A 72,089-nucleotide genomic window follows, 5' to 3' on the forward strand; every position below is an offset into this window, starting at 1 on the left:
GATGCGGCAAGGATCACTTATGATGGGCACACTTTTAGACAGTGACCTGGGAGTCAGAGATGCTTCCAGGGGTCTTCCCCATGCTGTTCCCATGTCTTTTCAGCACTTTATGCATGTGTCACACAGCACATGGCCAGATAAGGTTGTAAAATGTTAAAATGACATTTCCCGGTGAATGCATTTGTCATAGTTGAAAGCAATACAAAAGTGCAAAAGCGCATAAAAAATGCTACTTGTGAACATAGCCGAAGGTGTGGAGGAGTATTTTTGTTTTTGGTCATTTATTTTAACTTATACACAAGTCTTTTCCCTGGAAAGGATGTTCCTTAACATATTTCACAGGAAAAAAGTTTCACTTTCGTTTTATTGTGAGCCTGTAAAAGTGGCTTAATACCTCTGACCACGTTGTTGACAGCAGTGACCTGGGGGTCAGAAATGCTTCCTGGGGCGATCCCCATGCTGTCCCCATGTCATTTGAGCACTGTCACTATAGTTTTGGGCACTTGTTAGGCTTTTAAAAGACTGCCGGGGGTGCCACCGCAAAAATGCTCGAGTCTCCATAGACTAACATTGGGCTCGTTGCTCGGGTCGAGCACCCGAGTATCACGGCGAGCTCGGCCCGAGCTTCGAGCACCCGAGCATTTTAGTGCTCGCTCAACACTAGTATTATTATCTTCATTTAATTTGCTTGCAAGGAAAAAACACAAAAGAGAATGAAGCAAAAATAAAATCATTGATCATTTCACACAAAACTCCAAAAATGGGCCAGGCAAAAGTATTGGCACCCTCAGCCTAATACTTGGTTGCACAACCTTTAGCCAAAATAACTGCGAACAAACGCTTCCGTTAACCATCAATTAGTTTCTTACAATGCTCTGCTGGAATTGTAGACCATTCTTCTTTGGCAAACTGCTCCAGGTCCCTGATATTTGAAGGGTGCCTTCTCCAAACTGCCATTTTGAGATCTCTCCACAGGTGTTCTATGGGATTCAGGTCTGGAGTCATTGCTGGCCACCTTAGAAGTCTCCAGTGCTTTCTCTCAAACCATTTTATAGTGCTTTTGGAAGTGTGTTTTGGGTCATTGTCCTGCTGGAAGACCCATGACCTCTGAAGGAGACCGAGCTCTTTCACACTGGGCCCTACATTTTGCTGCAAAATTTGTTGGTAGTCTTCAGACTTCATAATGCCATGCACACGGTCAAGCAGTCCAGTGCTAGAGGCAGCAAAGCAACCCCAAAACATCAGGGAACCTCCGCCATGTTTGACTGTAGGGACCGTGTTCTTTTCTTTGAATGCCTCTTTTTTTTTCCTGTACACTCTATGTTGATGCTTTTTCCCAAAAAGCTCTACTTTTGTCTCATCTGACCAGAGAACATTCTTCCAAAACGTTTTAGGCTTTCTCAGGTAAGTTTTGGCAAACTCCAGCCTGGCTTTTTTATGTCTCGGGGTAAGAAGTGGGGTCTTCCTGGGTATCCTACCATACAGTCCCTTTTCATTCAGACGCCGACGGATAGTACGGGTTGACACTGTTGTACCCTCGGACTGCAGGGCAGCTTGAACTTGTTTGGATGTTAGTCGAGGTTCTTTATCCACCATCCGCACAATCTTGCGTTGAAATCTCTCGTCAATTTTTCTTTCCCGTCCACATCTAGGGAGGTTAGCCACAGTGCCATGGGCTTTAAACTTCTTGATGACACTGCGCACGGAAGACACAGGAACATTCAGGTCTTTGGAGATGGACTTGTAGCCTTGAGATTGCTCATGCTTCCTCACAATTTGGTTTCTCAAGTCCTCAGACAGTTCTTTGGTCTTCTTTCTTTTCTCCATGCTCAATGTGATACACACAAGGACACAGGTTGAGTCAACTTTAATCCATGTTAACTGGCTGCAAGTGTGATTTAGTTATTGCCAACACCTGTTAGGTGCCACAGGTAAGTTACAAGTGCTGTTAATTACACAAATTAGAGAAGCATCACATGATTTTTCAAACAGTGCCAATACTTTTGTCCACCCCCTTTTTTAGGTTTGGTGTGGAATTATATCCAATTTGGCTTTAGGACAATTATTTTTGTGTTTTTTCATTGAAGACAAATTAAATGAAGATAATAATACCAAAGAATTTGTGATTGCAATCATTTTCAGGAAGAAACTGAGTATTATCTGACAGAATTGCAGGGGTGCCAATACTTTAGGCCACCACTGTATACAGTTATTTGAAAATTGTGCAATATTTGGAATTATTCACCTTATTAATTTTCCAAACATATTCACTGAATATTTAACTTCTAAAACTTGCATCATCAATAACAAAATCTATTAAAGGTCTTGCGGAACGTGGTGAAGCCTGTGTGTTGTATACAACAATGCGTAGCAGGCTTCACCACGTTGCGCACAACCTCTAGTGATTGAAATGTTGAGGGGCCTCACTATGAAGTTTTGCCCCGGGGCCCCGAAGTTTATAGTTACGGCACTGATATTAACAAGGAATTCTTTATTACATTAAATAAACATGCCCATGAACATATTAAAAACAGAATAAAAGGTGAGTATACAAGCCAAAAGGTGCACTCTCACACCCGTGGCCAGAGGTAAAAAATATCAGCTAAATAGCTACCTCATAACTCCCATGGGTGTCCATAACTGATCAAGGGTATATAAAATACTTCCCCTCCAAATCTATGTCTAACACTCAAGTGGATGACAGCCTGTTACAAAGGTCAGTGCAACATATAGACACAGGGCATAGGAATGAAAACACAGACTATATTAAAAGATCAAGATCAGTGGATCTATACAGTATTAGACTGATCCTAATAGTAATGATACCATGTGTTAAGTCAAGTATTAGTCAATAATCAATACCAGAATAGGTTGTGGATAGAAGGCTTAGCACACTAGGAGCAGTCAGATCAAGTCACATAGGTATATGATCTTGCATATTAAATAATCAGAAAATGCAGGATAAACATGACATTTAAGTATGAAATGCAATGGAGGGCATACCAATATGGAAGTGCACTAGGAACCACCCCTGACGCGCGTTTCGTATCAGCTTCCTCTGAGGAGTTTTCATTCATATACCCTGTGTCTATGTGTTGCACTGACCTTTGTAACAGGCTGTCATCCACTTGAGTGTTAGACATAGGTTTGCAGGGGGAGTATTTTAAATACCCTTGATCGGTTATGGACACCGATGAGAGTTATGAGGTAGCTATTTAACCGCTAGCAGTTTACTTATATTGAAGCTCTTGGAGCTGCGATGATTGGGGATGTACTTTACATTACACTGAGACCCATATGCTTTTTCCCATTTGGTTGTCATTGTTTAAGCATTGAGTTTATGTGCATCAGTGCAGGTTGTTTGGACATCTTGCATTGATTGACTCAGCATTTTTCAGAAACTATAAGGCTATGTGTCCATGATACAGAAATGCTCCTGAGCGTTTCTGCATCTCCGTGGCAGAAAAAATGCATGCAGATTGTACATGCGTTCTTCCTGACAGGGACAAGCGGAAGTGAAGCGTTCACATGCATTTCCGCATGCGGGTTGTCAAGCGCTTTCCAAGCGATTTTAGCATCACTTGGAAAGTGCTTGACAACTTGGTCACACTATATAAATCCATGCAAACGGCATGGATTTATATAGTGTGACCGGAAAAGAATGGTAAAAAATAAAAAATAAATATTATAATTACCTTCTGATCGCGCCCGGTGTCCTTATCCGATCCGTCCTGGCTTGCCGGCAGCTCGCGGTGGTCTAAAAGGACCTGCCATGACGTCATTTAGTCATGTGACGGGTCACGCGACCGCCGACGCCAGCAGTCGCGTGAGCAGTCACATGACTAAATGACGTCATGGCAGGTCCTTTTAGACCATCGCGAGCTGCAGGCAAGCCAGGACAGATCGGATAAGGACACCGGGGGCCATCAGAAGGTGAGTATAATGTATATGTTTTATTTTATTCTTTTTTTTTTTTTTTACAGGTACTATGGTACCCGGGTATGGAGGAGAGTCTCCTCTTTTCCAAACCCGGGTACCATCCGCACATTGAAACGCATGTTATCCACATGTACAGATGCAGTGATGCGGATGACATGCGTTCCAATGCAAGTCAATGGTGGCGAAAACGCCGCGATTCCGCAAAATAATTGGTAGTGCTGCGTGTTTTCCGCAATGATAATCTGCAGCGGAAATTTCCGAAGCATGTGCACAGCACATGCGGATTACCATTGGGGAACATTGCAGACCGTCTACCAAGCATTTTTTATGCGTTTCCGCAGCGGAATTGCCGCTGCGGGAAACGCTTAAAAAACGCATCATGGGCACACAGCCTAAGCCATATAGATAGGTAATGTTACTCTGCACCCTTTATCAACAATAAGGCTGGAATCACCCGAGCGTATGCAACATCGCTCCAATGTTCATCCTGAAAAATTGGACGAGTGTCGTGCGAGTGTCCAGCGTACGCCACTCTGTATGTCATGCGAGTGCAATGCGAGTGTGCAATTTTCTCTTGGCTAGCAGCAGTATGCAATGTGTTTTTGACATCATATTTACATACTGTAATTCTCTATGTAATTTAAAGCTAGTTTACAAAACTAATAAAGCAATCTTACATAAACATATAGATAGATGATAAAAAGATATTAGATATATAATAGATAGATAATAGATAGACTATATACACTGCTCAAAAAAATAAAGGGAACACTCAAATAACACATCCTAGATCTGAATGAATGAAATATTCTCATTGAATATTTTGTTCTGTACAAAGTTAAATGTGCTGACAGCAAAATCACACAAAAATCATCAATGGAAATCAAATTTATTAACCAATGGAGGCCTGTATTTGGAGTCACCCCCAAAATTAAAGTGGAAAAACACACTACAGGCTGATCCAACTTTGATGTAATGTCCTTAAAACAAGTCAAAACGAGGCTCAGTATTGTGTGTGGCCTCCACGTGCCTGTATGACGTCTCTACAACGCCTGGGCATGCTCCTGATGAGGTTGCGGATGGTTTCCTGTGGGATCTTCTCCCTGACCTGAACTAAAAGCATCCGCCAACTCCTGGACAGTCTGTGGTGCAACGTGACGTTGGTGGATGGAGTGAGACATGATGTCCCAGATGTGCTCAATCGGATTCAGATATGGGGAACAGGCGGGCCAGTCCATAGCTTCAATGCCTTCATCTTCCAGGAACTGCTGACACACTCCAGCCACATGAGGTCTGGCATTGTCCTGCATTAGGAGGAACCCAGGGCCAACCGCACCAGCATATGGTCTCACAAGGGGTCTGAGGATCTCATCTCGGTACCTAATGGCAGTCAGGCTACCTCTGGCGAGCACATAGAGGGCTGTGCGGCCCTCCAAAGAAACGCCACCGCACACCATTACTGACCCACTGCCAAACCGGTCATGCTGAAGGATGTTGTAGGCATCAGATCGCTCTCCACGGTGTCTCCAGACTCTGTAACGTTTGTCACATGTGCTCAGTGTGAACCTGCTTTCATCTGTGAAAAGCACAGGGCGCCAGTGGCGACTTTGCCAATCCTGGTGTTCTGTGGCAAATGCCAAGCGTCCTGCACGGTATTGGGCTGTGAGCACAACCCCCATCTGTGGACGTCAGGCCCTCATACCACCCTCATGGAGTCGGTTTCTAACCGTTTGTGCAGACACATGCACATTTGTTGCCTGTGGAGTTCATTTTGCAGGGCTCTGGCAGTGCTCCTCCTGTTCCTCCTTGCACAAAGGCGGAGGTAGCGGTCCTGCTGCTGGGTTGTTGCCCTCCTACGCCCCCTCCACGTCTCCTGGTGTACTGGCCTGTCTCCTGGTAGCGCCTCCAGCCTCTGGACACTACGCTGACAGACACAGCAAACCTTCTTGCCACAGCTCGTATTGATGTGCCATCCTGGATGAGCTGCACTACCTGAGCAACTTCTGTGGGTTGTAGAGTCCGTCTCATGCTACCACGAGGGTGAAAGCACAACCAACATTCAAAATTGACCAAAACATCAGCCAGAAAGCATTGGTACTGAGATGTGGTTTGTGGTCCCACCTGCAGAACCACTCCTTTATTGAGGGTGTCTTGATAATTGCCAATAATTTCCATCTATTGTCTATTCCATTTGCACAACAGCAAATTGTGGGTCTTCTGCATTTCATTTCATTCAAATGTCTACAGATAGTTTGCGCTGATACTGATGCACCCTGAGCCTGCAGGACAGCTTGAATTTCTTGGGAACTTTATTGGGGTTGCTTATCCACCATCAGAACTATCCTGCGTTGCAACCTTTCATCAATTTTTCTCTGCCATCCATGTCCAGAGAGATTAGCAACAATGCCATAAGTTCTTGATTATGTTGTTCACCGTGGACAAAGGAACATCAAGATCTCTGGAGATGTACTTGTAACCTTGAGATTGTTGATATTTTTCAACAATTTTGGTCAAGTCCTCAGACAGTTCTATGAGTGAACTTCTCCCCTTTTTATCTGGTTTCAGGTGTGATTTTCATATTTCTCATACCTGTTACTTGACACAGATAAGTTTGACTAAACATCACACGCTTAAAACAAAGTTGTTTACCCACATTTTTGGAAGGTGTCAACAATTTTGTCGGGCCCATTTTGGGGTTTTGTGTGAAATTATATCCAATTCGTCTTTTTTCTGTTTTTTTTTTGTGATATTCCAATACACACAAAGGAAATAAACATGCGTATAACAAAACATGTGTAATTGCAATCATTTTCTGGGAGAAATACTTCATTTTCTGGAACAATTTTAAGGATGCCAACACTTTTGGCCATGATTATATACCAGGATGGGGCCCAGGGTAAGGGACATACATACCAGGATGGGGGATATATATAGAAGGATGGGGGATATATATACCAGGATGGGGTCCAGGATAAGGGGCATATTTACCAGGATGGGGCCCAAGAAGGATAAGGGACATATATACCAGGATGCAGGACATATACAATGGGAAAAATAACTATTTGATACACTATTTGCCGATTTTGCAAGTTTTCTCACTTACAAAGAATGGAGAGGTCTGCAATTTTTATCGTAGTTTCACTTCACCTGTGAGATACAGAATCTAAAAATAAAAAACAGAAAATCATATTGTGTGATTTTTAAATAATTAAATTACATTATATTACATGAAATAAGTATTTGATACAATAGATAAACAGAACTTAATATTTGGTACAGAAACCTTTGTTTGCAATTACAGAGGTCAGACGTTTCCTGTAGTTCTTGACCAAGATTGCTCACACTGCTGCAGGGATTTTGGCCCCTTTCTCCATACAGATCTTCTCCAGATCTTTCAAGTTTCGGGGCCACATTGAATTTCAGCTCCATCCAAAGATTTTCTATGGGTTCAGGTCTGGTCTGGAGACTGGCTAGGCCACTCCAGGACCTTGAAATGCTTCTTAAGGAGCCACTCCTTAGTTGCTCTGGCTGTGTGTTTCCGGTCATTGTCATGCTGGAAGACCCAACCATGACCCATCTTCAATGCTCTTACTGAGGGAAGGAGGTTGTTGGCCAAAATCTCGCGATACAAGACCCCATCCATCCTCCTTTCAATATGGCGCAGTCGTCCTGTCGCCTTTGCAGAAAAGCACCCCCAAAGTATAATGTTTCCACCAACATGCTTCATGGTTGGGACAGTGTTCTTGGGGTTGTACTCATCCTTCTTCTTCCTCCAAACATGGCGAGTGGAGTTAATACCAAAAAGTTCTATTTTGGTCTCATCTGACCACATGACCTTCTCCCATGCCTCCTCTGGATCATCCAGATGGTCATTGGTCAGCTTCAAACGGTCCTGGATATGTGCTGGCATGAGCAGGGGGACCTTGCGTACCTTGCAGGATTTTAATCCATTATGGAGTAGTGTATTACTAATGGTAATGTTTGAGACTATGGTTCCAGCTCTCTTCGGGTCATTGACCAGGTCCTCCCATGTAATTCTGGGCTGATTTCTCATCTTTATCAGATTCATCCTTACCCCATGAGGCGAGATCTTGCATTGAGCCCCAGACCGAGGAAGATTGACAGTCATCTTGTGTTTCTTTAATTTTATAATAATTGCGCCAACAGTTGGTGCCTTTTCAACAAGCTGCTTGCCTATTCTCCTGTAGACCATACCAGCCTTGTACAGGTCTACAATTTTGTCCCTGATGTCCTTTTAGACAGGTTTTTGGTCTTAGCCATGGTGGAGAAGTTGGAGTGTGATTGATTGAGTGTGTGCACAAGTGTCTTTTATACAGGTAACGAGTTCAAACAGGTGCAATTAATACAGGTAGTGCAGAGTAGGAGGGCTTCTTAAAGTGCACCTGTCAGCAGGATTGTGCTTAGTAAACTGTGCGGGCGGCAGGGGCCATACTGCTACAGGCAAATTTCTTTTTCCTCTAGCAAAATAGCGCTCGCGCGTGCGCAGTAGCATCTATTGCTTGCCGATGCCACTGTGCATGCGCGGGCGCCATTTTGCTACAGGAAAAAGAAACTTGCCTGCAGCAATATGGCCCCTGCCGCCCGCGCTTGCACAGTAGCATTTCTCGGTTGCCGAGAGATGCTACTGCGCATGTGCAGCGCCATATTGCTGCACCCAAATACTTTTTCCAAAAGCAAAATGGTGCCTGCGCGTGCGCAGTAGCATCTCTCGGCAACCGAAACATGCTACTGCGCATATGCGAGAGCCGGCGGCCATTTTGGGACATGTAAATTTCACATTGGCAGAGAAATTACAAAGGCAATATTTAAAATAGTAGGCAGGTCACTGAAAGCACAGTGACCTGTCAGAGGCCAGAGATAGGCATACATAATGAGAGCACCAGTTACAACCCCTCCCTAAAGTCCCGCCCCAGAGGGCGAGCATATCATTATGGCAGAACTGAAAATAAAGATTATAAAAGAACCACTGGACGGATTTCATTAACAAAGATATCATTTTACTCAGTGTAATGTCGCCCACCTGACAGTGTATGTAATTTACTAAGCACAATCCTGCTGACAGGTGCGCTTTAAAGAAAAACAAATAGGTCTGTGAAAGCCAGAAGTCTTGCTGGTTGGTAGGGGATCAAATACTTATTTCAAGCAATAAAATGCAATTTAATTATTTAAAAATCATACATTATGATGTTCTGGTTTTTATTTTTATATTCTGTCTCTCACAGTTGAAGTGTACCAACGATAAAAATTACAGACCTCTCCATTCTTTGTAGATGGGATAACTTGCAAAATCGGCAGTGTATTAAATACTTATTTTCCCCACTGTATATATATATATACTAGGACGAGGGGGGACCCCAGTCCATATTTGCACTTGGGCCCATCGGACTCTAGTTACGCCACTGGACAAGAGTAATAGACTCAATAGTGATTGCCAATATACTCACCCGTGGTGTCCCCGTACCCTGCTATGGCTTTCTGTCTCTCTTGGCCTGCACATGCAGTGCAGGTCTTCTAGCGGCACGCCTAGTGCATGCGCTCCCCGATTCTTAAAGGGGCAGTGCGCGCACTTTGGAAATGCCCCCAGCCAATAGCTGGGAGGCATCAAGTATATAAGGAACGCTCCCCAGTAGGGAGGTGCCTGAGCAACCACCTTGATTTAGTTAATGTAGTGCAACTAGTCAGTTGCCAGGTCCCCTGTGTTGTCTGAACCAGAACATGTTCCTGAAACCCTTGTCTGAACCAGAACCTGGTTAGACACGGTAACCACTTAGCCACGCTCCTCTCGGGTAAGCCTGGATTGTGGCACAGTGTGTCCACAATCCATGTATGTGACAGTGATGTAGAAGTGCCTCCCTGGTTTCCAGAAGCGTTTTAAAAACATTATGACAGATGCTTGTGTTATCCTGGTAGCTGTATATCCTAGGTAAACTTTGTACTCTTTTTATTAGTGATTGTTTATTTTTTTTAATCCATTGCGTCTGTATAATGATTATATCCTTCAGCTGAATTATGAATGTTTAAATATATAGAACACCATTTGTACTGACTCTGTAATTGATTACTTAACGATTAATGGTGATTTATGGGTGTATACAGTATAAGGAAGTGCTGGTCACATGTATCACTGTGCTTGACAAAGACCCTTGTAGTTGCAACTTTGCATATCTGGTGAATTAAATACCTTGGATGAAGCTGGACAGCTTTCTTTATTTATTGGCTTTATCTAAATTGTTCTCTAAAGATTCCTCTGCGACAGCATCACCAACAGCTATTCTTTCTGAGTCCAACTTCCTGAGGGTGATGCATAACAAGGACTTGCTTGAAGATATTAGGGAAGAATATGAGACTAATCCAGTTCTTGTGCACCCACCAAATGATATGTCTCTTTCCTATCCAAATAAAGTATTGATTCATAATCATGGCATTATTGTTCCAGAAACCGTAAGAATAAAATAATTAAAACTAATCCATAACTCCAAGCTCACAAGGGTAAATCACAGGAAATTCATGTCCAATGTGTTTTGGTGGTCACATTATCAAAAAGATGTTGGAGAATATGTTTCTTCTTGTAGCATCTGTGCATAAATGTGAATAAACTCCCCAGACATCACTAATGGGATTATTGCAGCCTCTGAGAATTCCATCTCTTCCTTGACGGTTTGTGTCTATGAACTTTATTGATCGGGTCGCTAAAGCATCACATTTTTTCCCTGCACTGGTTTATCCTCTGCTAAAGAGACTGCTGACCTTGTAAGACTGCTGAGACACATGAACACCAACATTTAAAAAGTTCCCATGAATAAATACCACATGCAAATAAATTTAACAACAAAACTTTTCTTTAATGGATGGAGGCCAGTCACAGCCTAAAAGTTGTACAGTATATCAACAATAAGGCAACTTTGGCCTGATATAAAATATGGTACAAAGCATTATGTGAACAGCCAGACTCCTGGAGTAAGTCAGCCTTTGTACGGAAAAACCATCAAAATTGTAAATTGACCGCCAAGTAGGAATGAAGTATCTAAACTGCGGTCCGATCAACACCCATCAACAATAAAGCCTGCTCAATGCCATCTTGCAGGCTAGAAGTAAAATGTCCAAACCGATCTCACTCAAAAGGACTCCATCAGGCAACATGAGCCGGGAATTGTTTCCTTCTATTTGTTGGTGCCTGACAACAATTTCAGCTTTAAAGCAAACAAAACGTGACATTTGAGCTTTGAGTGTGCACCAAGAGCGCTCAACCGCTGCCGCCTCCCTGGCACTCTGCCCTGCGACCCGAGGAATGACCTCTGACCATACTAAAGTGAGCTCTGAAAAGAACCCATGAAACCTATGAACATCAGACCGCATCATTGTGAGCAGTTCTGCTAAACAAAAATAACAGAGGTCATTCCCACCCACATGGAGAACCAAAATTGTAGGAGTCAGCCTGAGCAATTCTGATGACTTCTGGCAAGACTTGAGGCCAGATCAAGCCTCTGACACCCTTCCAGAAAACATCAAACCACAAAACCGAACCCTTTTCCACATGGTCAACTCTCCGCTCTCTGGGCCGCCCAAAAAATGTACGAATGACCCAAAATCGACACTGGAGGTCTGGAATCACCTAAGACGAAAACAATGTTACTAAAGCAATAAATCTGGTCTGATATACCTGGAAAAAACAAGAAGAATGTCATCTGCCAATCCGTTGAATTTCAGAATTGGGCAAACCAACAGGTGCAGATTCAGTAACGGTCCCGATCGTAAATGAGTAAATATCAAAATCCTTGGGGAATAGCCCCAGGGACAATAAACACTTATTAATAATTGACTGAAATTGGAATTTCATAAGAGGAGAACCATCTTTATGAGAGAAAAATGCATGACCAAGGCAATGAAAATTTAGGTAATTGTTAATGTGGCTCCCTGCTACGCATTGGTGCCACAGAACCCAGAAGGGTGCATGGATGGACTTCTCCACAAGAAGCCCTCACACATTCACACAGGCAGCTCAGTTTTGAGTTGTAGTTTAGTGTTCAGAGACAGAGAGGAACACATCTCAGAGTTGAGCAGAAAGCGTGCTGACGCTCAGACAGCAGTGAAGAGGCAGCGAGCTGGCTGCTGTGCTTAGGCGAGCCAAGGACTACAGCACGTGTGAAAGCCTAGTGAGGGCCTTGAGTGGGCCGAAGGCAGAGAGGAAAAGGAAGAAGTAGTGAGGGGGTAGAGGAGCATACCAGGCTCACTCCGATATATATACCGGACACCGGGTCCGCGCCTACAGGGACCCCTTATACCCAGTAGGAACCACTGGAACCCCTGGTTCACCAAACGCTGACTACAGTACCAGGGCTAGGAGTCACGGAGGTCCCAGCATCCAGGGAGAGTGATCTCCAAAGAGAAGGCCCTACCACCAGGTCAGCAGGTGCTAAGAGAGACAGTAACAAAGCTAGGCCTAGCTCCAGGCAGGTCAGAAGCTTAGAGAAGAAAGCAACGGATCAGGAGGCCCTATACCCGCTCACTGGGGAGAGTCCAAAAGTACGCCCTTCACCTGGAGTACCCTGGACCGTGCCTGCAACATCACCAGTAAAGGTACTGAAGCTTACCCCAGTGTGAGTGTCCGTCTTTCCTCCGGGACCGTCCTGCCGTCTCTCCCCTGCACCACCATCCATTACACCCCCACGCTGCCCTGGAGCAAGCTCTACCTGTAGAGAGCCACACCATCCCTGCTGCCGTAACACCAGCTCCAGAGGACTGCTCCGCAGCGGCGGCTCCCTCTAGCTGCAATCCACAGGTGGCGTCACGAACTGTCCAAATTCCCCATATCTATTCCCCCTTTTTTTACTGACCGCCCTGGGTCACGGACCGGGCCAGCCACCGTGATACCCCCCCCAGCAGCCAGAGGCCCGCTGCCGAGTACCCCACGGCCCTGGGGGCGCGTCATTAACTAATGTCAGAGGGCAGATCGGACCAGGGATGGAAAATAGGAGTACCCAGGAACCAATACTGGACAGGTCAGTCTTTGATTTCCGAATGCGAATACGCAAGCCTCCATCACATAGGGAAACATCATCATGGTGAAGACCCCCCGGATTATGTTTGGATAAGGAAATTAACTCACTAACGCGAAAGGCTCCAAAAAACGCGAGGCCAAAGGCAGCGGAAAAAAAGAGAATACTTGGAAAGAGAGGAACAGAGGGAAGGGGTGCATTTGGTAAGGCGCTTAAGCAGGTTGAAAGAAATGGGCCGTCTGCTCTCCTCTCGAATGTGACTCCTCCTCCAGCCCCTAATGACCTGTCGTACAATGAAAACTTTTGTGATATCTGCCCAGCCACAAAGTTGGAAGTGAAAGGCTAAACCCGTTAAACGTCCCTGAGCGACCGCTCCTGAAACACCCATACTGTGAAGTTGATGCAGATATTGAATAGTAACCTCTATACAAGATGAAGCAGACAAAGAGATGGGTTTATTACCTACAAAATCATACCACTCACTCCACGCCTTACCGTAAGATTGTCATGTTGATGGAGCCACCGAAGATCTCATCAGCGAAATCAAATGTTCTCTACCACTTTCCACATGATGGACAGGCATGGGTGCCCCTCCGCTTGAGCATTGGGACAAAGCTCTCCGAATTTTTGCCAATCAAAACGAGAAAGAGAATTTGCAATGTCAATGCTAGCACCTGCAATATGGCGTGCCGGAAAACTAGACATTTTAACACCAAAAATCTGATTAACGTTATCACTGGAATGGACGAGGATGCTAAATGATTTATAGAGATGACCACGGTCCTACTGTATAATGGTACAAAAGTAGGATCCAATCCCCTTCAATGATACGTAAGAAAACTTGGCACTCAAAGTAGATGAAATTAAATAAATGATTTAATCCAACAATAAAGGTTCACAAATGTTTCGGTCTACATTAGACCTTCCTCAGTGTACCTACTGTCCAATTGAAAAGATATCAGATTGCATTTTATCCCCTGGGTCAGGTAGGAAGCGCTGAATGTGGTGTCCACCGCTGGTTCAAACGCATCTGTGGGGAATAATGTGGGGAAGATACTGGACTCCACAATATTTAGAAACCGATTGCAATATTTAATAAAACAGCAAGAGAGTGGCTCTGACGATAATTCCTGGCAACCTGTAGAAAATATCAATCCTCCCTGCCTGCTGAAAGAATTTCACCAAATATGTCAAGATAAACCAAGTCAAGCATTATCCAGAGACTGCTGTTCAAAGAAAGGAGTGTAGGATGCTGCTGCTCTTCTACTGAATAACCAATAGTGGCTGCTGTTGTCCACCTTGAGAACTTGTGCTGCATATTTATTTTTTCTATTTATGTTACTCACATATGTAGCCCCATTAATATTCATAACACTTTACAGACAACATCACTGTCCCCATCGGGTCACACAAACTAAATTCCCTATCAGTATGTCTTGGGGTGTGGAAGGAAACCAGACTAGCCAGAAGAAATCCACGCAAGCACAGGGAATAGAAATTCCTTGCAAATGTCCTTTGTGGGATTTCAACCAAGGATCTCAGCACAGAAAGGCTACAGTGCTAACTACTCAGCCACCATGCTTCTCTCACTCCTTACCACTGCAGGTCACTGTGGTTCCTGTGGAAGCCATCTTGTTTACTGTTTGAGCCTACTTCAGAACATATAGAACTCTCATGGAACTGTTTATTATTCTATCTAGCTCAAGTCTTCAGCTTCTGCAAAAAGTCTTTCCCAGACGGTCCTACTTCTTACAGGATTGCCCCTATCATTTTAAGCTACCACTCCCAAGGACTTTACCTGCTATTTGCTGTGTTTCGTCCAGGTGCTTCTGGCTATAGGATTCCAACAATACTCCACCATGATGAGAACAAAGATTATGATGATGTGGACAAGGTATAAATTTGCATTTGTGGTGTTCATACAAAATAAGCAAAACAAAGTCAATTAAGCACAATGAAGGTATAAAACACAATGATGTATATAAAATAATGAGACCAGGACATTATATATACAGTTGAAACCAGAAGTTTATGACTCGCCCCCTGGGCCGCGTGGGGAACCCGGAACCGGGCCTCTGGTGGGATGCTGGGGGTGGTAGTCTCAGTGTGGCGGCGACCCGGTCCGTGGCTCAGGGTGGTCAAACCAGTGGCAGTCTTAGTGTAATAACTTGTGTCCGACTACGCCACCCGTGGATTGCGGTCAGTGGGGACCACCGCTGCGCAGCAGGCCGCTGAGGCTGATGTTGTAAGCGCAGCCAAGTATGGGATAACTCCCCACGGGAGAAATATTGCCTCAGGGCAGCTAGTATGGATGATGGGAGTGATGGTGTGAGCGTCCCAGTACTGATGGTGCTGGTGCGGCGATGAAACACAGAGACGTGTGGTGCAGTTCAGGGTCTTTACTGATGGTATAAAGCAGACCCTCCCGGGAGTACTGGTTAGCAGTAGAGGCCTGGTCAGTCTGTGAGCAAGCAGGATCTCCCCTGGCCAGGCGGAGTTGTAGGCCTCCCCGTCTATCTGCACTCTTTCCTGGCTACCTTGCTCTATGCGGGTAGAAGTAGCCCACGTCCCTGAGTATACCGTGTGGTGCTCACCCGTATAGCCGGTGACTTGGGGCCTTCTGTTAGCCTCCGCTCCACGACGGCGGTGCTGGTCCCTTGCTTGTGACCGTGCCTCCGGACTTCTAAGGCCAGAGGACTTGGAATCCCCTGCCGGTTGGATTCTGCTGCTGGACCTGGATGTCCTCACAGCCTCGGACTCCGTGTCCGGGTTTAGTGTCTTCAGCCAAGGCGAGCTATCTAGCTTCCAGCCTCTGGCTCTCACTCCTGCTCCTACAGAGCTCCTGCTGTATCTTTCCCTCTCCAAGCTCTGACTCACTTAATCCCGCCCCAGACCCAGTTTATAAGGGCAGATTCCTCCCCTCCCAGGTCTGGGCCGGCAGTGTTGCATGCTTAGGGCTCCTGACCAGAGAAACCTCCCACTTGCTCTCAGACATAATATTTCTATTACTGTGGCAACCAGACCCCTGGGGTGCCACATTCCCCCCTAGTAAATTTTAGTACTCTGGGACTAAACACATTTTTAAAGAAACATAAATACAAGGGTATAAACGATAATACAATAACATATTTACAAGAAGCTTTAGTTCTTTAAAGGTCACGGCGTATCCGCAACCGGGTGTCCATATCACCCAAGGTGAAGTTTGTGAAACAAGAGGGTGTCCATGTCACCCAAGGTGAAGCTTTAAGCGAAGTAGGGGACCTGTCCAAAGCAAACCCCTTGCGTTGGCCTTGGGCGTGGCTGCAAGGCTGAAGCTAGCTACTTTGGGCCGCAAGGAGGCCACGCCAGACAGGTTTTCTCTTCCGCGGCCGTCTTCGCAAGAGGCACAATGTGCAACTATCTACAAGATTGTTCCGGTTATCCAGCGTCCATAACCTGTTAGTCCAAATAAATCTGCAGGGTAACTGAGAAACATAATTAATAACAGGCAACAACAAAAAACGTAAACATTTTCAAGAAACAGGTAAATTTACAGTGCATTACTTTATATTTTCCAGCGAGCGGGCATCTGACCTCTAGTGACTCTAGTTGACCTACGGAGCTCACTAACTGGTCCTGCACTACAGGGTGTAGGAGGTGTTATGGGTAAGCTGGGCAGCTGTCTGAGCACTCTTTGGCTCACTAGGGGCATGGCAGGCTCACTACTAGCAGAGGGTTGATCCTCCTGCGCTGCTGGTGTGGACTCTTCTGCCTCCTGGGCCGGCTGCTCTTCTAGCTCTACCTGGTCTTCTGTAGGCACTTGAGGGGCTAGCTGGAGAAAGGTGAGGACGGGCACCACGATAGCATTGTTTACTTGTGTCCAGGACCGGGGAAAGTCTCCAAGTACGGTGCTGATCATTTCTTCCTTTTCCTCTACGGGTTGAGGGTCTTCCTGATCTTCATCCGTGCTTTGCAACTTCTCGGGGCACTTTTTCAGGTGGTCTCTGGAGACAGTGGCTGTGGTCTCTCCTCCATCCTTGCTGATGACGTACACCTTTGGATTATTGTGGCTTGAGGGCAGTACGGTGTACGGGTCCTTTTCCCACTGGTCGTCCAACTTATGGAGCCGCCTTTTTCTTTTCAAGACCTGCTCTCCAGGTACCAGGGAAACAGCGGGAGCATGTTGGTTATAAGTCCTCTCCTGCCTTTTTCTTGATTGACAGAGACTTCGCTCGACGCTCTCCTGTACTTTCCAGTACTGCTGCTGCCGTTCTGTATCCCAGTCTGCCTCTGGCGAGGTGTCCTCAGGTGTCAGGACTCCCATATCCAGGTCAATAGGCAGCTTACCAGGTCTTGCTCTCATTAGGTAAGCCGGGGTACAGTTGGTGGAACCTACCGGGATGTGGTTGTACAGGTCCACCAGATCGGGCAGTTTCTCAGGCCACAGGCTGCGTTCTTCCAGGGGCAATGTTTTTAGCAGATCTATCACCACCTGGTTCATCTTTTCGCAGAGTCCGTTGGTCAGCAGGTGATAGGGCGTTGTTCTTATCTTCTTGCAGCCATACAGGTTGCAGAACTCCTGGAAGACCTCTGCTTCGAAGGCTGGTCCTTGGTCTGTCAACACTTGCTCCGGGTACCCGTGTGGACGGCAGAAGTGCTGCTGGAAGGCTCTAGCTGCTGTTTGAGCCGTTAAGTCCTTGACGGGAACCACCACCAGGAACCGGGAGTAGTGATCTACGATTGTGAGGGCGTAGACATACCCAGATCTGCTCGGAGCCAGTTTCACATGGTCCAGGGCTACCAGTTCCAGTGGCTGTTTGGTGATGATGGGCTGCAGGGGAGTCTTCTGGCTGGCACGATCCTTTCTTCTTAGGTTGCACGGGCCACAGTCTCTGCACCACCTCTCGATGGCTCCTCTCATGCCTACCCAGTAGAACCGTTCACGCAACCAGTACTCCAGCTTCTTCCATCCAAAATGTCCTGCTCCGTTGTGGTATGCCTCCAGAACCATAGCCGCGTCTCGTCTTGGGACCACTACCTGCCAGGTCAACTCATGTGTTCGAGAGTTAACCATTCTTCGGCACAGCTTCTCCCTGTAGAGGAACAGCTTACTTTTCTCCTTCCACAGTTGCTTGGTCTCCTCCGGAGCGTCTGGGTCAAGACGGGCATCTGCCTGTGTCAGCATTTCCTTCACCAGACGGACTGCGGGATCACTGTCTTGCATTTCCGACCAGCTGCAGTGGGGCAAGGGATTGAATGTTACAGAGCGCCTGTCCTTCACACGGTGGGAATACAGGGTAATCCCATGACGGTGGAACGCAGGGAGCTCGACTTCTTCCAGATCTTCTGGATCTTCCCCTACGTCCGGTAAGTTTGGCATTCTAGACAGGGCATCCGCGTTGGCATTTGAGCGTCCCGCCCGGTATTTGATGGTGAATTCATAGTTGGACAGGCGGGCCATCCATGTCTGCTCCAGGGCACCGAGCCTTGCAGTGTCCAGGTGTGTCAACAGGTTGTTATCCGTGTACACGGTGAACTTGGAAGAGGCAAGGTAATGCTTGAAACGTTCGGTCACTGCCCACACCACTGCCAGGAACTTCAGCTTGAATGAGCTATAATTCTCAGGGTTCCTCTCCGTGGGCCGTAGCTTTCGGCTGGCGTAAGCGATTACCCTTTCTTTCCCCTGCTGGATCTGGGACAGTACGGCTCCTAGCCCGATGTTGCTTGTGTCCGTGTGGAGGATAAAGGGCTGGCTGTAATCAGGGTACGCCAGGATTTCATCCCCCGTGAGGGCCATCTTCAGCTGGCAGAAGGACTCCTCTTCCAGCTTTTCCCACCTGAAGGGCGGCTTCTGGTTTTTAGCTTTCCGAGATTGACCTATCAGGAGGTCCTGCATAGGGGCTGCCATTTTGGTGAAACCGGGAATGAATCTTCGGTAGTAGCCTACCAACCCGAGGAACTGCCGCACTTCCTTTATGCTGGAGGGTCTTGGCCAGTCTTTAATCACGGTGATCTTATCGGGGTCGGGAGCCACTCCGTCAGCACTCACCACGTGTCCCAGGTATTGCACCTTTGGTTTCAGGAGGTGACACTTGGAGGGTTTCACCTTTAGGCCGTAGCTTGCCAGGGCGTCAAACACTTCTGCCAGGTGTTTCAGATGGTCCTCGTAAGTCTTGGAATAAACGATGACATCGTCCAAGTATAACAGGACCGTCTCGAAATTCCGGTGTCCCAGACAGCATTCCATCAACCGTTGGAAGGTTCCCGGTGCGTTGCAGAGCCCGAACGGCATACAGTTAAATTCACTGAGTCTCATCGGGGTGGTGAATGCGGTCTTCTCCCGGTCCGCCTCTGCTACAGGAACCTGCCAGTACCCGCTAGTGAGGTCCAAAGTAGAGAAGAAGTTAGCAGATTTTAATGCAGCTAAGGACTCTTCTATCCTTGGTAACGGGTACGCATCTTTGTGTGTGATATAGTTGACCTTCCTGTAGTCTACACACATTCTCATGGTGTTGTCTTTCTTTTTCACTAAGACTAGTGGAGCTGCCCAGGGGCTACAGCTGTCCCTAATTACCCCAGCCTCCTTCATGTCTTTTAGCATCCCCTTGGTGTGTTGATAGTGTGCAGGGGGTACGGGTCGGTATCTCTTCTTTATGGGAGGATGGTCTCCCGTGGGGATGTGATGTTCTACCCCCTTTACTCGCTCGAAGTCCAGCGGGTGTTTACTAAACACTCTCTCATACTCTTGAACCACCCGATAGACTCCCTGTTTTTGGTGTGATGGAGTGGAGTCAGTACCCAAATGCAGTTACTGACACCAGTCCTCCATTGGTTTCTTAGAGCCGTTACCTTCCTCTGGTTGAGATGGAGGCAAGGGTTCCACGGCCTGTACAGAGTTCTGGTTTATGGTGAACAATTTGGCTAGCGTGGCATACCGGGGCAGGTATACTTCTCTCTCCCCGATATTTATGATGCGGACGGGCACCCTCCCATGACGTACATCGACCACCCCCCGTGCTGTCAAAATGGTGGGCCTACTGTGTGAGTAGACGGGTTCTACCATTGCTTGGTAGTCTCTACCTCTTAGACCAATAGCTGCCCGGCACCAAATCATCATCTCACTTTTTGGGGGCATGGCAATAGGGAACGGGTCACACATTCTCACGCTACCTATCTCACCACCAGATAGTTCCACTTGTTGCCGCTTCATCAGTGCCCGGATCTCTTTTTGGAGCACACGCTGCTGGCTGGAACTGGCGTTCTTGGCAACCTGCTGCAAAATAAGAATCACCTCTGCAAGACAGTTTTCAATTACGTTAGTACCTAGGGTTATTTTTGGGTGACTCTCGCGACGGTCAATGTCCACAATGATCAGTCCTTGTGCCGGCAGTTCAACTTTACCGACCTTGATGGTCACTTCTTTAAATCCTATCTGTGGCACGGGCTGACCATTGCTGGCGATAATGCTCAGGTCGTCATCTGGGTAGCGGGTTATGTCCGAGTCATTCCAGTACCGCTTGAAGAGCACGTACGGGATGGTGGTGACCTGTGACCCGGTGTCCAGTAGGGCACTCATAGGAATGCCGTCCAGTACCACAGGCAAGACCGGACGTCCCCCTACGTACTTGTCACGCCAGTTCGATGGGCCTGATGATCTTAGGCTTGGGGGTTGGCCTTCTACCCCAGGTTGTGATCGTTTAAATGACAGTACCTTGCCATATGTCCGGGTTGATTGCAGCGGCGGCAGATGGGTCGTCCGTCCTCGTTGTACCTGTCGCTGGGTCTTCGTCTGGCCGGTGGGGTCCTCCTCAGTCGGCGCCACGGGACGTCCTCCGGTCAGATGCCAGCTGGATCTTTCCTGGAGAAGAGACCTGCAAAGACTGCACAGTTCTGGTTAGCGCGGCAACGCTCTTAGTCAGCTCTTGGACCTGATAGTGCAGGTCTGTAGCCGGGTTATTGTTCAAAGCCTGCGCATCAGCTCCCACAGGCCCTGCAGACAAGGTCGCCGCGTCCTGGTGATAAGTGATAGCGGGGCGCCTGTGGGTCACAGCGCCACCTGGTGCCGGTTCTCGGAGCACCCGGATGGCTCTGTCCTTGAACTGTGCAAAGTCCAGGTCAGGGTCCTGTAAGGCCATTGCCCGCAACTGGGTTCGGTGGGCATTGCACAGTAGACCCTCAATAAATTGTTCGGTCAACAGCTTGTCTTCATTTCCCACGCTGTCAGGGTCTGCCTGCTTAATGGCTCTCAGGGCCTCTTGCAGGTTTAGAGCATAGTCTCTTATACTTTCATGTGCCCGTTGTTTGCACCCGTAAAATCTGAGCTTTATTTCGGCTGAGGTTCGGGTATCAAATGTGTCTTTCAGCCGGGCTAGTATTTCTCTGACAGTCCTCTTCTTCCCAGGTGACCAGGACTTTACCTCCCTTTGGGCTGCCCCGATTAACTGGGCCACCAGGATGCTTACTTTTTGCTCTTCCGTGAGGGGGTATACCTGGAAGAGGCTATCCAATCTTTCCCTAAAGTCACTTAGGGTATGTGACTCCCCTGAGTACTGGGGTAGCCAGGTTGCCCCCGGGATATAGGGCATGGTGAATGGCATGATCGCTGCAGCGGTTGCGCTGGCGGCCGGTGTGGCGGTGGAGCTCCCCTCGGTATCCGACATACTTCTACCCCCATAGTGGACCGTGGCCTACCTTGCGATGCTCTTCTTCCATAGGCCGCGGCTCCGCAGTCAATCGTCGGGGTAGAGGACCTGGCGTCGCGCTCCGATGACGTCAGCGTCGCTCTTCCTCCCTTCCAGGACCTTGCGCAGCGTCAGTGCGTGGGGCGGAGCTTCGGATCTCGCGCGCTTTTGGCGTCCACGCCCCTCTTCTTCCCGTGCGGCGTCCCGAAGATGGCGTCCGATGGCGGGAAGCGGCTGCGGATGGCGGGAAGACGGCAGAAGATGGCGGGAAACGACCCAAGATGGCGTCCGATGGCGGGAAACGACTCTGGACGGCGGGAAACTTCGCCACAGGTAAGTACAAAAGTCTTTTTCAGGCACGCAGTACCCGGTGGTTGCGGGCACGAAATCCTGCCGACTACGCCAAAGTTGACTCGCCCCCTGGGCCGCTTCGGGAACCCGGAACCGGGCCTCTGGTGGGATGCTGGGGGTGGTAGTCTCAGTGTGGCGGCGACCCGGTCCGTGGCTCAGGGTGGTCAAACCAGTGGCAGTCTTAGTGTAATAACAAGTGTCCGACTACGCCACCCATGGATTGCGGTCAGTGGGGACCGCCGCTGCGCTGCAGGCCGCTGAGGCTGATGTTGTAAGCGCAGCCAAGTATGGGATAACTCCCCACGGGAGAAGTATTGCCTCAGGGCAGCTAGTATGGATGATGGGAATGATGGTGTGAGCGTCCCAGTACTGATGGTGCTGGTGCGGCGATGAAACACAGAGACGTGTGGTGCAGTTCAGGGTCTTTACTGATGGTATAAAGCAGACCCTCCCGGGAGTACTGGTTAGCAGTAGAGGCCTGGTCAGTCTGTGAGCAAGCAGGATCTCCCCTGGCCAGGCGGAGTTGTAGGCCTCCCCGTCTATCTGCACTCTTTCCTGGCTACCTTGCTCTATGCGGGTAGAAGTAGCCCACGTCCCTGAGTATACCGTGTGGTGCTCACCCGTATGGCCGGTGACTTGGGGCCTTCTGTTAGCCTCCGCTCCACGACGGCGGTGCTGGTCCCTTGCTTGTGACCGTGCCTCCGGGCTTCTAAGGCCAGAGGACCTGGAATCCCCTGCCGGTTGGATTCTGCTGCTGGACCTGGATGTCCCACAGCCTCGGACTCCGTGTCCGGGTTTAGTGTCTTCAGCCAAGGCGAGCTATCTAGCTTCCAGCCTCTGGCTCTCACTCCTGCTCCTACAGAGCTCCTGCTGTACCTTTCCCTCTCCAAGTTCTGACTCACTTAATCCCGCCACAGACCCAATTTATAAGGGCAGATTCCTCCCCTCCCAGGTCTGGGCGGGCAGTGTTGCATGCTTAGGGCTCCTGACCAGAGAAACCTCCCACTTGCTCTCAGACATAATATTTCTATTACTGTGGCAACCAGACCCCTGGGGTGCCACATTTACATACACTATATATTGAGTTTGTGGTTCTGGCTTATATCCTAAGTCATGTGATAAGGCTCGTTAAAGGGTCACTATTGACTTTTAGGACTGCTACTTCCTGTAGGTGGCACTAGAGTTCTGGTCTTCTTACTCTCTGAAGAGACAATTTGCATACACTCTATAAATAGACACATATGCATGTTTTTCTCAATATCTGAAATGAAATAAGAATAAACATTTCCCGTTTTAGGTCAATTAGGATTACCATAATTTTTAATATTTGCCAATTGCCAGAATAATGAGAGAGAGAGAAAATGTTTAAGGCATTTTTATTACTTACATACATTTCATTAGTATTTGGTACCATTGCCCTTAAACTGAATGACTTGGGTCAAACGTTTGGCATATCCTTCCACAAGCTTCTTATAATAGTGAATTTGGGCCCATTCCTCCTGACAAAACTGGTGTAACTGATCCAGGTTTGTAGGTCGCCTTGCTCGCACCTGCTTTTTCAGCTTTACCCATAAATTTTCAATAGGATTGAGATCAGGGCTTTGTGATGGCCACTCCAAAACATTGACTTTGTTATTCTTAAGCCATTTTGTTACCATTTTGGCAGTATGCTTCGGGTCATTGTCCATTTGGAAGACCCATTTCCGCCCAAGCTTTAACTTCCTGGCTGATGTCTTGAGATGTTGCTTCAGTATTGCCACATAATCTTCTTTTCTCATGACGCCATCTATTTTGTGAAGTGCACCAGTCCCTCCTGCAGCGAAATAACCCCACAACATGATGCTGACACCCCCGTGTATCACAGCTGGGATGGTGTTCTTAGGCTTCCAAGCTTCTGCCTTTTTCCTCCAAACGTAACAATGGTCTTTATGCACAAAAAGTTAAATTTTAGTTTCATCAGACCACAGGACATGTCTCCAAAAATTAAGGTCTTTTTTCCTGTGTGCATTTGCAAACATTAATCTGGCTTTTTTATGTTTCTTTTGGCGTAATGGCTTCTTCCTGGCAGAATGGCCTTTCAGCCCATGTTGATACAGTACTCTTTTCACTGTGGATATTGACACAATCTTACCAGCTTCCGCCATCATCTTTACAAGGTCTTTTGCTTTTGTCCTTGGGTTGATATGCACATGTCGGACCAAAACAAGTTCATCTCTGGGACACAAAACCCGTTTCCTTCCTGAGCTGTATGATGGCTGGACATTCCCATCTTGTTGTGCATATAATTGTTTGTACGGATGAAAGAGGCACCTTCAGGCATCTTGAAATTGTACCCAAGGATGAGCCAGACTTGTGCAAGTCCACAATTCTCTTCCTGGTATCTTGGCTGATTTCTTTAGACTTTCCCATGATGCTACACAAAGAAGCAGTGTGTTTCAAGTGTGCATAAAATACCTCCACAGGTGTGTCTCTAATTAACTCAGATGTTGCCATAAAACCAAAATCAGAAGCTTCCAAACACATGACATCATCATATGGGCAGTAAAGAATTGTTTAAAGGCATAGTAATCTTAGTGTATGTAAACTTTTGACTTTGCAGTAAGTAATAAAAATGCCTTAAAATATCCTCTCTCTCATTATTCTGGTATTTGGCAAATATTAAAAATGATGGTAATCCTAATCGACCTAAAACGGGAAAGGTTTATTCTAATTTCATGTCAGATATTGAGAAAAACATGCATATGTGTCTTGTTATATAGTGTATGTAAACTTCTGTTTTCAACTGTAGCTTATTCACACCAAAAATTGGTACCACCTAATTGCACACCAGCAACCCTGGAAGTTAATACTCCTCGATCCAACACACTAAAAAGGCCTACAGACAGTACCAACTTTATTAGCTATCACTGATTCAATCCAACTCTGTTTGAACCTAATCTGAACAGTGCTACATGAGAATTCTATCCTGTATGGAGACAACTTCTTCATGCAGACATGTGGCACAGACATGGGATCCAATGTAGCACCCCATACATGAATTTTTACATAAGCCATTTTGAGGACCTCAATGTTTACACAAATATTTTCTATAAACTACATGCCATCTGCTAGCCTTGCTACATGTAAGATATTTTTGCAGCTGGCACGGCCTTCTTAACACACTAAACATTTTTCTTTCTGATTTGAACAATGTAAGATCAGAGCTCACTCTCGACGACCACACTGAACAAATTTGTTTTCTTGAAATGCTAGTAAAGAAGACCGATTAAGCCATGGTTAATACAGATCTTTACTAGAGATGAGTGAAACTTTCAAGGTTCGGTTCAGTTACAATCAGCGAACTTCCCGACATTCGCCGAACAGTTTGCCGAAAATATCCGAACCCCGTTAAATTCAATGGGAGGCAAAACCAAATGCATAGACAACACCTTCAAAGGGGTCCAAAAGCTGCCAAACAGCTCAAATTAGGGGCAGACACCAGGAAAAGTGACATCAATTGACCCACAGTAGAAATTTTATAATGGCACAGAAGCTGTCAACCATGGGCCATGCATGAGGTATCAGGGTCTGGGCCAACATTTACAGCTTTGAATTTAATTTCAAATTAAGACGAGTTGGATGAAGGACCGGGGTAGGCCTGCTGTGCTGGAAGCCCTGATACCTCATGCAATAACTCAAATTGCTTATTTGCTCAGCCACACTCAGGTGGCACAAACATTAGTTTGGTAGAGTGCTATTTGTAGAAAAATTTAAGGATAGCAACACAGGTAGTTGACTGATCAAGTGACCCACAGTAGAAATTTTATAGCATTCAGCCATTAGCCATGCATGAGGTATCAGGGTCTGGGCCAGTATTTACAGTTTTGAATTTAATTTCAAATTTCAACGAGGTGGGTGAGGGACCAGTGTAGGCCTGCTGTGCTGAGAGTCCTGATACCTCATGCAATAGGTCAAACTGCTTTTCTGCTCAGCCACACTCAGGTGTCACAAATATCAGCTTCGTAGACTACTATTGTTAGAAAAATGTAAGGATAGTAACACAGGTAGTTGACTGAAAGTAAATGGAGGCCTGTCGGTCTGGAAGCCCTACTGCTACAGGCATCACACATGAAGGAGACCCAACTTGGAGTCTCCACATTTCAAAAAATGATTGCCACACACCACTAAAGTGGTATCAATTTCCCCAGAGTAGAAATAGTATAATGGGGCTCAGACACCCCTTCCACTACAGGCAACCCACCAGATGGAGACCCAACTTGGAGTCTCCACATTTCAAAAAATTAGGGGCAGACATCACTAAAGTGGTATCAATTTCCACAGAGTAGAAATAGTATAATGGTGCTCTGATACGCCTTCCACTACAGGTAACCCACCAGATGGAGACCCAACTTAGAGTCTCCTCATTTCAAAAAATTGTTAGTAACATCAGCAGCAGTAGCAACAGCAGGCACAGAAGTCACGGCAAAGGTGTCAAATACTACAATAACACGAGATAAATGCAGCACATTAAAAACTACACCATCGCCTAGTCTGCCCAGTCTGCGACTGGGGTGCAAAAGTCATTGGAGATCCATGACTTGTTCATCTTGATGAAGGTAGGTGGTTTAGACTTTCAGGGGACAGCCGGATGCATTTATCCATCAGGACACCACCAGCAGCGCTGAAGACACGTTCTGAGAGAACGCTGGCTGCCGGGCATGACAAAACCTCCAAGGCATGACATGCAAGCTCAGGCCACTTTTCCATTTTTGAAGACCAAAATGCAAAAGGGTCCAACCCCCCCGGTGGTTTTGATATTGAGCTTGAGATACTCCTGCACCATCCTCTCCAGTCGTTCACTACATGTCAGACTTGTACTCTGTTCTGCTGGTGCACGGGCTGATCTAAAAAAATGTGTGAAACAACTCACAGAAATTGCTTCCGCTACTTACACTTCTGCTGCTAATGTTTTTGCATTGACAACTTGACATTCATGGGGTTGGAAGTTTAGAACTGCGATGCACACTGTGTGCCTCAATGCCTTGGGGAAAACTACTCTTAAGACTGTCTACAAGCGTGTTTCGATATTCCAGAATGCGCGCGTCCCTTTCCAGGGGGGGGGGGGAAGCTTTTGGTAAAATTTACTCTTGTACCATGGATCTAACAGAGTGGCAACCCAGTATTCAGCACTATTTCTAATCCTAACAATAAGGGCATCATGTTACAGATAGTGCAGCAAGAAGGCCCTCATGTGTCGGGTGCTTCCATGAGGTCCAAGTCCATGGTGTGTTGGTGTCGGGATAACACTCAAGCTTGCTTCCTCTGTCCCCTCCCGCTAACCACAGACAACAGAGAGGGGATCATTATCCTCTTCCTCTCCTGACTGTTGCGCACCAATCACCTCTTCCGTCTCGTTCTCCTCCATTTGTTCCTCGGCTCTGGCACCTTCACTAACAGTTTGGCTGGTACCATGAGCCCCCCTCAATCGCTGTAATCCAGCCTCCCTTGGCACCCGCCTTTGCGACGATAGACCGGAACGTAGACATATTGTTATCCCTTCCGCATTCTCCTCTGCTTCCTCCTCTTCCTCTGGAAACACCACCTTCTCCCGCAGACTATCGAACTGTGCAGAAGGGTGCAGAGGTCCTTCATCTGTGCCCACTCCACAAGCGTGATTTGCACCACGTTGGTACTGCGTTGGCCCAGGCTATGCAAAATGACATACGGCACCAGGGCTAGTCGTTGCAACATATGCAGAGTGGAATTCCACCGTGTCGGCACATCGCACATCAACCAGTTGACCGGTAGGCCGAAAGACCTCTGTAGTGATGCAAGTCAATGACCCGCAGGGTGTGAACGGCAGAAGTGAGCACACAACGTCCGTGCTTTCTGCAGCACCGCATTAAGGCTGGGATAGTGGAGGAGAAATTGCTGCACCACCAGGTTGAGGACATGAGCCATGCAAGGCATGTGTGTGAGGTTGACCCTGTGTAGGGCCGCCACCAGGTTCGCACACGGCCTTCCCTGGCTCCAGGTTCAGTGGAGACACCCATTGCTCAAACTCAGCCTGGATAGCTGTCCACAACTCTTGAACCGTGTGACTGTGATCTCCAAGGCATATTAATTTAAACACTGCCTGATTGCGGTGAGCCCTGGCTGCGCAGTACGGAGGTGGGGGGATTCTCTCTGTACTGTTGGAACGCATATCTCATTAAGGCAGAGATTGAGGAGGCAGAAGTAGTGGAGGAAGTGTTTGATACAGAGGTTTGTCCCTCAAGCCTTGGGGATTCCAAGACTTGTGGAGCAGCCCCTTCCGAGCTTGCCCCCACAGCCACCAGAGTCACCCAGTGCCCAGTCAGCGAGATGTAATGCCCCTGGCCATTCTTGCTCGTCCAGGTGTCAGTGGTGAAATGCACCCTGGCAGACATAGATTTTTTTCAAGGAACGGGTGATATTGTCTGCGATATGCTGGTGTAGCATGGGCACATCTTTATTAGAGAAGTAATGGCGACTGGGAATATGGTACTGGGGGACTGCGACAGCCATCAGCTTTTGGAAACTGTCTGCATTCACCAGGCGGAAAGGCAGCATTTCCGTGGCCAACAGATTGGAGATGGTGGAGTTCAAGCTCTTAGCTTTGGCATATGTAGGAGCAAACAATATTTTACGTGACCACAACTGTGGGACCGAGGGCTGACTACTGTGCTGAGAGAGGGTGGAGTAGGGTGAACACGACAAACTGGTGGACTGTGAGTGAGATGTTATGATGGATTGAGAAAGATGTGGTGTGCTCGGTGAAACAAAAACAGAAGGCATGTCCATTTCCGTAACAGCTTCTAACTGTAAACCGTAACGGGTTCTCACTCACAGCGACTGTAGCAGGTAAACAAGTGGAGGCTCTGCGGTCGGAGACCTGTGTGAGAACACTTGCCACGGTGACGGAGGAGGAAGAAGCAGCAAATGCGGTTGATGGGGCGGCCAGTGGTTGGCGAGGCCCGCTAGTCCGCATTTTAGCGCAGTGAGATTCCCAGACTAACGCATGTTGATCGCACATGTTCCATTTCATGTACGTGGTAGCCAAATTATTGCAATTTTTGCCTCTACTGAGTAGTTTTTTCCAAAGTTGGCAGATAACGTGAGTTGGCTCATCCTTTGCGGTCTCAAAAAAGGCCCAGACTAGGCAACCTTTGCTGGCCCTGTGAACTGCTGGCCACATCCAGAGTTGTATCTGAGGATGCAGTGCTTGTTGTGGTTGCATCACTCCGTGTCTGTGCGTAAAGCCAAAACGTAACCTCCTTGTTTTCCTCCTCCACCTTCACTGCTGTGCTTCACCAAGTGTTATCGACAACCTCATCCTCTCTGTTCTCCCAATCCTCGGCCTGAGAGTCACCCCCTCCTCTTCCTGCCCTGACAGCACAGTATAGTCCGCGGGTGCCTCAGGTATCTGAGTGTCATCAGGATCACCTCCACCCCTAGGGGTAAAAGTCTGGTGACAGGGGTCTGGATTCTGCTTCGTCCGGCTCCGAATCCAACTGAAAAAAAATTTGGGCATCAATGCAGATGCTTTCCTCCTCTTGAGTCTGTGAATCTTTGGAGGAGACCTCTGATGCCCATGGAATAGAATGTGTGAACAGCTCTGCTGACTCACTCATCTGTGGTTCCCCACAGTCAGGCGGTTGGAGAGTTGTGACGTGGGGGGAAAACAAGGGTAATTGGGGTGCCACCTATGAGGACTGTACTGTGTGTGATGTTAAGGTGGAGGAAGAGGAGGAGAGGCCACTTGATGCAGCGCTTGCCATCCACTGGAGCACATGCTTTTTCTGCCCCTCATCTACAAGGGAGTGGAGTAGCCTGTCCAGTAACAGAAGTTGTCAGTTGTCTTTGGATAGGACGAGACAGTGTTTGTTCAGTAGAGCTTTCAGTAACATTACCACCTACCCCACGAACACCAAGCCTATTCCCTCCTCCACCATGACCTCGCTTTGTCCCACTCATGTTGGTGATTCACTACTAAAATTTGAGAAGGGCCTGGATGCCTTTCTTGAAAAGTATAATATTACAGGTTATATATACTAGATTCCTTGATAGGGTGTTGATCCAGGGAACTAGTCTGATTGCCGTATGTGGAGTCAGGAAGGAATTTTTTTTCCCCAATGTGGAGCTTAGTGTTTGCCACGTGTTTTTTTTGCCTTTCTCTGGATCAACATGTTAGGCTATGGGTTGAACTAGATGGACTTAGTCTTCTTTCAACCTTAAAAACTATGTTACTATGTTTCACAACTCTAGGCCCAGACCTGTCAGTCACCTGTCACTAAATTAACAATCAGTATTTATTTGCTGAGATAGTGTGGCTGGACCATGCTATTAGCACAAAGAATTTAGTTTCTGAAATGTGGACTCCTGGCTGGAGCAGAATATTAGCATAAAAGATTTATATGCTGAAATGTGGCCTGGTTTCTGGACCACGCTATTAGCACAAAGAATTTAGCTTCTGAAATGTGGACTCCTGGCTGGAGGACAATATTAGCACAAAAGATTTATATGCTGAAATGTGGCCTGGTTTCTGGACCGCACAATTAGAACAAAGGATTAATATGCTGGAAGGTCGATTTGACACAGGATCCTATCTATCTGAACTAGCTGACTGACAATCAACAGCCTAGATAACTGAGTATCCTCTAGCAGCAGCCGGAGCAGCTTCTCTGCGCTGTTACACTGACAAAATGGTGCCAAATCAACATGTCCACTTTATATAGAGAGGGACATCTGACTTCGACAGCCAATGACACAAGCCCTTGTGTCTGGATGTTGTAGGTGGTTTCTGTGCCCTGATTGGCTGCCGGAATCGCTACACATTAAGTTAATAAAAAATAAATAAAGAATAACAGTCTGCCTCTCTTCTGACCTCTCCCTACCCCCTCACCTCATCAAACACGTCTTACCCGCTCATCATACAGCACCACTATCCTAGCCAAAGTGCTAACAAACTCATCGGTGGAAACTTGGTAATTTACCAAACCTTGGCTGAATTTTGCTGATTTTGAGGAAAATGCTCGGGGATCCGAACACGAATCCGAATGTGCAATGTTCGTGCTGACTTTAAGATTGGTGAACATTTTCCGAACAAGTTCGCTCATCTCTAATCCTTACACCAAACAAACTGACAGGAACAGTCTCCTTCACTATTGCCACCCGAAATCAACTAAAATTGTATTACCACGATCAAGGTCTCCAGATATAAATGAGGGGGTAACCATTTACACATATTTCTCTACAAGCCCCAACCCTTTGTAGACTCAATTATGAATTTGATTTTCTTTTATGAGATTGCACGGGATATAAAAAATCTACACAACCCAGTTAAAATTACAGGTTTTTATTATGGAAAAAAAAAACATAATCTGTACAGATCCATGAGAAACAAACTGAAATAATTTTTAGGGGAAAATAAAAATAACAAAACTAAAATAATGTGCTTGTATAAGTGTAAACACCCTCTTATTATTGCGGATGTGGTTGTGTTAAGAACTAACCAATCACATTTAAACTCATGTTAAATAGTAGTCAGTACATAGCTGACATCATGTAAAGTAATTCTGATTAACCCTATGTAAAGTTTAGCTGTTCTCGTAGGATTTTCCTGACATTTTCTGAGTTGCATTTTAGTTGCATGGAACACCGTGAAAACGATCATCAAGAAGTGGCTTAAATATGGCACAACAGTGGCATTACTTAGAACTGGATGTCGCTCAAATATTCATGAAAAAACAAGAAGAAATTGGTGAAAGAGGCTGCTAAGTGTAGTATAACAACATTAAAGAAGCTGCAGGAATTTCTGGCAAGTACTGGTTGTGTACTGCAAGTGACAATAGTCTCCCATATTCAACATGTCTGGCTTGTGGGGTAGGGTTGTAAGACGGAAGCCTTTGCCAAAACCATGTGGGAAAATGTGTTATGGAATCATGAGACGAAGTTGAACTTTTTGGCTATAATTCCAAAAAGTATGTTTAGCCCAAAGCCAAGACTTCACATCACCAAAAGAACAACAAACCCACAGTGAAGCATGGTGGAGGCAGCATTATGCTTTGTGGCTGTTTTTCGGCAGCAGGAACTGGGGTTTTAGTCAAGGTGGAGGGAATTATGAACAATTCCAAATATCAGTCAAATTTCAATAGAACCTTCAAGCATCTGCTAAAAAGCCTAAGATGAAGAGGAATTTCACCTTTCCACACGTTAAATACCCTATGTATACATCCAAATCAATATGTTTGAATGGACCATTCAGAGCCCAGACCTGAGTCCAATTGAAAATCTGTGGGTTGACCTGAAGATGGCTGTATACAGATGTCCTCGTAATCTGACAGATTTGGAGCGCTACTACAAGGAAAAGTGGGCAAAGATTGGCAATTCTAGATGTGCCACAATGATAGTAGTCAGAAAGACTGAATGCTATCATAAATTCAAAGGGTAATTCAACAAAGTATTAGTCTAAGGGTGTGCATAATTATGCAATCACATAATTTTATTTTAGTTCTTTAGTTTTTTTTTTCTATCCAAAAATTTATCAGTTTGTTTCTCAATGGATTCGCAGAGAAAAAGTTCTGAAATGATTCCTCTTGGTATTTGTGTACATGATAAAAACCTGGCATTTTAACAGGGGTGTGTAGACTTTTTTATATCCACTGTACTGATGAGCCCAGATCTATATACCCTAAATATAATGTCTTGGCTTCTAATTATTTTATCTACATCATCGTTCTTATTCACTCTCGTCTGGACTACTGCAACTCTCTTCTGATTGGTCTCCCTCTTACCAAACTTTCTCCTCTCCAATCCGTCCTGAATGCAGCAGCCAGGGTCGTATTTCTGTCAAAACGCTTCACCGATGCCACCATCTTGTGCCAGTCATTACACTGGCTACATGTTCTGCAGAGTACAATATAAACTCATCGCTCTCACCCACAAAGCTCTCCACAGTTCTGCACAGCCTTATATCTCCTCTCTTATCTCTGTCTATCGCCCTACATGTGCCCTCCGTTCTACAAATGACCTATGACTAAAATCCCCCATTATCCGAACCTCACACCTCTGTCTCCAAGACTTCTCTCGTGCTGCGCCAGTTTTCTGGAATGCACTACCCCAGACGATCCGACTGATACCTAGCCCCCATGTCTTCAAGCGCGGTTTAAAAACCCATCACTTTAAGCAAGCCTACCACCTCAACTACTCAGTAAACTAACTTTACCTTGTCCCCTCCTTCTAAATATTATTCAGAATCTGCACCCTACTAGTCATCTGTATTCACACCCTCCATGCACACGATAACTGCATTCGATACTTGAGTATTGCACTTAAACATACAGGCTGATGACCGGATCATGCAACTTTATATGAAAATCCCTATTTATTATAATTGCTAGACCTGAAATAACAAGCACTTTTCACCTATTGTGTCCCCCCATTTCCTTGTAGAATGTAAGCTTGTGCGCAGGGGCCTCACTCCTAATTTAACTGTTTAAACTGTCTTAAATTGTATTGAATTTATTGTCTGTACATGTCCCCACTTAATTGTAAAGTGCTGCGGAATATGTTGGCGCTATATACATAAAAATTATATAATTATTATTGTTTTATACCGTTTTTAAACTTGTGCTTTATCAATTTTGCCTTGCTCTTTATGTACGCATATCACGTTATCTTCAATAAGTACCTTAGCTACATCCTCATAATTTTTGTACACATCTGCAAACATAATCATACTGTTTAATGTGGAATTCTAGCAGTGTTCTGCATTTTTTAATTTTTGTGAGTGCACATCGTGTGACTACTCTGATCTTTCTGTTCCCTTGGATTATTTTATACTTTGTTAGTAAATAAACGCCCTACTATGACATTTCTGTAAATGTGTTAAAATGTATAGATCTTCGCCATTTTTTAATGTTTGTATATTTTGCATATGTTTTGCACAGCGTGTCTTGTGATTATCTATTTTATTCTAACAACTCTTGGGATAAAATCCCGGGAAGGGTCAATAGAACGCACTTTCACCATATCATGTATTCCTTTTTATTTTTAATCACAACTGTGTACTGTGCTTGAATAAAGAACTTTCTCCACTTTGCAAATCAGAATGTGCAGTGAACTCACATTAATTGACTTTCACAAGGATCTCTTTGGTCAACTAGCACATCCATCTTCCTCCTGTTACAATTTGTGTGCACTCCAATCTGTAGCGTCGGCATTAGTGATGAGCAGGTATGTCTCATGAACCCTTTCAGCGAGCACGCTCGGGTGCTCGCCGAGTATTTTGGTATTTCTTTTACTGTCGCCGCGGCGGCATGTGTCACCGCTGTTAGACAGATGTGACACATGCAGGGATTGCCTGTTTGTCATTCATGGGTTTATGAGACATACCCGCTCATCACTAGTCGGCATCCCTGCATGCTTCCTATCCTCCTCTCCTTCAGCAGCGACGCTGACTCACTCATCTCCCTGGCCCTAGTCTCATGCTTCCTTTCTCTGCTGCTGCCTCCTGAGGTCTGCGCAAGCCTGGCAGATCCCCGGGCACTGCGCTTAGGGTGTGCACGCACATGCTCCCAGTCTCTTAAAGAGACAGAGCACGTCATCCTAAAGTGTCCCCAGCCAATGGCTGGGAGACATTTATTATTTAAGACACCTCCACCTGTTGGGAGGTGCCTGAGCAACGTGTTCACTCTGCTTGTTTGCATGCTTGCTAGTTCTCAGGTCCCCTAGTATATCTTTCAGTGCCTGGCTGTATACCAGTTGTACTTGCCAGCACCTGACATGCCTGTCTGTATACCAGCCACACCAGCCTGCACCTGCTGTGCCTGCCTGTATACCAGCCGTAACTGCCAGCACCTGCCGTGCCAGTCTGTATACCAGCCATGAAAACCTATCGGCCAACCATATGATACATGGTCCGCAATCCCTATGACAAGAGCAAAACCAACAAGAGGAGCATTTTGGAGAAAGAGATTTAGATATAAAAGGGAAGAAACCCCCTAATAAGAATAATTGTCTCAATCTACCTGTAGGTGATCCCCAAAATGACACACAAGGGATTTTAATCATAAAATGTAAACTTTATTGAAAAATATACTAATATTGCATAATTTCAGTCAGTGTATATAAATAAGGAGGGGAAAAAATGGGAAAAAGGGAGGGGGAAAGGGAGAGGACAGCTAGAGAGAGGCAGGATAAGATGGAAGAGTCCTGTATACCAGCCATACCTGCCAGCACCTGTGGTGCCAGTCTGCATATCAGCTGTACCCGCCTGCACCTGCCTTATCTTCCAGTATACCTGCTGGACCTGCCTGTATCAGCTGAGCCCTCCCATTCTTGGCCTTTCCAGCTTCCTGGTCGTTCGGGAGTAAGCTGCTGTGTGTCCGAGGTCCGTCCTGGAGTAGCACCTGGTGTCCATCGGAAGCCAAGTCTAACCACACCTTCAGGGGTTCTAGCGAAGAGTCAGGTGTTCACTTAGTTTCGCCCCTCCAGACTATCCTCGGTCCATGGCACAGTGGTTCTACCACCATTCCTGTTACACAATCCTACTATATTGTGTCTATAAACACAGATACCATTGGAAAAAAGCACAAAGAGTACATTTAAAATCTGTTTGTCATTGCACTCTATGGCTTTACTAGGAGCTTCATCTGAATCCATTAAAAATGAGATTCAGATGAGACCCTCGGTAGTCATAGACACACTGCATAAATACAGGACCTTTATTACATGTGATTGCGTCTGGCATGCAACACATATGCAGTTGGTTGGGGTTTTATTGCTGCCAGATCACAGTTTTAAACTCATTGTATCACAGCAAGTTGCAGACAAGTCACACAAACGCTGTGGAGGAATACATGTCGCATGTACAGTAGGTATAACCTAATGGTAACTACTTTGATTTAAAAATAGGATTCACATAATTCACATTTAGAAAACTAAATTGAAAGCACAGGCTCTAATTTCAATAACAGTACAATGCTATTGTTTTATTCATCCTTTTCTATCATTTCCCACATAGCAATAGATTCTAACAGCTGATAAAATGTTGTGCTATACTTGTTTACCATTAGAGGGCAGCAAGTGCAAAAATAAAATAGAAGTTCAGGCAACAGTAGTAAGAAAACAAAAGTAGATAAAAGTTACCCAGATAAAGAAACTTTTAAGTGTAACTTTGTGACATGTAACAGTTTAAAGAATACAACACAAAGTTTTAAACTATTTTACAGGGCATACTAAGGTTTAGTGCTGCACACAGCTGTATTATAGCTCCAGGATGTACAGAGCATAGTATGGAACCTCTGGAAGTGTATAGGGACTCTCATTTCATATTAAAAGAAATGTACATGCATTGCTTCTGTGGGAGAATATTTCCGCATTACTGTACTGTACTGGGCTGTACTGGTGCACATAGGGTTGGGTAAGTTAAGTGCATATTGGTCAATAAGTTATATCTGGAGTTTTGCAAGTCCATTTACAGAATATATGCACATATTTCTAGAGTTTTAAGTTTGCACTTTTTCATCCTGATAGTTCAATGCCTGTGGCCTATTGATCAGAAACATTCACTAAATGATCTTTGAATAAGGCATATCTTATAGCCACATATGTAGCTTTGAATAATTCTTGCCTTATCTGCATTATACAATATTAATGTGTGAGCTGCTTTTTACATACGAATGGCCCATTACATGGTTCCTTATTCCTTATCTAATTCCAAGAGTCAGCCTGGTCCTATTTACAAACGCACTTGACTGGTTTGGGAAATATTACTGTTATCTAGCTGGTTAATGGGTCTTTTATTGACTGTCTGTGGGTTTTGTGGAAAATATGAAGCTACTAGCTGCCTGTTTCCTTTATTAGTAAATGCATAAGCTTTTTTGCAATATTGCCACTTTCCAATTTTTTATATTACAAACTATTATTCTATTGCTAATGTTACTTTTGTGTAGAATTTGCTATGTGCCTATAATTACTGTTTAATTTGAACTGTTTACTGCTTATTGATATGGCCGCTATATCCAGCAAAATGCTGCAGAAAATGGCATAATATGTCTTCAGGGCCTGCGTTAGGAAGTGAAGAGGGGAGCAAACTGGGCAATTGACTATGGCCCAAATCCCAAACAGGGCCCCCAGCCATAGCCTCCATCCTGGACCCAATCACATGCTAAGCAACCACCACTTATAACTGTATTGGTGTGCACAGCATGCCAATACATTTAAACACTTAAGTATAGTAAGGAGCCATGGTCTCACTGCCTTATTGCTCTCCTTTTTATAGGCTGCAGGTCACTTTAGGTCTGTGGTCTACAGAGCAACAGGGACAGGCACAGTACATGAGCATTCAGGTGGCGTAATGACATCACAGCGTCATTCCACTGACACTGACATGCTGAATCTGCCAGCAAACTGTCCAGGATCCAGGGATAAATGATTATATATGTGTTTTTATTTTATTCTATGAATGAGTACTTAAAGGGTAAATTGGGGGCATTACATTGTGTGTAAGGTGGCTAATGGTTGCACAGTCGATGGGAGGTATGTGTCACAGAGATGGCTGGCCTCTGTGATGTAAGCCGGAGTGTTTCTCTAGTGCACGTAAGAACTAAGAGGTTCATTTGGTGCACCTGGGACTGGGTTATGGGTAGCTGAGAGAGTTGGGCGGGTCTAACTACCCACATATGTCACCTCTGGATGTGGCTAACAGCCTATAAAATGGAGGCTGTTTGGCACATGGTCTGTGTGTCTGGAGGGAGAAGGACTCCTATGTGGTTGTCTCCAGACTGGGCCGTGTACTGGATTCCTACCAGCCTGTGTGACCACAGCGCTATCTAACCAAAGACCTTGCTAAAAGGACTGTTTTATTTGTTTTTCCTGTGCTAAAGGCTGTTTGTTTGCATTTTTCTTTTCAGCATTTTATGAAGCCAATAAACCGTTATGGACACTTAAAGGAACATGCCTCCTGTTTGCCTCCCATCGCACCCAAATGAGTACGATCCCTACAATTGGCGTTAGACGTGCGGACAGCGTTCCTAGCAGACACGTGTGTCTGCATGTCCTGGGTGAAGTCTGCCATAAGCCAGCAAGTGACATTGGACAAAATGGAGGACCTGCTCAAACATCTGTTATAGGCACAGCAGACACAGCAAGCGCAGCACCAGCATAAGCTACAGTAACAACAAATGGCGCAACAAGAGGCCACCAAACTGCTGATGCAGCAGATACAGCAGCATCAGGATCAGCATCGTCAACAGCAGCAGCAGATCGAGTTGCTTGAAGAGGAGGTCCTGGCACGGCGACAGCTCTGACAAGGTCAGTGGGCGATTTATCCATCTGGAAGGCGGTAAGGGGAGCCCTGCAGAAAATGACCCCGGGGGGGGGGGGGGATGATATGGAGGCCTTTCTGACCCTGTTTGAATGGGTCGCCGAGAGAGAGAGACTTCCTCTCCATCGTTTGGCACATCATTACACATGTAAGTTGAGGGTCTTTACCATGCTTTACATACTTACCTTTGGATAGGATCTCTGAGATTATTATTACTGGCTGTGTATTGCACTTGGCACTTTAGTTTTTATGTAATATTAGTCAGTATATTATTTAGATATCTATCCAATCAGTCCTTCAGGTTCCAGTTGTGTACTAGTTTTGATTATATCTTTAATCATGTGTATGTGTCATCCTATGATCCCCTGTTTTGGCAATAGCCACTTTAATCTTATTGTCACCTATACTATATTTTAAATTGGTTTTAAGAATTAAATTAATAAAGGTAATTTTTTATATCTAATACTAGTTCTTGTGACATCTTCTTTTCTGTGGTCATTTGCATCTCGACTTTGAACTACTTATAAATTGGTCCTGCTATATGACTTACAGTGGTGGCCAAAAGTATTGGCACCCCTGCAATTCTGTCAGATAATACTCAGTTTCTTCCTGAAAATGATTGCAATCACAAATTCTTTGGTATTATCTTCATTTAATTTGCTTGCAAGGAAAAACACAAAAGAGAATGAAGCAAAAATCAAATCATTGATCATTTCACACAACTCCAAAAATGGGCCAGACAAAAGTATTGGCACCCTCAGTCTAATACTTGGTTGCACAACCTTTAGCCAAAATAACTGCGAACAACCGCTTCCGGTAACCATCAATGAGTTTCTTACAATGCTCTGCTGGAATTGTAGACCATTCTTCTTTGGCAAACTGCTCCAGGTCCCTGATATTTGAAGGGTGCCTTCTCCAAACTGCCATTTTGAGATCTCTCCACAGGTGTTCTATGGGATTCAGGTCTGGACTCATTGCTGGCCACCTTAGAAGTCTCCAGTGCCTTCTCTCAAACCATTTTATAGTGCTTTTGGAAGTGTGTTTTGGGTCATTGTCCTGCTGGAAGACCCATGACCTCTGAGGGAGACCCAGCTTTTTCACACTGGGCCCTACATTATGCTGCAAAATTTGTTGGTAGTCTTCAGACTTCATAATGCCATGCACACGGTCAAGCAGCCAGTGCCAGAGGCAGCAAAGCAACCCCAAAACATCAGGGAACCTCCGCCATGTTTGACTGTAGGGACCGTGTTCTTTTCTTTGAATGCCTCTTTTTTTTCCTGTACACTCTATGTTGATGCTTTTTCCCAAAAAGCTCTACTTTTGTCTCATCTGACCAGAGAACATTCTTCCAAAACGTTTTCCTCAGGTAAGTTTTGGCAAACTCCAGCCTGGCTTTTTTATGTTTCGGGGTAAGAAGTGGGGTCTTCCTGGGTATCCTACCATACAGTCCCTTTTCATTCAGACGCCGACGGATAGTACGGGTTGACACTGTTGTACCCTCGGACTGCAGGGCAGCTTGAACTTGTTTGGATGTTAGTGGAGGTTCTTTATCCACCATCCGCACAATCTTGCGTTGAAATCTCTCGTCAATTTTTCTTTTCCGTCCACATCTAGGGAGGTTAGCCACAGTGCCATGGGCTTTAAACTTCTTGATGACACTGCACACGGAAGACACAGGAACATTCAGGTCTTTGGAGATGGACTTGTAGCCTTGAGATTGCTCATGCTTCCTCACAATTGGGTTTCTCAAGTCCTCAGACAGTTCTTTGGTCTTCTTTCTTTTCTCCATGCTCAATGTGGTACACACAAGGACACAGGTTGAGTCAACTTTAATCCATGTTAACTGGCTGCAAGTGTGATTTAGTTATTGCCAACACCTGTTAGGTGCCGTTAATTACACGAATTAGAGAAGCATCACATGATTTTTCAAACAGTGCCAATACTTTTGTCCACCCCCTTTTTTAGGTTTGGTGTGGAATTGTATCCAATTTGGCTTTAGGACAATTCTTTTTGTGTTTTTTCATTGAAGACAAATTAAATGAAGATAATAATACCAAAGAATTTGTGATTGCAATCATTTTCAGGAAGAAACTGAGTATTATCTGACAGAATTGCAGGGGTGCCAATACTTTTGGCCACCACTGTAAGTGCGAACCCGAGCAGAGCCAATTCACACCGTTATCAGGCCTGTCGTCCACACATGGCTCGAAGGGGGGGGGGGGGTGTTACTGTCCCAACATCAGCCAGGTACCCAACTGTATAGGCAGGGGACAGTTTTGGTGGATGATGATCATTAGGAGGAGGAGGCGGGGGGGAAGAGGAACAACCATTTTCACAGCAGGGTGGCACTCAGATCAGCTCACGGGCATCACTGGAGCATGGCTGGAGGGATAAAGGGTACCCAGACAATATACTTTCGACCCAGGGCCGTATTTGGCATTCATGTTGCCCTGGGCACTTAAAGTGGTCACACCCCCTACTGATCAGTCAGACTAAGGGTATGTGCACACAAGTTTTTTTTCTGGCAGATCCACTCTGTAGCCCATCTGAAAAAGTGCTAACTATATGTTAAAAAGAATAACATCCTACACTGCACCATAAGAACGACTCGCTGTTCATATGTTCAGTCTTGAGGTTTTTTTAACCACTTCAGGTTTCCTAAGATATAAAGCAGCTAAAACAAGTGACTGGCCCATTTAAAAAAATAAATAAACAAAAACTGATAGCTAAAAGATGTCGGAAAAGATGACCAAAAGGAAGCAAAATTACAATTATGTGTCCTGAATAGTGATGAGCGAGCACTAAAATGGGTACTCGTTGTTCGAGTCAAGCAAATTGGAATGCTCGAGTGCGCGGTCCGAGTAACGAGCCCAATGTAAGTCTCTTTTACGGACTCACAATAAAGCATGCAAAAATGAAACCAAAATGGATTTTGCTTGGAAATATGTTAAAGAACATCCTTTCCAGGGTAATGACTTGTATATAAGGCAAAATAAATAACCAAAAACAAAAATGCTCCTTAACACCTTGGGCTATGTTCACACGTAGCATTTTTGATGCACTTTTGCATTGTTTTCAACCAAGACAAATGCATTCACTAGGAAATGTAATTTTAACATTTTACAACTTTATCTGGCCATGTGGTGTGTGACACATCAGACACATGCATACAGTGCTGAAAAGACATGAGAACAGCATGGGGAAGACCCCTGGAAGCATCTGACTTCCAGGTCACTGCCTAAAAGTGTGCCCATCATAAGTGATCCTTGGCGCATGCGAAGATGCCTCCCGCCATACACCTGTCGTTGCAGACTTGCAACAATCACTGTCCACGTCCTTGTCCCAGTGCAGAGTTCAGTTGACCCTATCCCATTCCTTGGAATACAAGCGCAAGTATGCAGCCAGCCACCCACCCACCCACAATATTAAACGGTCAGATTTCTGTGCAGCTGCTTGCACTTGAAATGTGGCATTTTAGGCTCGTGGAGGTGGAAGCTGTCCACAACCTCATGGCTGCGGTGGCCGGGTGTCCATACTCGGTCCCCAGCCGCCACTATTTATCCCAGTGTCGTCTCCGCCTTCCACAAGCGCGGGTCCCACAATATTACCCATGCCCTCCTAAGTGCACTTACTGGGAAGGACCGCCTAACCACAAACATGTGGACAGGTGAATGTGGCCAGGAACGGTATGGAGCCAGTCCACATTAAAAAAGCAGCCATAGAGGGTCCGGGAACCTTCCCACACACTTTTCTTAGCCAGGGCTGCTTCTCGGCAGGGTTGGACAGGCCCACCAGAGACTCCACAGGTGGGCCCTGGCTTCTCCATCAGGAGAGTTCATAGTGCCGAGGTGAGGCCATGATGATGATAGAGGCCACCATCTGCTTAGTTTTCTGTTACTTGGAATGCAAGCACAAGTATGCAGCCACCCACCCACCCACTCAGAGGCCGCAATAGTAAACTGCTAGATTTCTGGGCAGCTGCTTGCACTTGAAATGTTTATCGTCTCTGCCTTCCACAAGCGCGGGTCCCTGAACATTACTGCTGGTACTTTTCTGTGGGAATCTGCTTGCCTCCTCCCAGCCTGTAATGTTTCCAGTAAACTATGCTATGACTGCCCCCAGTACAAGTAGCGAAGCCACCCCCAATTTCCTTCTCAGGAATTTTATTTGGTAGACTGAGTGGCTGCCCAAATACATTAGTTTCTCGCAAAGGAGCTGAAGATAGAGTGGTAGTAGGTGCAAGTTTCTTCAGCCTGTTAGATATCAGAGGGTGAACGGCAGCACATTGGCTCAGTGGTTAGCACTGAAGCCTTGCAGTGCTGGGATCCTGGGTTCTAATCCCAGCAAGAACAAAATCTGCAAGGATTTTGTATGTTCTCCCCATGTTTGCGTGGGTTTCACCTCAGTAAAAAAGCAGCCATAGAGTGTCCTGGAACCTTCCCACACACTTTTCTTAGAAAGGTGAGCCCTCGGAATCAAATCCTCTTGTAGGCCCAATGTTTTTCAGTCTGAAACTGCTTCTCTGTGGGAGGGAATTGTATTTCACCACAGCCATATTTAGCTCGGTGAAAGGAATGGCATAGAGGGAAACCATATCTACTCCGGTTGTCATTTCTCCACCACCAGGTTCCGCCCATTGTCACACACGACCATGCCTAACTGTAGGGTCAGCGGTGTCAGCCACAGATCTGCCTGCTATTTCAGAGCTGTCCACAACTCTTCAGCGTTGTGTGGTTTGTCACCTAAGCATATTAGCTTCAGCACAGCCTGTTGCCGCTTGGCCGAGGCAGTGCTGCAGTGCTTCCAGCTTGCGACTGATGTGGTCATTTTGGAGATGGATGTTGAAGAGGAGGAGGTGCAGGAGCTGTAGAATGTCGGGGCAACCCTGATGGACCCAAGGTCGACTGGGTCCCGGCTTCCACTATATTAACCTAGTGTGCCGTCAGCGAGATGAACCGTCCCTGCCCACAAGCACATGTCTGTGGTTAGGTGGACTTTCCCACTAACTGCGTTGTTGAGGGCATGTCTAATATTGGGGATGGCACACCGGGAGAAATAGTGGCGGCTGGGGACTGAGTACCGAGGGACGGCCACTGCCATCAGGTTGCGGAAAGCTTCCATCTCCACGAGCCTTAAAGGCAACATTTCGAGCACAAGCATTCGCGAAATGTGTGAATTTAGTAGTGTGGTCTGTGGGGCGTTGGCTGTGTATTTGCGCTTGCGTTCCAAGCACTGGGGTAGGGACAACTGAACGCTGCGCTAGGACAAGTACGAGGACGTGCTTGCTGATGGTGCTAGTTGAGAGTGTGCAATGACAGGTGCAGGGCGGGAGGCATTTTCGCATGCGCCATGGACAGGGGATTTGCGTGCATGCACAACAGCGGAAGAAGCAGTGGTGTCACCTGCAGACACTGTTGCTGGACCCTGGGGTTTGGCTCACTTAGTCGAGTGCTTTGCTGCCATGTGCCTGATCATGCTGGTGGTGGTCAGATGATGATGCTGGCCTGGCAGGTGGTGCAAATGGCCTTTCTGCGGTTATCTGCAGAGTCTTTAAAAAATAACCAGACTTGGGAATGCCTAACAGTTGTACTGGCAACTTCCGTCATGTTGGCGTTACGAGGAACGCTTTCCCGCCTTGTATCTACGGTCACCACACTGTTTCTTCCTGCCTGTTGTGGTGCTACGCCTCCCTCCCTCTGTGTGCTGCTGTCTTCGCTCTGTATGTCCCCCTGCCAGGTTGGATTGGGTCCAATATCATCCACCACCTCGTCTTCCACTTCCGCACCCTGGTCCTCCTCCTGACTTTCTGGCAATTGTGTCTTATCATCATTATCCACCTCTTGCGACAGTAATTGCACTTTACCACCGTCGCCTTCATGTGACCGAGGCTGCTCCAATATGTGGGCATCGCTACACGCGTTCTCCTTTTGACTCGCTTGAAGCTGGCTGAGCGAGAGGCCAGAATCTACAAATGGAAAAGTGAACTGCTCTTCTGAGTGGCCAAGTGTGGGATCAGTTGTCTCAGGGCACTCGGCATGGTGGGAGGAAGGAGGATCAGGGTGAGAAATATGCGTTCCAGACTCACGGCTACTGAGACTTGACCGTGTGGAAGACAGGGTGGAGGTGGTGATGGCAAAATGACTGGAAGCATTATCTGCTACTGCTGTCCAACCAACAACCTTTTGACACTTCTCTGTGTTCAATAGTGGTGTTCTGCGGTCCCCTAGTAATTGGGACAGGAAGGTTGAGCGACAAGATGTGGGTGTTTGTTGTGGCACAATTTCACCTTGCCCAACGGCCACGTCCTCTGCATGCACCATCACCATCACGTCCACGTCCCTTGCCCATTTTAAATGGAGGACAATATTTTCCACGTTCACGAGAAATGGCTGATTTGGAACGCTGTTATAGGTGATATGTCTGACAGAGAACCACGGTTTTAAATAGCAGGCCTGTAATTTAGTAATATTATTCTACACAGAGACCTAGTGTGAATATCTTCACCGACACATTGCAATGGAATGAAAACGGAAGAAACGTATGATTTTCTAACAGTCTTATAGGTGATATGTCTGACAGAGAACCACGGTTTTAAATAACAGGCCTGTAATTTACTAATATTATTCTACACAGAGACCTAGTGTGAATAGCTTCACCGACATACTGCAACAGAATGGAAAAGGAGGTCAATATTTTCTACATTTAGTTCAAATTTCTGGATTTTAATCTCTGAAATATAGAACAGAACTGGCTTTATTCTGCAGTGAGAACAAGCAAATGGAGCAGAAAAATAGTGTACTCTGGATTGCTTTTTAAGCAAATAACCAGGATTAAGATAAAAAATGTTGTATCCCTGGCCCCTGATATCTGGGGCTATGTCTAGAAATATCTGTATTTATTATAGCAGCAGCAGACAGGACATTCAATGAACCCTCTTGTGCTGTATCATACACTACAGTCTGCAACATACACTGCCTGCCTGCCTAGCACTGATCATATGCAGATGGATTAGTTCTCAGAAGGACTCTTAGTTCAGATGGATATATACATATGTTGTGGAATAACTATACTAACAGGACGTTCAATGAACCCTCTTGTGCTGTATCATACACTACAGTCTGCAACATACACTGCCTGCCTGCCTAGCACTGATCATATGCAGATGGATTAGTTCTCAGAAGGACTCTTAGTTCAGATGGATATATACATATGTTGTGGAATAACTATACTAACAGGACGTTCAATGAACCCTCTTGTGCTGTATCATGCACTGCAGTCTGCGCACATACCCTGCCTGCTGCTATTACCACTGAATATATGCAGCTGGATTAGAGATATATATATATATATATATATATATATATATATATATATATATATATATATATATATATATATATATATATATATATATATATAATAGTGAAATACCTATACCAACTATAAACAAGCAAATCTCTCCCTGACGCAGCAGAGCTCTCTCTACTCTGCCTGATTCCGGGGTTGACTGTGAGAAGCATGGCGGTGCCAGGTCTTATATAGACCTGATGATGCTGTTCAGCCAGCCAATCACTGTAATGCCCACAACCAACATGGCTACGGTATTACAGTGCATGGCAAGGAATCCCTGCATGTTTATTGGCTCTCTAAAGAGCGCCAAACCTGCAGGGAGGGGACCGGAGTTCCCGCCCAAGCAACCCGGAAATACTCGCCGAGCACAGTGATGCTCGGGTGAATACCGAGCAGTGGCGAGCACGTTCACTCATCACTAGTCCTGAAGCATCTTCCGTCTCAAACACCACTGATTCACAGAAGTCTAAAAGAAGTCGTGTTCCCATACCCTTCAGATAGTAGTTAAGACCCCCATACACATAACACTAAATTTGGCCAAACCCGCTGATGCCAACAGGTTCCACTGACAATCCAATGTGTGTGGGTGGGTCTGATTGATGATTGACAGGGGAGATAATAATCCTGCATGTCATATTTCGGACAGTAGATCCTTTTGTTCTCTAAGTGATAGGCTGCTGCCAGAGATGTCTAACAGTGGCTCTCATAGAGAACACGAGAACGCTCAGCAGAGTGAGCGAATCTGTATGTGAGAGAGCCGGGCAAGATAGCCGTCAGCAGAATGACCGGACAGCTGTCTATAGTGTATGGGGGCTTTAGTCAATTTCTTGTTCAGCTGACAAACATTCAGATAGCTGTATTTTTAGTCCAGCACTGACCTTAAAAATGTTTTAGTATAGAGTTTCATAAATTGAAGATTACAACATTTACATGACTACATCACCAGAACCACCATCAATACAGTAAAACATGACCATAACCAGTGGCGTACCGCTGGGAATGCCCCGAAGCAGCGGGAGAACGAGGAGGATAGGCGAGTATTGTATTTACGGGGAGGGAGGGGAGATTGCAGCGGAGGAGCAGGGCACACGCAGTGGCCGGCTCCTGCAGCTACCACGTGTGCCCGCTGCTAAAGGGAAATTAATATTTCCTCTTCTCCACTCCCATGGGTGTGGAGAAGAATGAATATTCATTCTCTTTAGTAGTGGGCATGGAGGAGTGCTGAGCCGCAGCTCCTGCTGACAGTGCCCGCTACTAAAGAGAATGCATATTCGCTCTTCTCCATGTCCATAGTCCCAGCGTGGAGAGGAGTGAATATGCTGGCAGCTCACATCATTGTCTGAGAGCACGCGCTGCTCAGATGCTGACATGAGCTGCAGGCAGACAGGACGCAGCGCTGGAGCAGAGGTGAGGAAGGAAGGTGAGTATAAGTGTTTATTTGTTTTGTGTGCAGTGATTGGGCCACACATACCAGGATTGGGGATGAGGGGTGCCATACATACCAGGATTGAGGGATGAGGAGGCCATGCATACCAGGATTGAGGGATGAGGGGTTGCCACGCACACCAGGATTGAGGGATGAGGGGTTGCCACGCACACCAGGATTGAGGGATGAGGGGTTGCCACGCACACCAGGATTGAGGGATGAGGGGTTGCCACGCACACCAGGATTGGGGATGAGGGGTTGCCACGCACACCAGGATTGGGGATGAGGGGTTGCCACGCACACCAGGATTGGGGATGAGGGGTTGCCACGCACACCAGGATTGGGGGATGAGGGGTTGCCACGCACACCAGGATTGGGGGATGAGGGGTTGCCACGCACACCAGGATTGGGGGATGAGGGGTTGCCACGCACACCAGGATTGGGGGATGAGGGGTTGCCACGCACACCAGGATTGGGGGATGAGGGGGGGGGCACACATACCATGATTGGGGGATGAGGGGGCCATACCAGGATGGGGAAATTTACCAGTAGCTCCTGTATTTCCCACCCTAGGCTTATACTCGAGTCAATACGTTTTCCCAGTTTTTTGTGATAAAATTAGGGGCCTCGGCATATACTCGGGTCGGCTTATTTAAAATATACGGTATTTTAAAATCAGTGACTACGTGGTGCCCATAATACTGGAGGACTGTGGGGTGCATTATACTATATGGGGGCTGCATTTTACCCTATGGGGTGTGTAATATACTGTATGGAGGACTATGGGGTGTGCATTATATTCTATGGAGGACCATGGGAAGTTCATTATACTATGGGTGGCGTATTATACTATATGAAAGGCTATGTGGGGCCATTATAATATTTTGAGGGCTATGTGGGGGCCATTATACTGTATGAAAGCAATTATACGATGTGAAGATTTGTTTGGGGTCTATCATACTGTTTGGAGGGCTAGTGTGGGCCATTATACTGTATGTAGACCCATTATACTGTATGAAGGGCTGTGTGGGAGTCACAGTTGGGGGATCATACTGTGTTGGGGTGACCATACTTTGCCTTGGGAGTTGAGGTGGGGCACAGTAGGGTCATTATACTGCAGTATGTGATTGCAGAGTTCTGAATCTTCCTAGTGCACATACTGCTTACACAGGATTTTCCGGTATCAATAAAAAAAGCTTTTATTATACCCACAGACAGAGCAATCTGGTCCGATGGGCTTCTCTGGTCTTGATCCGACGTCTCCTCTCTTCTTACAATCATCATCCTCCTTCCCTGCTTCATGTGGATGCGTCCAACGTCATATCATCATGGTGTCCCCCAATCGCGCTCCTGCTCAGGTGCACTTCTCTCTAACATGCTGAGGGCAGAGCAGTGTACTATAGTGTGCATGAGCCTGGAGAGGCAAAAGAGCACTGATGACACATAGGTAAAACTGGCGCATGCAGGGCAGAGAGTGTGCTCCTGCGCAGGAGTGCAATGGGGGACACAGTGAGGATGACATAGGACGCGTCAGTCACATGAAGCAGGGAAAGAGGAAGTTGATTTAAGAAGAGGAGGTGCCGGAACAAGACGAGAGAAGCCCATCAGACTGGACCGCGCTGTCTGTGGGTGTAATAAAACCTATTTTTTTTGTGCCTTGCATAGGAGATTGGGGACATACAGACAGCACACTAGGATGCTGTAACAGAGGGCTTATAGGTGCTGGCCGTACTTTATATGGGGAAAACCCGCTGACAGGTTCCCTTTAAAGCCAGTCCCTTGTCTTGATAGTGATCTGTTGGTAAGAGCGAGCACAGTCCAATATCAGTTCACCTGTCTGCGCTTGTTGCGCAAGCACACTGGAGGCTGTGGACGTGTCCTGATGCCTGGATCTTGTCTGTCTGCGGCTGCCACGCGGTGCACCTGGAAGTAGTGAGCGGCTTCAGTGAGGAGGGGGACAACGCGTTGTGATGTGCTGTCTGCTCACTTCAACGCCCTTCCTCCTCAGCCAAAAGCAGGCAGCAACCAGGCATCAGAACGCACTTGCAGACTCATTGTGTGCGTGTTCACACTGACACTCGGTGCGCTAGTTATTTTAGACAGCACTTACTCTCACCAAAGGACCTCTGTGAATTATAACAAGGGATATGCAAATATATGCATATAGGAGGGTGTAACGGTGCACCAAGGCATAGGCCACATTAAGGGGGCACAGAAATGCTTTCATTTGCACTGTAAGGCAGCGGTGTTCACACCGTGCAGTAACTGAGGCAGTGACCCAAGCAAGCCCAACATAAACAGCTTTCATTTCAGCAACTCACGGGTTAACAGAAAGTCCTCCGGTTCACAGCCAGGTTAACAGAAGTCCATACACAACGGTTGCCGCGGGCAACGGCCGTGCCGGCCGCTCAGAGCCTGACGGGTGCAGAGCCTTCCCAAGCAGTGGTTCAGCCATACACAGTCCTGCCAAGTTTTCCTGTTATGCTCCTAGCAGGTCCCAACACTGAACAACACTAATCCTTAGTGCAGGGTTTTTAAAGGACCTGTGGCAAGAGCCACTGGAAAACCCGGGTTGGAGGGAGGAGGCCGCCTCACTGCCTCCTTTGGCCTCCTCCAAGAAATGAAGACCCTGCCGGGTTTTACTAATCAGCCTTAGCCAGATAGCCTAACCAGGTCAATGCTCACCTTCATTCCTGCATTGCAGCCGCAGGTGAGTTTGTAACTGCAATGCACTCCAATGGATTTAATAGGTCTCTGTACACATTCTGGGGGATCTATAACGTCCCTCATATATGATCCTGGTCACTGCCTCACAGCATATAAAAAATAAAATAATAAGTTAAGTTAAAACTGTATATGCCTGGGCTATATCCCCTATATAAATGTGTATGCCGAATAATTTTTGAAGGTGAGACTCCTTATATCATCGTTCTCTGCAACACATTGTCCTGTGTACACATGTGCTGCTGTGAACAATGCTTTTCTATGTGCACAGGACAATCATGTTAACAATCGTTCTGTGCACATGAAAGTGAGGCCACATCCTATCTAAACAGGTTATTAAGTGACTGCTGATCAGTTTCATATAGCAAATCAGTGATCGTTAAAAGTCTGCAACTGACCAATGTACATGCACCTTACATCTAAGTACCTGACTCCATGATGACTACTCACATCCACAGCCATCTCTGCAGACTTCCATCTTCTCCAGTCTTCTGCAGCACATCCCGACACAGTGCCCTTAAAAATAAGAGTGCCATTATAATGTTCCTGATTAAGAATAACCACCCAAGCTGTGCCCTAAATTATCCACATGCCATGCCCATATATATTCCCCATGCCGTGCCCCTGGATAAATAATTGCCCCTCACTGTGCTCCCTATGCAAAAAAATGACCCCAGATTGTCTCACTTATGGTTCACGGTCTCCACACTGTTCTCGCCTATAAAATTTTTCCACCACACTGTGTGCCCCAGTGATATATAACAGTCACAGCACCCCCTCAAGCGAAAACCACCAGAGTCCATTCTGCACACGGAGCCCCCCACCCATGTTCTCCACACAGAGCCCCCTGGCCATGTTCTTCATATATCCCCCCGCCCGTCCTGATTCTCCATACAGCTTCTCCCTCCTCTCCTCAGGTTCTCCATACAGTTTCTCCATATAGCTCCCCCCCCCTCAGTTTCTCCATATAGCTTCTCTCCCCCTCCCCAGGTTCTCCATAAAGCTCCCCCCCCCCCCGCCAGTTTCTCCATATAGCTTCTCTCCCAGGACCCCAGTTCCTCCATATAGCTTCTCCCCTCCCCAAGTTCTCAATACAGCTTCTCTTCCCCGTCCCCAGTTTCTCCCTATAGCTTCTCTCCCCTTCACTAGGTTCTTCATCCAGGTTCTTCATGCAGCGTCTCCTCCCCTCCCTAAGTTCTCCTTATAGCTTCCCCCCCTACTAACCAGGTTCTCCATACAGCTTCTCCCTCCTCCCCAGCTTCTCCAAATAGCTTCTCTCCCCCCTCCCCAGTTTCTCCAGATAGCTTCTTCCCCCCTCCCCAGTTTCTCAATGTAGTTTCTCCCCACCTCCGCTGATTCTTCATCCAGGTTCTTCATGCAGCTCCACCCCTCCTGCCCAGGTTCTTCATGCAGCTTCTACCCTCCTCCCCAGGTTCTTCATTAAGCTTTTACACCCCTCCCCAGGTTCTTCATCCAGGTTCTTCATGCAGCTTCCTCTCCTTCTTCCCAGGTTCTCCATAAAGGTCCCCCTCCTCCACAGGTTCTCCATACAGGTTCTCCATATAGCTCCTCCCCTTCCCCAGGTTCTCCATACAGGTTCTCCATATAGCTTCCACCCCTCCTCAGGTTCCCCAGACAGCTTCTCCCCCTCCAGTTTCTCCATATAGCTTCTCTCTCCCCTCCCCAGGTTTTCCATATAGCTTCTCCTCTCCCCCAGTTTCTCCATATAGCTTCTCTCCCCCTCCCTAGGTTCTCCATATATCTCCACCTTCCCCCCTCCCCAGGTTCTCCATATTGCTTCTCCTCCCCAGGTTCTTCATGCAGCTTCTCCCCCTCCCTCCTCAGGTTCTCCATATATCCCCCCCAGTTTCTCCATATAGCTTCTCTCTCCCTCCCCAGGTTCTTCATGCAGCTTCTCCCCCCTCCCCCAGTTTCTCCATATATCCCCCCCAAATTTCTCCATACAGCTTCTCTCTCCTTCCCCAGGTTCTTCATCCAGGTTCTTCATACTGCTTCTCCTCCCCTCCCCAGGTTCTCCATATAGCTTTCCCCCCCAACTAACCAGGTTCTCCATATAGCTTCTCTCCCGTTGCTCCAGTTTCTCCATATAGCTTTCCCCCTCCGCAAGTTCTCAATACAGCTTCTCTCCCCCTCCCCAGTTCCTCCATATAGCTTCTCCCCCCTTCACCAGGTTCTTCATCCAGGTTCTTCATGCAGCTTCTGCTCCCCCTCCCCAGGTTCTCCATATAGCTTCCCCCTCAATAACCAGGTTCTCAATATAGCTTCTCCCCCCCTCCCCAGGTTCTCCATATATCTTCTCTCCCCCTCCCCAGGTTCTCCATATAGCTTCTTTTCCCCCCAGTTTCTCCATATAACTTCTCTCCCAGGGCCCCAGTTTCTCCATATAGCTTCTCCCCTCCCCAAGTTCTCAATACAGCTTCTCTCCCCCCTCCCCAGTTTCTCCATATAGCTTCTCCCCCCTTCACCAGGTTCTTCATTCAGGTTCTTCATGCAGCTTCTCCTCCCCTCCCCAGGTTCTCCATATAGCTTCTCCCCCCCACTAACAAGGTTCTCCATACAGCTTCTTCCTCCTCCCCAGTTTCTCCAAATAGCTTCTCTCCCCCCTCCCCAGTTTCTCCATATAACTTCTCCCCACCTCCACTGGTTCTTCATCCAGGTTCTTCATGCAGCTACCCCCACACACAGGTTCTTCATGCAGCCCCCCCCCCGACCAGGTTCTTCATGCAGCTTCTACCCTCCTCCCCAGGTTCTTCATGCAGCTTCTACCCCCTTCCCCAGGTTCCTCATCCAGGTTCTTCATGCAGCTTCCTCTCCTTCCCAGGTTCTCCATACAGGTCCCCCTCCTCCCCAGGTTCTCCATACAGGTTCTCCATATAGCTTCCACCCCTCCTCAGGTTTCCCAGACAGTTTCTCCATATAGCTTCTCTCCCCCTACCCACGTTCTCCATATAGCTTCTCCTCTCTCCCAGTTTCTCCATATAGCTTCTCTCCCCCTCCTCACATTCTCCATATAGCTCCACCTTCCCCCCTCCCCAGGTTCTCCATATTGCTTCTCCTCCCCAGGTTCTTCATGCAGCTTCTCGCCCTCCCTCCCCGGGTTCTCCATATATCTCCCACCAGTTTCTCCATATAGCTTCTCTCCCCCTCCCCAGGTTCTTCATGCAGCTTCTTCCCCCTCCCCTAGTTTCTGCATATATCCCCCCCAGTTTCTCCATACCGCTTCTCCCTCCCTCCCCAGGTTCTTCATCCAGGTTCTTCATGCAGCTTCTCTTCCCATCCCCAGGTTCTCCATAAAGCTTCTCCCCCCACCACTAACCAGGTTCTCTATATAGCTTCTCTCCCAGGGCCCCAGTTTCTCCATATAGCTTTCCCCTTCCCCAAGTTCTCAATACAGCTTCTCTCCCCCCTCCCAGTTTCTCCATATAGCTTCTCCCCCCGTAACCATGTTCTTCATCCAGGTTCTTCATGCAGCTTCTCCTCCCCTCCCCAGGTTCTCCATATAGCTTTCCCCCTTACTTACCAGGTTCTCCATACAGCTTCTCTCCCCTCCCCAGTTTCTCCTTATAACTTCTCTCCCCCTACCCAGTTTCTCCATATAGCTTCTTCCCCCTTCCCAGTTTCTGAATATAGCTTCTCCCCACCTCCGCAGGTTCTTCATCCAGGTTCTTCATGCAGCACCCCCCCTTGCACAGTTTCTTCATGCAGCTTCTCCCCCCTTCCCCAGGTTCTTCATGCAGCTTCTACCCCACTCCCCAGGTTCTTCATCCAGGTTCTTCATGCAGCTTCCTCTCCCCATCCCAGGTTCTCCATACAGGTCCCCCTCCTCCCCAGGTTCTCCATACAGGTTCTTCATATAGCTCCCCCCCTCCCCAGGTCCCCAGACAGGTTCTCCCCCTCCAGTTTCTTCATATAGCTTCTCCACCCTCCCCAGGTTCTCCATATAGCTCCCCCCCCCCAGTTTCTCCATATAGCTTCTCTCCCCCTCCCCAGGTTCTCCATATAGCTCCACCTCCCCCCCAGGTTCTCCATAATGCTTCTCCTCCCCACAGCCTCTCCCCCTCCCTCCCCTGTGGGTTCAATGATACAAAACACCAGCTTTTTTGACAGAGGATTATATGCCGGAAAATAAGACAAAAATAAGACTAACAGTTATTGTAATGATAATAGCAATAATAGATAAAAGAAGAGATAGCTGGAGCGTGTCACACAAGCTGTGCTCCAGCTATGACAATGCAAAGTTCAATACAAACAGTATAAACAATTTCTATAAACTACTTTCTGCTAAATTCCTACATGGCTTCCGATAATCGGGCCCCGCTGCTACAGTGCCCTAAGTAAAGAAGCCTGCTCTATACCCTAACACAGTTGAACACCAGTGTCACACTCACAGTTCTGTAGCCTTAGAAGAAAGTTTGGTAGCCGATGCTTGGTTCTGATGTAGTAGAGCCGAGTTTGTTGTGTTGAGCTCTTCCTTCAGGTTACTGGATCCGTCCTCTTCCGGATGCGTGCAAATCTTGTTCCCACTTTCAATGTTGAGGGATTACTGGTACCACAGAGTTGTTTCCTCCCTCAGGTTACAGGTGCTCGGGGAGAACTACCCTGGCTGTGCAATGCGCCTATTTCCTTTTGACACGGCCCTGGAAATTGATCCTGCTATAACCGGGCACTTATTGTCCAGCCTGTCTCTCACAGCCACCAGTCCCTCACAGGGCAGCACAAGTCTCTCACAGGCACCAGTCCCCCTCTTCACTTCCTGAACTGACACTACCTGCTTCTTGTTCAAACCAACACACAGTAAGCTGCAGGGGAGAAAGGACTAGTCCAAGTGCACACAAATCAGAGGGGAGCATGTCTCTTAAAGTCACAGTGTAATTCAATTGTTAGCAGGGGCTGACCCCCTCCATCATCATAGTGTCACAAATAATATGCATTTTAGATTATGTGTACCGTAATTTGCACAAAATAGTGGCAAAATACCGCAGTTTTTTGGCAATTCATGTAGAACCGTTTCTAAAACAATGGAAATCTGCACAAATCGTAATAAGTTTCAGGTGTTCTACCAAAAAAATTGCTAAAAAAAGAAGCAAAACCACAAAATGCTAAATTATGCTAGGACATTATTCTTTTATTAATTTGCCATACTCTGAAGACTGAAAAAAGTGCCATGTGGGGGGGTGGAGAGGGAGGCTGCCCATGGGCCTCATCTGACTGTACTGCCAAATAGAAGAAATACAGTAGATGAGCATTCATGTTTTATGTCAGAGGGAAACACTTACCTTTGCTTTAGTTTATCTATTGTTTAAAGAAAGAATTTTGTATGGTAAAATTCACAATTTCCAGTTTTGTTTCCTTCAACAGCAGAAATACAGTGCCTTGAAATTCATACTTTTCATTGTATTCAATGAACTTTTCCACATTTTTTCACGTTACACCCACAAACTTAAATATATTTTATTTGGATGATATACTAACACAAAGTAGTAAGTGTTTGAGTAGTAAGTATTTTGATCTAAGCCATTTCATTGTAGGTCTGGTTTTATGCTTCGGGTCGTTGTCTTGGAGGAAGGTGATCGTATGCCCTAGTAGCAAGTCTTCTGTGTCCTTTAACAGGTTTTCCTCCAGGATTGCCCTGTATTTAGCTTAATCCATCTTCCCATCAACTCAGACCAGTTTTCCTGTCCTTGCATAAGAAAAGTATCCCCACAGCATAATGCTGCCGCTACCATGTTTGATGGTGGGGATGCTGTTTTCAGGGTGATGTGCAATGTTAGTTTTCCACCACACATAGCATATTGCATTTAGCCTAAAACATCGAAGTTTGGTCTCATCTGACCAGAGCATCTTCTTCCACATGCTAGCTGTGACCCCTACATGGCTTTTTGCAAACAGCAAATGTGACTTCTTTTGGCTTGCTTTCAAAAATTGCTTTGTTACCACTCTTCCATAAAGGCCAGATTTGTGGACAATATAACTAATATGTGATGCTGAGTCACTTTTCACGGCCAGGCCATGTGACGGGATAGTCAAGGAGTCAGGAGTCAAAGCCGGGAGGGTACGTCATAAACAGAGGGAAGAGGCAAAGGCGTAGTCAGGTAACGTTTCGTAGATCAGAATACCAGGAGGAGAGCAGATCAGAGCAGTAGGGGTTAAACAGACGGATGGTCAGAACAAGGTCAGGTAACAGAAGATCACTAAACAGAACTTAAGGCACAGAGGACAAACCTGACACTAGCTGAAGGTACGTTTGGCAGAGATCTTCGGAGAACAGCTCAGCTAAGTAGCCAAGCATTCAAGTGGGATAATGAACACCTGAAGATAGCCAGTGCCTTCCAGCTGTCAATCACCACACTGACAGCTATTGCACGCATCTGTACCAGATTGCACGGTCGAGCTTTCAATCACAGTACTGACAGCTCCATCACGCTCCTGTACAAGATTGGACAGTTGAGCTGTCAGTAACTGCATCCCAGACACAGTGAGGGGTGGAACCGTGACAGTACCCTCTCTTCTAAGGGGGGGGCATCGGACCCCCAGGCTTCCCAGGAACCTTTAGATGGAAGGCCCTGACTTACCGATCGGCCTTCACATCTCAAGCAGGTACCCATGATCTCTCCTCTGGTCCATATCCCCTCCAGTAGATGAGGTATTGGAGGGAATTACGGACCGTACGAGAATCCACCACTCTCTGAACCTCATACTCTAAGCCACCGTCGACTGAAACTGGAGGAAGCGGAGATGAGGGAGACAATACCGAGGGAACAAACTCCTTTAATAAGGATTTATGGAAAATGTTAGGGATGCGAAGGGATGGAGGAAGCTTTAATCTGAATGCCACTGGATTGACCACCTCAAGGATCTCATAAGGACCAATAAATTTAGGAACCAAATTTGCCGACGGCACTTTAAGTTTAATGTTCCTGGATGACAACCAAAACTTATCCCCAATCTTAAAAACAGGACCCACCGAACATCTTCTGTCGGCCTTCAGTTTTTGGCGAGTCTGAGCAGTCCCAATATTCTTTTGAACGTCTTCCCAAACATCCCCAAGTCTTTGTATGGTCCACCCCAGGACATTCAGAACTAATCCTAGAAAATTCACCAAAATGGGGATGAAACCCATAATTACAGAAAAACTGAGAGGTTACAGTAGACTGATTAACTCAACTGCTAAAGGCAAACTCAGCGAGAGGTAAAAACAAAGACCAGTCCTCCTGCTGAGCCGCCACAAAGCACCTTAAAATTTGTTCCAAAGATTGATTTGTCCTCTCAGTCTGACTGTTGGTCTCAGGGTGGTAGGCAGATGAAAATGACTACTCAATCCCGAGTTTACTGCAAAAAGCTCTCCAGAATTTAGAGACAAATTGTACTCCCCTATCGGACACAATGTTAAGAGGGATACCATGTAACCTTACAATATGGGAAATAAACAACCTGGAGAGTGGCTCTGCATTAGGTAATCCAGACGAGGGAACAAAATGAGCTTGTTTGCTGAATCGGTCCACTACCACCCAGATAGCAGTTTTCCCATCAGACAGAAGCAAATCTGTAATGAAATCCATGGACAAATGAGTCCATGGTGTTTCTGGAATTGGCAATGGAGCCAATTCCCCGGCCGCCCGGCTATGACTGACTTTAGCGCGTGCGCAGACTTCACAAGCAGATACAAAATCTTTGATATCATTAAGCATGGATGGCAACCAAAAAAGTCTGGCAATGGCTTTCCATGTAGCAGTAACCCCAGGATGACCACTCAAGACGGAATCATGAAATTCCTGTAACACATGCAATCTTAGGTACACAGGCACAAATAATTTAGACCCAGGAGTAGCGAGAGGAGCCAATGACTGGGCATTACGGATCTCCTCCTGCAATTTTGAGGGTACCATAGAAACTACAATAACCTGAGGAATAATGGAGGATGGCGGTTTTCTGGAGGAGAAACTGGATTGAGACTATGAGACAATGCATCAGCTTTCACATTCTTAGACCCTAGTCTGAATGTAATCGAATAATTAAACCTTGAGAAAAACAAGGACCATCTGGCTTGTCTAGGAATTAACCTTTTAGCTGACTCAATAGTCTAGATTCTTGTGATCAGTGAACACAGTAACTGGATGAACCGCCCCCTCCAAAAAATGCCTCCATTCCTCAAAGGCTAATTTTACAGCAAGTAACTCACGATTCCCAACACAATTTCTTTCTGCTGGTGAAAATTTCTTAGACAAAAAGGCACATGGACGCAAGTTAGTCAGAGTTTTGGGCCCCTACTCCAACCTCCGAAACACGCAAGTCTCCGCTGCAGATTTTGACAGATTGAAGTGTCGCTATATGCGGTGTATTCACATGTACCGACAACAAAAGTGCGGCATTAGAACCCCGCGTTTTGGACACAGCAAAAATACACTGCGTCCAAAGCGCTGCTTGTTGCTGTTCGTGGGGACGTAGCAGCTAACAAAACAGCTGTGAGCTGTTAATAATAGCCAGGGACCATGTTTGTCTGTTGGCACCTTCCTAGGCTAAAAATAGCAGCTCACAGCTGCCCCAGAAATTACATGAATGGAAATGCTAATGAAAATTGGGTGACTGGGATTAGCTGACACCTAGCTCTTTTGTTTGGTGATGACAAGGTGTCAATCAGACCCTTTCATCACCAAACCTAATTAAAGTAAAGAGTTAAATAAACACACAAACACAGAGTAAACACTTTAATTGAAATACAACAGACACATTCTTAAATTAACCAATGAGCTCATCCCAGTTCTGATGTTAATCCAAGGGTTAAAGCAATGTCCCACGTTCCTTTTTTTAAATAACTTCATTTAGCGGCAAAAAGCATTCATTGATGTACAAAAACGCATTAAAAACGCTTCAAAAAACGCGTAAAAGCGCGTCAAAAATCTCAGCAAAATGCACGTTTTTTTCCCGCAGCGTTTTTCTTGCCAAGGAGATGCAGAAATGCTGCAGAAATTTCTGCTTCAAATCCTGAACATTCGCACATACATTATTAGGCTGCCCCATGCACATTACATTGTTGAGCAGTTTATTTCAGTGGTACATGACTATAGTTATCTAAAGTGTATTATATGATAGGAAGAGGCACTTACAATTTTTTTGGCCTACATGCCTCCTCCAACCTTGATGTAATTCAGATTACCATAAATGTATAGTAAATGCTAGCCCCACCAATGTATCAGACTATCTCTAGATCAGAGTCCAGTGGCACACTGGTGTATTTTGAGAGGTGGTTAGCATTCACTTACAAATGAAAAGGAATTATTCTGACCACTGACAGCGGCGGAGATCAGAGCCACGTTCTTGAACTAGATGCAGGTCACAGATCTACTATACATTTATGGGAAATGCAGTGGATATGCTATCAATGTAGAAGATGGGTATACCCCTTTAACACAGATTAGTATATATAAATGTATTCAAATATCTGCCAAATTCTGTGGATTATCTGTGGGTAAGAGGCATATACTGTATATACACAGGAAGGTATGGTTATCAGATTCTGCACAATGAAGATAAAAAATAAAAAAAAACTTAACGTCAAATAGACACTCTATTCTCAGGTAACTGGTAATACCTGCTTTGTCTTCTCTTTTTCATATCTTTCTCAATCGTTTCCTTACATGGTTTTGACTGATCTTAACTGTCTGTCTTGCCTAATCTTTTTTGTTTATTTGGCAACAAAAGTATTGTATTTCTTAAGGGAAACCAACTAGAACAAAACTGAAAAGGAGTTCTTTGGTATACGTAGGAAAATGTTAAAACTGTTTTACTACTGTGCTAAGGTATGATTGCTAATGGTTTAATTAAAAGGACGCTGTCAGCACAGAATGACTGTTCAAACTAAGTCCCACTGCTCTGTGCATTAGATGTGCCAATTCTGGCGCTTTGCCTGGCTCTTCCCACTTGACCTGGTGCGTTGGCAAGCGGGGTAATATTTTGGGGTTGATGTCAGCTCTGTAATGTCCGCTAACATCAAGCCCAGGGGTTAGTAATGGAGAGGCATCTGCCAGACACCCCCACTACTAACCCCGTAGTCAAAAGTAATAAAGAAACACACAGAGAAAAGTCCTTTAATTGTAAAAAGCACTCCCCGACTCTCTTTTACCCATTTATTACCATACAAATAAAAAATAATCCAAAGTGATCCGCCATAAATCCATCTCACGTTCCATGGCGATCCCCAACTCTGTGACATCAGTAATGTGACCACTGAGCATGGCGTCCAGAACACACTGACAGTAGCATGAGAACGCGGCTGCAGTGACTGATATCATTAAGGTTACCATCAGTCACAGGCAGCGGTTCTCATGGTAACCTCTGTGTGAGCTGGGTACTTTCTCACGCTGCGAGCAGTGACATCGATAAGGTTACCGCAGGGCACAAATGGGGTGTAATTTTCAAAATAAGGTCACTTGAGGGGGGAATTCTGCTCTTCTGGCATTTAGGGGCTCTGTATATGGAGTCTGCAAACTATTCTCTGAAAATGTGTTCTCCGAGATTCAAATAACGCTCCTTCCCTCCCTAGTCTCGGCGTGCGGCTAAGCAGTACTGTACAGCCACGAATTCTGTGCTCCGAAAATTAAATGCCCATCTCCCTTCTGAACCCCACAGTGTACCTAAACCACATTTAGAATTGACATGTTTTGCATTTACCGTATTTTTCGGACTATAAGACGCACCAGACCATAAGATGCACTAGGCTTTAGAGGAGGAAAATAGAAAAAAAATGTAAGCTAAAAATGTGGTCATGATGCCCTGTTAAGGGGGAGGGGGTCTGCTGCTGACACTGTTATAGATGTAATGTCCCCCAATTCTGTTAATATCCCCCATCCTGGTATATATGGCCCCCTCCTTCCTGTTATACGTGGCCCTCATCCCCATCCTGATATGCATAGCACCCCCTCATCCACATCCTGGCATGCTTGGCCCCCCTCATCCCTTCTCCTGGTATGTATTGCACCCTTCATCCTGGTATTATGGCGCCCTTCATCCCTCATCCTGGTATGTATGGCCCCCCTCATCCCTCTTCCTGGTATGTATGGCACCCCTCATCCTCTTCCTGGTATGTATGGCCAACTTCATCCCTCATCCTGGTATGTATGGCCCCCCTCATCCCCCTTCCTGGTATGTATGGCACCCCTCATCCTTCTTCCTGATATGTATGGCACCCCTCTTCCTGGTATGTATTGCACCCTTCATCCTGGTATGTATGGCCCCCCTCATCCCCATCCTGGTATTATGACACCCTTCATCCCTCATCCTGGTATGTATGGCCCTCCTCATCCCTCTTTCTGGTATGTCTGGCACCCCTCATCCCTCTTCCTGGTATGTATGGCACCCTTCATCCCTCATCCTGGTATGTATAGCCCCTCTCATCCCTCTTCCTGGTGTGTATGACACCCCTCATCCCTCTTCCTGGTATGTATGACACCCTTCATCCTGGTATGTATGACACCCTTCATCCCTCTTCCTGGTATGTATGGCACCCTTCATCCCTCATCCTGGTATGTATATGGCCCCCTCATCTCTCATCCTGGTATGTATGGCCCCCCTCATCCCTCATCCTGGTATGTATTGCACCCTTCATCTCTCACCCTGGTATGTAAGGCTCCCCTGATTCCTCTTCCTGGTACGCTTGGCACCCCTCCATCCTGGTATGCTTGGCACCCCCTGATCCCCATCACGCTGCACACAAAAAAAAACAATTATGCTCACCTCTTCTCTGATCCAGCTCTGCGTTCTGCTCTGCTGTCAAACAGGGATCTCACTGTGTGAGCCGCGCATGGCATAACTGCTATGCGCCCTCACACTATGAGATGCTGTGCCGGAATAGTCACTGCTCCCCATGAGCAGTGACTATTCACTCTCCTTAATAGCGCGCACACTGTACACAAAATTTTGGAGGAAAAAAGTGCGTCTTATAGTCCAAAAAATACGGTATATAGCGATGAGAGCTCGCTTAATTTACGGGTGCATGTCTCCTGAAGCACGAGCTGGGCATAATGTATGGGCACTACACTATACTGGACACTGAAATGTATGTACACTACAATGTACAGGGCATTACACTGGCAGATTTGCAATTTTCACTCGGCAACATCTACTGCTGCTTGTTTCTGGAAAATACCCATGGAGTCAAAGTATTCACTACACAGGTAGATAAATTCATAGAGGGGTAATCTCAAAAATGGGGTCATTAGAAAGGTGATTTTGCTCTCCTGGTACTTAAGGGCTCTGTATATGGAGTCCGCAAACTATTCTACGATAATTTGTTTTCTAAGAGTCAAGCGCTCCTTCCCGTCCGATTCTCGTCGTGTGGCTTAGCCGTACTATATAGCCACAAATGGGGTATTGCAACATTCAACAGAAATTGTGTGACGTATTTTGGTGCCTTTGGTGCCATTTTACCCATTTACCCTTGTGACAATGTATAATCTGGGGTTAAAAACATTTTTTTTGTGTTAAAAAAGTAATTTTTTTTTCGCCCAAAGGTGTAAAATTCTGGGATATACCTGTGGTGTCAATATGATAACTGACCCATAGATTAATTGAGAGGTGTAGTCTGTAAAAATGGGGTCACTTATGGGGGGCTTTTCTGGTATGGCACCACAGGGGCTCTGCCAATGTGACAAAGCACCCACAAACCATAACAGCAAAATCTGCAGTACAATATGGTGCTCCTTCACTTCTGAGCTTTCTGATGTGCCTCAAAAGTAGTTTTCAACCACTTATCGGGTATTGGCATATTAAGGAGAAGATGAACAGTATAATTTCTTCTATTACCCTTTTTGAAAATTAAAAATTTGGGGCCAAATCCACATTTTAGTGAAAAAATAGTAATTTTTCATTTACTCAGCCCATGGTTATACAGTGCCTTAAAAAAGTTTTCATACCCCGTAAACATTTTTTCACGTTACACCCACAAACTTAAATATATTATTTATTTGAGTGATATACCAACACAAAGTAGTAAGTATTTGTGAAGTGTAAACGAAATGATATATGTTTTTTTAAATATTTTAAAAATATTAATCTGAAAATTGTGACGTGCGTTTGTATTCAGTCCCCCTTAGTCAATACTTTGTAGGACCACCTTTTTCTGCAATTATTGTTGCAAGTCTTTTGGGGTCTGTCTCTACCAAGTGTTGCACATCTAGAGGCTGAAAATTTTGCCCATTCTTCTTTGCAAACTAGCTCTTCAAATGTGACATGGTGTCTGCAATCTATTCCGGCCAAAATGGTGCTCCTTCCCTTCTGTGTCCTGCAATGCCCCCAAACAGTAGTTTTCCTCCACATATGGGGTATTGGTGTATTCAGAAGAAATTGTACAACAAATTGTATGGTCCATTTTCCCATGCTACCATTTTGAAAATAAAAAAATTGGGGCTAAAGCAACATTTTTGTCTGAAAAATCTGATTTTTTATTTTCACGGCTCAACATTATAAAATTCTGTGAAGCACCTGGGGGTTCAAGGTGCTCACCATGCATCTAGATAAATTAATTGAGGGGTGTAGTTTCCAAAATGGGGTCCCATATGGAGAGTTTCCAGTATTTAGGCACATTAGGGGCTCATGGCGTCCGCTATCTACCTCAGCCAATTTTGCGTTCCAAGAGTCAAATGGAGCTTCTTCCCTTCCGAGCTGTGCCATGTGCCGAAACAGTAGTTTTCCACCACATTTGAGGTATTGGCATAACCAGGAGAAATTGGACAACAAATTGTATGGTTTTCTCCTGTTACTCTTGTGAAACTGCAAAATGTGGGGCTAAAGTAATATTTTTCCTTTCCCATTGCTGTAATTCCTGTGAAGCACCTGAAGGGTTACTAAACTTCTTGAATGTGGTTTTGAGTAGTTTCAGGGGTGCAGTTTTTAAAATAGGCCCCTCAAAGTCACTTCAAATGTGATGTGGACCTTAAAAAAATTGGCTTTGTAAATTTTGTTGGAAAAATGAGAAATTGCTGATAAACTTTTAACCCTCCTAACTTCCTAACAAAAAAAAGCTCTTTCAAAAATGATGCTGATGTAAAGTAGACATGTGGTAAATGTTAATTATAAACTATTTTCTGTGATATAACTATCTGGTTTAAGGGCATAAAAATTGCTAAATTTTCTAACTTTTCGCCAAAATTCTGATATTTTTACAAATAAATGCAAAAAATATTGACCTAAATTTTACCACTATCATGAAGTACAATGTTTCATGAAAAAACAATCTCAGAATCACTGGGATACCTTGAAGCATTCCAGAGTTGTTATCTCATAAAGTGAGAATGGTCAGAAGTGAAAAAATTGCCCAGGTCAGGAAAGTGAAAACAGGTTCTGGTGCATAAGGGTTAAAGGTGCTTTTATGCATGCTGATTACAATTGTTAAAAGACTGGCAATCGGCTACATACAAGCCAACTGGTGGTCATTGAATGGCCTGATTAAATATGCTGACCAGGATTCTATGTGTGCATATCAATTGTTAATAAGATTGTTCTGGGTGCATAGAATATCATAGTTATCGCCAACAACTTACCAGTCTACAAGGGGTGATGTGCTACCAATAACAATGATTTTAATGTTTCCACAAACAGATAATTGGTGAAGTAGTTTTCTAAGAAATCCTTGTGCCTGAGTATCAGCTCTTCTAAATAGACCTTTATTTCTAAGTTTTACCCCTTAAATGCGCAGCCAATTGCTTTTTGGTTTTTCTTTTTTTTCTTTTATTCCAAGAGCCATAACTTTTTTTTATTCCGCTGACATTGCCGTACGTGGGCTTATTTTGTATTTGCTTGCAAAAACAAAATAGCTACCAAAGAAAACTGCAAAGGCCCCTTCAGACTCAATGGTCGTTTTGCAGAATTGCTTTGTCAGGTGGTAATGTACTTTCCTCCTGTGTAACCTTACATGTGCATATGGACCAATGATAAGATACAGCCATGCCTGAGATTGATTGTGGTACATGACAAGGGTGAGGAGTGATAGGAGAATGAAGATCCACCATTAATGGGCTGTGAGTGACCAATAACAGTAACGTTAGGCAAGCACCACATTTGGCACATACAAATGACATGTGCCAGAATTTAGGCGCATGACTTATATGATCATGCAAAGAATGCTGGTCAGACTCATTGATTAACTCAGTGAGTACTGGTTATTAGAAAATGAATAGCCTTACATGTTAATACATATGAGTACAAACTATACATATAAAAATGATGACCCAGTCAGAAACTGAAGAATAAGTTCTATAATATGGAGAAAAATATTGAAAAATATGTTTCTAAAGTTGCAACTTTGAATAAGTGTATATTAACAATATCAATACAAAGATGAATTTATGTACAGTTGAAACCAGACGTTTATATACACTATATAAAAAGACACATATATGCATGTTTTTCTCAGTATCTGACATGAAATCATTATAAACCTTTCCCGTTTTAGGTCAATTAGGATTACCATAATTTTTAATATTTGCCAAATGCCAGAATAATGAGAGAGAGAGAATGTTTTAAGGCATTTCTATTGCTTACTGCAAAGTCAAAAGTTTACATATATTTCATTAGTATTTGGTACCATTGCCCTTAAACTGAATGACTTGGGTCAAATGTTTGGGATATCCTTCCACAAGCTTCTCACAATAGTTGGTCGGAATTTGGGCCCATTCCTCCTGACAAAACTGGTGTAACTGATCCAGGTTTGAAGGTCGTCTTGCTCGCACCTGCCTTATCAGCTTTGCCCATAAATTTTCAATAGGATTGAGATCAGAGCTTTGTGATGGCCACTCCAAAACATTGACTTTGTTATCCTTAAGCCACTTTGTTACCATTTTGGCAGTATGCTTGTCCATTTAGAAGACCCATTTCCACTCAAGTTTAACTTCCTGGCTGATGTCTTATGATATTGCTTCAGTATTGCCACATAATTTTCTTTTCTCATGATGCCATCTATTCTGTGAAGTGCACCAGTCCCTCCTGCAGCAAAACCATCCCACAACATGATGCTGCCACCCCCGTGTTTCATAGTTGGGATGGTGTTCTTAGACTGCCAAGCTGCTCCCTTTTTCCTCCAAACGTAACAATGGCCATTATGCCTAAAATGTAAAATTTTAGTTTCATCAGACCACGGGACCTGTCTCCAAAATTGCAGGTCTTTGTTCCTGTGCGCATTTGCAAACATTAATCTGGCTTTTTTATGTTTCTTTTGGAGTAATGGCTTCTTCCTGGCAGAGTGGCCTGTCAGCCATCTTGATACAGTACTCGTTTCACTGTGAATATTGACAAAATATTACCAGCTTCCGCCATCATCTTTGCAAGGTCTTTTGCTTTTGTCCTTTGGTTGATATGCACATGTCGGACCAAAGCACGTTCATCTCTGGGACACAGAACCCAGCACCTTCCTGAGCGGTATGGTGGCTGGACATTACCATCTTGTTTGTACTTGAGTATAATTGTTTGTACAGATGAACGAGGCACCTTCAGGTATCTTAAAATTGTGCCCAAGAACAGGAGCGTACGGCCCATAGTGGCAGACCACGCCAGCGCTATAGGACCACTAAGCTGGGGGGAGCCCTGTGCCAGGGTTACCAACAGTCTTAAATTCACTGACAGCAAAAACCTGGTGTTTTGTTTTTTTTGCCAGCTATAGTGTCAGACAGGAAAAAAAAACACTGATTTTCTGTCTAAAGTTCCTACCAGTGATCAGAGGCAGGAGGAAGGCAGAGCTTGATTTTGACAGGCAGCCTGAGAGAGTAACCAATCCAAAGGGTAGAACAGGAGGGGTGGGACTTTCAGTCATCCAATCCCCGCTGAGTTCACTCTCCTGCAGTACTGGGCTGGCAGAAGCAGCAGAGCGTTCACGTGAGAGTGAGTCTGCAATAGTAAAGTGTTGTGATGGATGTCAGGACTTCAGGCAGCTCCAGGCAGCAGTGGTGGGAGGTATACAGTATACTGTCAGAGAGCTGAGCAGCTGGCCCTGTTAGTGCCCGACCCCTTCTACATTTTATCAATAAATCATGACAAGTAGTGTTTGGGCCGGTGACCCCTACATCACCCCCTGTACAAAAGGAATCCCTATCTTACCTATGGCAGTGTGCCGCCCCGGGCAGGCCACTGTGGTCACGGTACTGACGCACGCCGGTCCGAGTGCTGGTATGGTCCGACCAGGGGCGCGTGCCAGTCTTTATCAATTGTGGGGGATAATAATAAAATAATAAAAAGGTTCGTGACGCCAGTTGGGATGTTCTGCCTGGTATGGTTGGACACTGATGAGGGCCCCTAGGAGTTAGGTGGTGATGAGTAGTTGCAGCTGATTAACCCCTTTACCCCCAAGGGTGGTTTGCACGTTAATGACGAGGCCGATTTTTACAATTCTGACCACTGTCACTTTATGAGGTAATTACTCTGGAACGCTTCAACGGATCCCCCTGATTCTGAGATTGTTTTTTTGTGACATATTGTACTTCATGATTGTGGTAAAATTTCTTCGATATCACTTGCGTTTATTTCTGAAAAAAAACGGAGATTTGGCGAAAATTTTGAAAATTTTGCAATTTTCAAAAATTGAATTTTTATGCCCTTAAATCAGAGAGATATGTCACACAAAATACTTAATAAATAACATTTCCCACATGTCTACTTTACATCAGCACAATTTTGGAACCAACATTTTTTTTTGTTAGGGAGCTATAAGGGTTAAAAGTTGACCAGCGATTTCTCATTTTTCCAACAAAATTTACAAAACCATTTTTTTAGGGACCACATCACATTTGAAGTGACTTTGAGAGGTCTTTATCACAGAAAATACCCAAAAGTGACACCATTCTAAAAACTGCACCCCTCAAGGTGCTCAAAACCACATTCAAGAACTTTATTAACCCTTCAGGTGCTTCACAGGAATTTTTGGAATGTGGAAGAAAAAAATGAACATTTAACTTTTTTCACAAAAATGTTACTTTAGACCCAATTTTTTTTATTTTCACAGGGGTAACAAGAAAAAATGGACCCCAAACTTTGTTGTGCAATTTCCCCTGGGCACGCATATACCCCATATGTGGGGAAAAACCACTGTTTGGGCGCACGGCAGGGCTCGGAAGGGAAGGAGCGCCATTTGACTTTTTGATTGTAAAATTTGCTTGAATAATTAGCGGACGCCATGTTGCGTTTAGAGAGCTCCTGTGTGCCTAAACATTGCAGCTCCCCCACAAGTGACCCCATTTTGGAAACTAGACCACCCAAGACACCTATATAGATGCACAGTGAGCACTTGGAACCCCTAGGTGCTTCACAAATTGATTTGTAAAAATGAAAAAGTTTTTTTTTTTCCACTTTTTAATTTTTACGAATCAATTTGTGAAGCACCTGGGGCTTCCAAGTGCTCACTATGCATCTAGATAGGTGCCTTCAGGGGTCTAGTTTCCAAAATGGGGTCACTTGTGGGGGAGCTCCAATGTTTAGGCACACAGGGACTCTCCAAACGCAACATGGTGTCCGCTAACAAATTGAATGGAAAATCGGCTCAAATTGTTAGCGGACACCATGTTGCGTTTGGAGAGCCCCTGTGGGCCTAAACATTGGAGCTCCCCCACAAGTGACCCCATTTTGGAAACTAGACCCCCCAAGGCACCTATCTAGATGCATAGTGAGCACTTGGAACCCCCAGGTGCTTCACAAATTGATTCGTAAAAATGAAAAAGTGGAAAAAAAAAACCCCAGGTTAGCGACACCATGTCGCGTCTGGAGAGCCCCTGATGTGCCTAAACAGTGGAGCTCCCCCACAAGTGACCCCATTTTGAAAACTATACCCCTCAAGGATTTTATTAAGGGGTATAGTGAACATTTTGAACCCAGAGGTACGACACAGAATTTGATAACATTAGGTCATCATATTGAATAAGTTGTCATTAGTCTTGAGCGCAAGTGCTCGCTACTTGAGTTTGCATTGGGTACTCAGGTATGCACCATGTACTGCGTGTGTTCGAGTGACATGCTCGAGTCCCTGCCCCGCATGTTTCACGGTTATTAGACACCCAAAAAAAACATGCGGGCAATCCCCGCAAAGTTTTTTTTGGCTGCGAAGCATATGGGGCAGAGACTCGAGCATGTCACTCAAATACCCACGATACTCAATGCATACCAGAGCACCCGATGCAAACTGAAGTAGCGAGCACTTGCGCTCAACACTAGTTGCCATATTGTCATCTTTTTTTCTTACTTTTGAAAAAAATCCCAACCCCATCACAACCCTAACCCCAAACCTAGCCCTAACCCTAGCCTAACCCTAACCCTAGCACAAACCTAACCCGAGAGTTTATTTTTTACGCCGTTCCTCGTGCGGTATAAGTGATTAGACGACCTTATTCTTCGGGTTGGTGCGACTACAGCAATACCAGAATCATATGGGGTTTTTATGATTGACAGCTGTCACACACTAAAAGACGCATTTTTTGTAAAATCTAGTTTTTGCATCGCCATATTTTGAGAGCTATAATTTTTCCAGATTTTGGCTGACAGAGTCATGTGATGGCTTGTTTTTTGCGGGATGAGTTGACGTTGTTATTGGTGCCATTTTCAGGCACGTGACATTTTTTGATCGCTTTCTATTCCGATTTTTGGGAGGGAGAATAAACAAAAACCAACAATTCAGGAATTGTTTTTTTTTTATTTTTTTTTATGCTGTTCCGCGTGTGGTAAAATTGATAAGGCAGCTTTATTCTTTGGGTCAGTACGTTTACAGCGGTACCACCTTTATATCGTTTTTCTATGTTTTGCACTTTTACATAATAAAAGCAATTTTATAGAAAAAAATATTTTTTAGCATCGCTTTATTCTGAGAGCTATAACTTTTTTATTTTTCGGCTGATGGAGCTGTATGGCAGCTTGTTTTTTGCGGGACGAGATGACGTTTTCAGCGGTACCATTTTTATTTATATTTGTCTTTTTGATCGCGTGTTATTCCATTTTTTGTTTGGCGGTATGGTGATAAAGCATTGTTTTTTGCTTCGTTTTTTTTTTTTTTACCGTGTTCACTGAAGGGGTTAACTAGTGGGACAGTTTTATAGGTCAGGTCGTTCCGGACGCGGCGATACCAAATATGTGTACTTTTATTTATTTTTTTTATAATAATATTTATTGATGGGTACATTATATTTTTATTTTTGGTGGATTCTTTTTTTATTTTTTTTTAAATATTTTTACAATTTTTTTTTTTTTTTCACTTTATGATGCTTTTTACACTTTTTTACTTTGTCCCACTATGGGACTTTCACTTTTTTTCTCTGATCGCTTGCATGGCACAGGATTGCAGCACCATCCCTGTGCCATGCAGGCTGTCAGCGCTGGACAGGGAGAAGATAGTTTGGAGATGCACTGCGCATGTCCAAAAAATCTTCCTGCTGTCTGGTGACCCGGATGTTGTCATGACGACATCAGGTCGTCATGGCAACATCCTGGAAGCCGCGGCAAACAGCGCTGGAGGCCGGAAGAGGAGGTGAGTATCGGCGATCATCTCCCCTTGCCACCCCAATGCTGTGATCGACTGCGATCGACTTCGATCGCAGCATTGCGGGGGTTAATGTGCCGGGAGCGGTCCTGTGACAATCAGCTGACACCCGGCGGCGATCGCACCCGCACAGCCTGTGTGCGGGCGAAATCGCCAGGGTGTATAAATACGTATCTGGTCCATAAGTCTCAGGGCACAGATACGTACTAATATGCCTTATGTCGTAAAGGGGTTAACCCTTCCCAACCAGGGCTGGCTCCCAGGGTATTTGGCGCAGGAATGGCACAGCAGGAAAGAATCAGCTTGAGACAGGGGAATACCCAGTTTGTACCTTTTACTGGAGTTCTGCAAACAGTTCCAGAAGCTTCTGTACAACTCACATACAGGATTTTGGACAGACCGGCATGGTGAGAGTTCAGTCTCTGCTGTGTGGTTGTGGTGTGTAGCCTTCCTGCTGCTAATTATACCTCTGGTAGATGATTCCTTGGATCCCCAGGGGTCTAAGGTGAACAGTTACTGGATCTGTGATCCCTTCCAGCGAGCAGGCAGCATGAATCCTGTCAGAACACTCACTTTCTTTTGCAGCAGTGTCTTTGACTCCATGCGGTTGCTGAGCTCCCGGAAAAACACTTTCCTGCTCGTTATATAAAGACAGAGCAGACTCACAGTTTAGCACAGACTCTGGAAGTTTCTGTGCCCTAGGGACTGGACCCTGCCTTGTGCAGCTTTCCCTTGCAGAGAACTGACTTCTCTCCCTTGCACAGGGAACTACTCCATGATGCTCCTTAGAATTAGGGCCACCTCCCAGCTCGAGATGGGATAATTTGAGAAATCTCCATGAGTAATAGAGGCTTTTGCAGTTTTTACTCCTGGACATTTCAGCTCTGCCTCATTTCTTGTGACATACAAATATAACTTATTTAGGTCTTGTATTCCAGAAGACTTTATAACCCCCTCCCCACCCTCTGTGTCTACTGCACTGAGCACCACCGTATGTCCATGTTCACATACGTGCTACCTCACCACCCGTCTATTGTATAGCGGCCGTCCTCACGAACGCCAGGTCACATATGTGCCACTGTTGCATTGGGGAAAGCCCCATTGGAAGTGACAAAGAATCTCAGTGCAGGGTATATGTGGCGCCCCTGCGGGTTCAGTCGCCACAGAGGTACTGCATCTCACCCAGAGGTGTGGTATCTCACTCTCGGGTAAGGAAGTAGTACTGCCCCGGACCCTAACACCTGCATCCAACACTACACTACTCCAGACCAGCAGGAGGGGCAAGATGCGTTGCTTCTCTGCTGAGCCCTGCCCCTGGCTGGAGTGGGGGGAACCAAAGTAGGGGGGACCATGTAGTGGATGTGGGTGGAGGAAATAAATCAGGGGAGCACTTGTTAGGAATAGTATAAAGAGGGAAGCCATCTTGGGTGTGAGAGTTCAGTCAGAGGAGGACAGTGAGAGGAGCAGGAGTTTTGTAGGAGCTCTGCTCAGGAGGAGGGCCTAGCCAGAGAGGCCCAAGACTGAAGAGAGAGGAGCAGGAGAAAGGCTCCAGGAGTGCTGAAAGGATCCCAGGGGTACGGGCAGTGCTGGAGGCCACCCGTATGCCCGAGTCTACCAGGCAGTGGAGGGATCAGATCGCAGAGGGGACCGGCCCCTAACTAGTGAGAATTACAATATTCAACTAGGTAACCGGAGGCTGCAGCATTTCAGGTGCTGCAGCCGCAAGCCACATCTATCTCACGAAGAAGGTGGCCATAGAGGACCGAGGGGACAG

Source organism: Phyllobates terribilis, unplaced genomic scaffold (genome assembly GCF_046119375.1).
Source record: "Phyllobates terribilis strain yellow unplaced genomic scaffold, ASM4611937v1 Scaffold_1__5_contigs__length_1240528914, whole genome shotgun sequence".
In the NCBI taxonomy this organism is placed as follows: domain Eukaryota; kingdom Metazoa; phylum Chordata; class Amphibia; order Anura; family Dendrobatidae; genus Phyllobates; species Phyllobates terribilis.